Below are 66502 nucleotides of genomic sequence, written 5' to 3' on the forward strand. Positions count from 1 at the left end.
TACAATAACTTTTACCATTTTAATTTGTTTTAATAGTATATTGACAGTATTGTTTTCTTTCAAAAATCCACTTAATTTTCTTTACCCTATTATTAAAATGGTAATTGACAAAAACAAACTACATTGTCACCAGAAGAGCAATACAAAATGTACAAGTGATATATTAAAATCATCTTTCCAGCTTGAATTTCAATGATGCATTGGGGCAACGATTTTGTGAGAAACATCTTCACCCTTAAATAAAGATTTTCTTAATTCCTTACCTGTGTGCTAATTAGATATCACCTTGTTTTCACATTAAACAGACTTCCACATGAGAAAGCAGCAAGGATGCAGTGGCGTTAATGTTTCCTGGTGTCAACCTGTATTATTTCAGTAGACATTGAAATGAGGATGCATCTTGCTGCCTTTCCAATGAAGCAAGTTTAATTTAGTAATAGGTGAAAAACCATCCTTACAAAGGTGTTAATCAGAGACTTGGCTTTGTGGACACTTTTCAGAGAACAAATTTGTTAGCATAAAAATAAAGCCAGAAAATAAAGAGCTGTTTAATCACTCAATTGGATTTTTCTGCCAGCATATTTTTTTTCTCTGCAACCCACTGCTAAATTGTGCTTCCTAGCTGTTTTTATAAAATCACTGAATCAAATCTAACTCTGATTACATCAGAGAAGGCCAGGTACCCTACACCATAACAGGGGGTTTGAAATTTTGAAACTATCCTCTGCTATATGCATTTTTTTTGTTAATTAAAGTAATCCAAAACTGGGATTGATATTTTGTCTCTTTTAAATTTACTTAAAGTACAATAACTTTTACCATTTTAATTTGTTTTAATAGTATATTGACAGTATTGTTTTCTTTCAAAAATCCACTTCATTTTCTTTACCCTATTATTAAAATGGTAATTGACAAAAACAAACTACATTGTCACCAGAAGAGCAATACAAAATGTACAAGTGATATATTAAAATCATCTTTCCAGCTTGAATTTCAATGATGCATTGGGTCAACAATTTTGTGAGAAACATCTTAACCCTTAAATAAAGATTTTCGTAATTCCTTACCTGTGTGCTAATTAGATATCACCTTGTTTTCACATTAAACAGACTTCCACATGAGAAAGCAGCAAGGATGCAGTGGCGTTAATGTTTCCTGGTGTCAACTTGTATTATTTCAGTAGACATTGAAATGAGGATGCATCTTGCTGCCTTTCCAATGAAGCAAGTTTAATTTAGTAATAGGTGAAAAACCATCCTTACAAAGGTGTTAATCAGAGACTTGGCTTTGTGGACACTTTTCAGAGAACAAATTTGTTAGCATAAAAATAAAGCCAGAAAATGAAGAGCTGTTTAATCACTCGATTGGATTTTTCTGCCAGCATATTTTTTTTCTCTGCAACCCACTGCTAGATTGTGCTTCCTAGCTGTTTTTTATAAAATCACTGAATCAAATCTAACTCTGATTACATCAGAGAAGGCCATGTACCCTACACCATAAGAGGAGGTTTGAAATTTTGATTTGTCTACTTAAATATCACCAAAATCTGATCACAAGGTTAATTACGTCCCTGGGTGGGATTGAACCACCAACCTTTTGGTTAATAGCCAAACACACTAACCGATTGCGCCACAGAGACACTTTGCAAAAAGTACATACTGACAAAGGCTAATAAGCATACATCTAGAACGTTTCCTAGAAAAACATTAAAAAATCAATAATCTGGAGAGTTTTTGTAAGATGTTTCTTCCATCAACCAACGAATAAACACATTGGTACTTTCCCATGATGAGTGAGTGCTTCAGGATCTCTTGCACTTACATGGGCAGCAGAGTACTGCAATGGAAGCATGCTGGACCCATAACCCAGAGGTAGGCAGATTGAAACTATCCTTTGCTATATGCATTTTTTTTTTAATTTAAGTAATCAAAACTGGGATTGATATTTTTGCTCTTTTATTTTTACTTAAAGTACAATAACTTTTACCATTTTAATTTGTTTTAATAGTATATTGACAGTATAGTTTTCTTTCAAAAATCCACTTAATTTTCTTTACCCTGTTATTAAAATGGTAATTGACAAAAAAAACTACATTGTCACCAGAAGAGCAATACAAAATGTACAAGTGATATATTAAAATCATCTTTCCAGCTTGAATTTCAATGATGCATTGGGGCAACAATTTTGTGAGAAACATCTTCACCCTTAAATAAAGATTTTCGTAATTCCTTACCTGTGTGCTAATTAGATATCACCTTGTTTTCACATTAAACAGACTTCCACATGAGAAAGCAGCAAGGATGCAGTGGCGTTAATGTTTCCTGGTGTCAACCTGTATTATTTCAGTAGACATTGAAATGAGGATGCATCTTGCTGCCTTTCCAATGAAGCAAGTTTAATTTAGTAATAGGTGAAAAACCATCCTTACAAAGGTGTTAATCAGAGACTTGGCTTTGTGGACACTTTTCAGAGAACAAATTTGTTAGCATAAAAATAAAGCCAGAAAATGAAGAGCTGTTTAATCACTCAATTGGATTTTTACTGCCAGCATATTTTTTTTCTCTGCAACCCACTGCTAAATTGTGCTTCCTAGCTGTTTTTTATAAAATCACTGAATCAAATCTAACTCTGATTACATCAGAGAAGGCCAGGTACCCTACACAATAAGAGGGGGTTTGAAATTTTGACTTGTCTACTTTAATATCACCAAAATCAGATAACAAGGTAAATTACGTCCCTGGGTGGGATTGAACCACCAACCTTTTGGATAATAACCGAACACGCTAACTGATTGCGCCACAGTGACACTTTGCAAACGTACATTCTGACAAACGCTAATAAGCATTCATCTAGAACGTTTCCTAGAAAAACTTTAAAAAGTCAATAATCTGGAGAGTTTTTGTAAGATGTTTCTTCCATCAATCAACGAAGAACATTCAAGCTGATTTCTTGCAGCAGCTGGGCACTGTAACAGCTCCAGAGCTGCTCTGTAAGGCAACTAAAAGGGTGTGGGCCCTGCAGCACTACCTGTAGTTCGCATTGTGCGTTGGAAGGCACAAAGTAAGCAGACGGGAGAAGTCAAGATAGTGCGCAAGGGCATAGAAGGGAGCGGCTCAAGAAAAGAGAAGTGGAAACAGACAGCAAACTAGGCTGGAGAGAGACCTGAGACAAAGAGATCTGAATTATATGAGAGCCGACCAGGGGAAACACAAATTATGCAGTCGAGTTTCCCACATTTGGGGAAATCGCTGGAGCAGCACACACAGAGTGCAATGGGTGAGCCTTGCCCTGGGAGAAGCACCTTCATGATCATAGTATCTCACCTGGCAGGTAAGTAGGAGTTGGGCAAGAGCTGAGGAGGGTCGCTGCTCGGGCACCCCCCTGTCAAGTGAAGGAGATCCAACTGAGGCAGCACAAGAGAACTCTCGAAAGAAGAACAAGGCTAGAGGAAGATCTGAGACACAGAAATCTGGCTTTTACCAGAGCTGACCAGAGGAAAGCACAAACACAGTCCCCCACTACCACAAATAATGCAGTCGAGTTTCCCACATTTGGGGAAATCACAGGGGTCAGCATACCCAGAATGCAATGAATGAACCTCACCCTGGGAGAACAATCTTCATGACCATGGTATCTCCTATGCAAAATAAGTATGATTTGGGATAGGGCTGGGGAGGGCCGCTGCTCAGGCACATCTCTGTCAAGTAAAGGAGATTCAACTGAGGCAGCACAAGGGAACTCTCATCTGGGGACAACAACTGCAGGGAACACACATATTTTCAGATGAACATGGGAGGGCAGAAGGCTGCCTAATACTGAAGCACCCCCAAACAACAAACCAAATGCAATAACTAGTACAAGCATTCCTGGGGGAAGGCCTGCAGCAGATGGATTTGCATATGGTGATGTCATCCAAGCAGTGGGTCAAAGTTGGCTTCAACCCTCGTCTGCATATGAAAAGAGAAAAGGGGCGTGCAGGGCATGGCGGCCTTTTGCGGCGCTTGGATGACCCCTAGTTCGCATTAAACACCTCCACCCTACTTCGGTGTGGGGCTCTTGTTGGCTATGCCCCAGCCCCTGAAGCATTCAAGCTGATTACTTGCAGCAGCTGGGCACTGTAATAGCTCCAGAGCTGCTCTGTAAGGCAAGTAAAAAGGTGTGGGCCCTGCAGCACTACCTGTAGTTCGCATTGTGCGTTGGAAGGCACAAAGTAAGCAGATGGGAGAAGTCAAGATAGTGCGCAAGGGCATAGAAGGGAGCGGCTCAAGAAAAGAGAAGTTGAAACAGACAGCAAACTAGGCTGGAGAGAGACCTGAGACAAACAGATCTGAATTATACGAGAGCTGACCAGGGGAAACACAAATTATGCAGTCAAGTTTCCCACATTTGGGGAAATCACAGGAGCAGCACACCCAGAGTGCAATGGGTGAGCCTTGCCCTGGGAGAAGCACCTTCATGATCATAGTATCTCACCTGGCAGGTAAGTAGGAGTTGGGCTTGAGCTGGGGAGGGTCGATGCTCGGGCACCCCCCTGTCAAGTGAAGGAGATCCAACTGAGGCAGCACAAGGGAACTCTCGAAAGAAGAACAAGGCTAGAGGAAGATCTGAGACAAATAAATCTGACTTTTACCAGAGCTGACCAGAGGAAAGCACAAACATAGTCCCCCACTACCACAAATAATGCAGTTGAGTTTCCCACATTTGGGGAAATCATAGGAGTCAGCATACCCAGAATGCAATGAATGAACCTCACCCTGGGAGAACAATCTTCATGACCATGGTATCTCCTATGCAAAATAAGTATGATTTGGGATAGGGCTGGGGAGGGCCGCTGCTCAGGCACATCTCTGTCAAGTAAAGGAGATTCAACTGAGGCAGCACAAGGGAACTCTCATCTGGGGACAACAACTGCAGGGAGAACACATATTTTCAGATGAACATGGGAGGGCAGAAGGCTGCCTAATACTGAAGCACCCCCAAACAACAAACCAAATGCAACAACTAGTGCAAGCATTCCTGGGGGAAGGCCTGCAGCAGATTGATTTGCATATGGTAATGCCATCCAAGCAGTGGGTCAAAGTTGGCTTCAACCCTCGTCTGCATATGAAAAGAGAAAAGGGGCGTGCAGGGCATGGCGGCCTTTTGCGGCGCTTGGGTGACCCTTAGTTCGCATTAAACACCCCCACCCTCCTTCGGTGTGGGGCTCATGTTGGCAATGCCCCAGCCCCTGAAGCATTCAAGCTGATTTCTTGCAGCAGCTGGGCACTGTAACAGCTCCAGAGCTGCTCTGTGAGGCAAGTAAAAGGGTGTGGGCCCTGCAGCACTACCTGTAGTTTGCATTGTGTGTTGGAAGGCACAAAGTAAACAGACGGGAGAAGTCAGGATAGTGCGCAAGGGCATAGAAGGGAGCGGCTCAAGAAAAGAGAAGTGGAAACAGACAGCAAACTAGGCTGGAGAGAGACCTGAGACAAAGAGATCTGAATTATATGAGAGCCGACCAGGGGAAACACAAATTATGCAGTCAAGTTTCCCTCATTTGGGGAAATCACAGGGGCAGCACACCCAGAGTGCAATGGGTGAGCCTTGCCCTGGGAGAAGCACCTACATGATCATAGTATCTCACCTGGCAGGTAAGTAGGAGTTGGGCTAGAGCTGCGAAGGGTCGCTGCTCGGGTACCCCCCTGTCAAGTGAAGGAGATCCAACTGAGGCAGCACAAGGGAACTCTCGAAAGAGGAACAAGGCTAGAGAAAGATCTGAGACAAAGAAATCTGATTTTTACCAGAGTTGACCAGAAGAAAGCACAAACACAGTCCCCCACTACCACAAATAAAGCAGTTGAGTTTCCCACATTTGGGGAAATCACAGGGGTCAGCATACCCAGAATGCAATGAATGAATCTCACCCTGGGAGAACAATCTTCATGACCATGGTATCTCCTATGCAAAATAAGTATGATTTGGGATAGGGCTGGGGAGGGCCGCTGCTCAGGCACATCTCTGTCAAGTAAAGGAGATTCAACTGAGGCAGCACAAGGGAACTCTCATCTGGGGACAACAACTGCCAGAAGAGCAATACAAAATGTACAAGTGATATATTAAAATCATCTTTCCAGCTTGAATTTCAATGATGCATTGGGGCAACGATTTTATGAGAAACATCTTCACCCTTAAATAAAGATTTTCTTAATTCCTTACCTGTGTGCTAATTAGATATCACCTTGTTTTCACATTAAACAGACTTCCACATGAGAAAGCAGCAAGGATGCAGTGGCGTTAATGTTTCCTGGTGTCAACCTGTATTATTTCAGTAGACATTGAAATGAGGATGCATCTTGCTGCCTTTCCAATGAAGCAAGTTTAATTTAGTAATAGGTGAAAAACCATCCCTACAAAGGTGTTAATCAGAGACTTGGCTTTGTGGACACTTTTCAGAGAACAAATTTGTTAGCATAAAAATAAAGCCAGAAAATGAAGAGCTGTTTAATCACTCAATTGGATTTTTTTGCCAGCATATTTCTTTTTCTCTGCAACCCACTGCTAAATTGTGCTTCCTAGCTGTTTTTATAAAATCACTGAATCAAATCTAACTCTGATTACATCAGAGAAGGCCAGGTACCCTACACCATAACAGGGGGTTTGAAATTTTGACTTGTCTACTTAAAGATCACCAAAATCTGATCACAAGGTCAATTACGTCCCTGGGTGTGATTGAACCACTAACCTTTTGGTTAGTAGCCATACACACTAACTGATTGCGCCACAGAGACACTTTGCAGAAGTAAATACTGACAAAGGCTAATAAGCATTCATCTAAAACGTTTCCTAGAAAAACTTTAAAAAGTCAATAATCTGGAGAGTTTTTGTAAGATGTTTCTTCCATCAACCAACGAAGAAACACATTGGTACTTTCCCATGATGAGTGAGTGCTTCAGGATCTCTTGCACTTACATGTGCAGCAGAGTACAGCAATGGAAGCATGCTGGGCCCATAACCCAGAGGTAGGCAGATTGAAACTATCCTCTACTATATGCATTTTTTTTTGTTAATTAAAGTAATCCAAAACTGGGATTGATATTTTGGCTCTTTTATTTTTACTTAAAGTACAATAACTTTTACCATTTTAATTTGTTTTAATAGTATATTGACAGTATTGTTTTCTTTCAAAAATCCACTTAATTTTCTTTACCCTATTATTAAAATGGTAATTGACAAAAACAAACTACATTGTCACCAGAAGAGCAATACAAAATGTACAAGTGATATATTAAAATCATCTTTCCAGCTTGAATTTCAATGATGCATTGGGGCAACGATTTTGTGAGAAACATCTTCACCCTTAAATAAAGATTTTCTTAATTCCTTACTTGTGTGCTAATTAGATATCACCTTGTTTTCACATTAAACAGACTTCCACATGAGAAAGCAGCAAGGATGCAGTGGCGTTAATGTTTCCTGGTGTCAACCTGTATTATTTCAGTAGACATTGAAATGAGGATGCATCTTGCTGCCTTTCCAATGAAGCAAGTTTAATTTAGTAATAGGTGAAAAACCATCCCTACAAAGGTGTTAATCAGAGACTTGGCTTTGTGGACACTTTTCAGAGAACAAATTTGTTAGCATAAAAATAAAGCCAGAAAATGAAGAGCTGTTTAATCACTCAATTGGATTTTTTTGCCAGCATATTTCTTTTTCTCTGCAACCCACTGCTAAATTGTGCTTCCTAGCTGTTTTTATAAAATCACTGAATCAAATCTAACTCTGATTACATCAGAAAAGGCCAGGTACCCTACACCATAACAGGGGGTTTGAAATTTTGACTTGTCTACTTAAAGATCACCAAAATCTGATCACAAGGTCAATTACGTCCCTGGGTGTGATTGAACCACCAACATTTTGGTTAGTAGCCGTACACACTAACTGATTGCGCCACAGAGACACTTTGCAGAAGTAAATACTGACAAAGGCTAATAAGCATTCATCTAAAACGTTTCCTAGAAAAACTTTAAAAAGTCAATAATCTGGAGAGTTTTTGTAAGATGTTTCTTCCATCAACCAACGAAGAAACACATTGGTACTTTCCCATGATGAGTGAGTGCTTCAGGATCTCTTGCACTTACATGTGCAGCAGAGTACAGCAATGGAAGCATGCTGTGCCCATAACCCAGCGGTAGGCAGATTGAAACTATCCTCTGCTATATGCATTTTTTTTTGTTAATTAAAGTAATCCAAAACTGGGATTGATATTTTGACTCTTTTATTTTTACTTAAAGTACAATAACTTTTACCATTTTAATTTGTTTTAATAGTATATTGACAGTATTGTTTTCTTTCAAAAATCCACTTAATTTTCTTTACCCTATTATTAAAATGGTAATTGACAAAAACAAACTACATTGTCACCAGAAGAGCAATACAAAATGTACAAGTGACAAAGGCTAATAAGCATACATCTAGAACGTTTCCTAGAAAAACATTAAAAAATCAATAATCTGGAGAGTTTTTGTAAGATGTTTCTTCCATCAACCAATGAATAAACACATTGGTACTTTCCCATGATGAGTGAGTGCTTCAGGATCTCTTGCACTTACATGTGCAGCAGAGTACTGCACTGGAAGCATGCTGGACCCATAACCCAGAGGTAGGCAGATTGAAACTATCCTTTGCTATATGCATTTTTTTTGTTAATTTAAGTAATCAAAACTGGGATTGATATTTTTGCTCTTTTATTTTTACTTAAAGTACAATAACTTTTACCATTTTAATTTGTTTTAATAGTATATTGACAGTATAGTTTTCTTTCAAAAATCCACTTAATTTTCTTTACCCTATTATTAAAATGGTAATTGACAAAAAAAACTACATTGTCACCAGAAGAGCAATACAAAATGTACAAGTGATATATTAAAATCATCTTTCCAGCTTGAATTTCAATGATGCATTGGGGCAACAATTTTGTGAGAAACATCTTCACCCTTAAATAAAGATTTTCTTAATTCCTTACCTGTGTGCTAATTAGATATCACCTTGTTTTCACATTAAACAGACTTCCACATGAGAAAGCAGCAAGGATGCAGTGGCGTTAATGTTTCCTGGTGTCAACCTGTATTATTTCAGTAGACATTGAAATGAGGATGCATCTCTCTGCCTTTCCAATGAAGCAAGTTTAATTTAGTAATAGGTGAAAAACCATCCCTACAAAGGTGTTAATCAGAGACTTGGCTTTGTGGACACTTTTCAGAGAACAAATTTGTTAGCATAAAAATAAAGCCAGAAAATGAAGAGCTGTTTAATCACGCAATTTGATTTTTTTGCCAGCATATTTCTTTTTCTCTGCAACCCACTGCTAAATTGTGCTTCCTAGATGTTTTTATAAAATCACTGAATCAAATCTAACTCTGATTACATCAGAGAAGGCCAGGTACCCTACACCATAACAGGGGGTATGAAATTTGACTTGTCTACTTAAAGATCACCAAAATCTGATAACAAGGTCAATTAGGTCCCTGGGTGGGATTGAACCACCAACCTTTTGGTTAATAGCCATACATACTAACTGATTGCGCCACAGAGACACTTTGCAAAAGTCCATACTGACAAAGGCTAATAAGCATTCATCTAAAACGTTTCCTAGCAAAACTTTAAAAAGTCAATAATCTGGAGAGTTTTTGTAAGATGTTTCTTCTATCAACCAACGAAGAAACACATTGGTACTTTCCCATGATGAGTGAGTGCTTCAGGATCTCTTGCACTTACATGTGCAGCAGAGTACAGCAATGGAAGAATGCTGGGCCCATAACCCAGAGGTAGGCAGATTGAAACTATCCTCTGCTATATGCATTTTTTTGTTTGTTAATTAAAGTAATCCAAAACTGGGATTGATATTTTGGCTCTTTTATTTTTACTTAAAGTACAATAACTTTTACCATTTTAATTTGTTTTAATAGTATATTGACAGTATTGTTTTCTTTCAAAAATCCACTTAATTTTCTTTACCCTATTATTAAAATGGTAATTGACAAAAACAAACTACATTGTCACCAGAAGAGCAATACAAAATGTACAAGTGATATATTAAAATCATCTTTCCAGCTTGAATTTCAATGATGCATTGGTGCAACGATTTTGTGAGAAACATCTTCACCCTTAAATAAAGATTTTCTTAATTCCTTACCTGTGTGCTAATTAGATATCACCTTGTTTTCACATTAAACAGACTTCCACATGAGAAAGCAGCAAGGATGCAGTGGCGTTAATGTTTCCTGGTGTCAACCTGTATTATTTCAGTAGACATTGAAATGAGGATGCATCTTGCTGCCTTTCCAATGAAGCAAGTTTAATTTAGTAATAGGTGAAAAACCATCCTTACAAAGGTGTTAATCAGAGACTTGGCTTTGTGGACACTTTTCAGAGAACAAATTTGTTAGCATAAAAATAAAGCCAGAAAATAAAGAGCTGTTTAATCACTCAATTGGATTTTTCTGCCAGCATATTTTTTTTCTCTGCAACCCACTGCTAAATTGTGCTTCCTAGCTGTTTTTATAAAATCACTGAATCAAATCTAACTCTGATTACATCAGAGAAGGCCAGGTACCCTACACCATAACAGGGGGTTTGAAATTTTGACTTGTCTACTTAAAGATCACCAAAATCTGATAACAAGGTCAATTAGGTCCCTGGGTGGGATTGAACCACCAACCTTTTGGTTAATAGCCGTACATACTAACTGATTGCGCCACAGAGACACTTTGCAAAAGTCTATACTGACAAAGGCTAATAAGCATTCATCTAAAACGTTTCCTAGAAAAACTTTAAAAAGTCGATAATCTGGAGAGTTTTTGTAAGATGTTTCTTCCATCAACCAACGAAGAAACACATTGGTACTTTCCCATGATGAGTGAGTGCTTCAGGATCTCTTGCACTTACATGGGCAGCAGAGTACTGCAATGGAAGCATGCTGGACCCATAACCCAGAGGTAGGCAGATTGAAACTATCCTTTGCTATATGCATTTTTTTTGTTAATTTAAGTAATCAAAACTGGGATTGATATTTTTGCTCTTTTATTTTTACTTAAAGTACAATAACTTTTACCATTTTAATTTGTTTTAATAGTATATTGACAGTATAGTTTTCTTTCAAAAATCCACTTAATTTTCTTTACCCTGTTATTAAAATGGTAATTGACAAAAAAAAACCACATTGTCACCAGAAGAGCAATACAAAATGTACAAGTGATATATTAAAATCATCTTTCCAGCTTGAATTTCAATGATGCATTGGGGCAACAATTTTGTGAGAAACATCTTCACCCTTAAATAAAGATTTTCGTAATTCCTTACCTGTGTGCTAATTAGATATCACCTTGTTTTCACATTAAACAGACTTCCACATGAGAAAGCAGCAAGGATGCAGTGGCGTTAATGTTTCCTGGTGTCAACCTGTATTATTTCAGTAGACATTGAAATGAGGATGCATCTTGCTGCCTTTCCAATGAAGCAAGTTTAATTTAGTAATAGGTGAAAAACCATCCTTACAAAGGTGTTAATCAGAGACTTGGCTTTGTGGACACTTTTCAGAGAACAAATTTGTTAGCATAAAAATAAAGCCAGAAAATGAAGAGCTGTTTAATCACTCAATTTGATTTTTTTGCCAGCATATTTCTTTTTCTCTGCAACCCACTGCTAAATTGTGCTTCCTAGATGTTTTTATAAAATCACTGAATCAAATCTAACTCTGATTACATCAGAGAAGGCCAGGTACCCTACACCATAACAGGGGGTATGAAATTTGACTTGTCTACTTAAAGATCACCAAAATCTGATAACAAGGTCAATTAGGTCCCTGGGTGGGATTGAACCACCAACCTTTTGGTTAATAGCCGTACATACTAACTGATTGCGCCACAGAGACACTTTGCAAAAGTTCATACTGACAAAGGCTAATAAGCATTCATCTAAAACGTTTCCTAGAAAAACTTTAAAAAGTCAATAATCTGGAGAGTTTTTGTAAGATGTTTCTTCCATCAACCAACGAAGAAACACATTGGTACTTTCCCATGATGAGTGAGTGCTTCAGGATCTCTTGCACTTACATGTGCAGCAGAGTACTGCAATGGAAGCATGCTGGGCCCATAACCCAGAGGTAGGCAGATTGAAACTATCCTCTGCTATATGCATTTTTTTTTGTTAATTAAAGTAATCCAAAACTGGGATTGATATTTTGGCTCTTTTATTTTTACTTAAAGTACAATAACTTTTACCATTTTAATTTGTTTTAATAGTATATTGACAGTATTGTTTTCTTTCAAAAATCCACTTCATTTTCTTTACCCTATTATTAAAATGGTAATTGACAAAAACAAACTACATTGTCACCAGAAGAGCAATACAAAATGTACAAGTGATATATTAAAATCATCTTTCCAGCTTGAATTTCAATGATGCATTGGGGCAACGATTTTGTGAGAAACATCTTCACCCTTAAATAAAGATTTTCTTAATTCCTTACCTGTGTGCTAATTAGATATCACCTTGTTTTCATATTAAACAGACTTCCACATGAGAAAGCAGCAAGGATGCAGTGGCGTTAATGTTTCCTGGTGTCAACCTGTATTATTTCAGTAGACATTGAAATGAGGATGCATCTTGCTGCCTTTCCAATGAAGCAAGTTTAATTTAGTAATAGGTGAAAAACCATCCCTACAAAGGTGTTAATCAGAGACTTGGCTTTGTGGACATTTTTCAGAGAACAAATTTGTTAGCATAAAAATAAAGCCAGAAAATGAAGAGCTGTTTAATCACGCAATTTGATTTTTTTGCCCAGCATATTTCTTTTTCTCTGCAACCCACTGCTAAATTGTGCTTCCTAGCTGTTTTTATAAAATCACTGAATCAAATCTAACTCTGATTACATCAGAGAAGGCCAAGTACCCTACACCATAACAGGGGGTTTGAAATTTTGACTTGTCTACTTAAAGATCACCAAAATCTGATAACAAGGTCAATTAGGTCCCTAGGTGGGATTGAACCACCAACCTTTTGGTTAATAGCCGTACATACTAACTGATTGCGCCACAGAGACACTTTGCAAAAGTCCATAATGACAAAGGCTAATAAGCATTCATCTAAAACGTTTCCTAGCAAAACTTTAAAAAGTCAATAATCTGGAGAGTTTTTGTAAGATGTTTCTTCCATCAACCAACGAAGAAACACATTGGTACTTTCCCATGATGAGTGAGTGCTTCAGGATCTCTTGCACTTACATGTGCAGCAGAGTACAGCAATGGAAGCATGCTGGACCCATAACCCAGAGGTAGGCAGATTGAAACTATCCTCTGCTGTATGCTTTTTTTTTTTGTTAATTAAAGTAATCCAAAACTGGGATTGATATTTTGGCTCTTTTATTTTTACTTAAAGTACAATAACTTTTACCATTTTAATTTGTTTTAATAGTATATTGACAGTATTGTTTTCTTTCAAAAATCCACTTAATTTTCTTTACCCTATTATTAAAATGGTAATTGACAAAAACAAACTACATTGTCACCAGAAGAGCAATACAAAATGTACAAGTGATATATTAAAATCATCTTTCCAGCTTGAATTTCAATGATGCATTGGGGCAACGATTTTGTGAGAAACATCTTCACCCTTAAATAAAGATTTTCTTAATTCCTTACCTGTGTGCTAATTAGATATCACCTTGTTTTCACATTAAACAGACTTCCACATGAGAAAGCAGCAAGGATGCAGTGGCGTTAATGTTTCCTGGTGTCAACTTGTATTATTTCAGTAGACATTGAAATGAGGATGCATCTTGCTGCCTTTCCAATGAAGCAAGTTTAATTTAGTAATAGGTGAAAAACCATCCTTACAAAGGTGTTAATCAGAGACTTGGCTTTGTGGACACTTTTCAGAGAACAAATTTGTTAGCATAAAAATAAAGCCAGAAATTGAGCTGTTTAATCACGCAATTTGATTTTTTTGCCAGCATATTTCTTTTTCTCTGCAACCCACTGCTAAATTGTGCTTCCTAGATGTTTTTATAAAATCACTGAATCAAATCTAACTCTGATTACATCAGAGAAGGCCAGGTACCCTACACCATAACAGGGGGTATGAAATTTGACTTGTCTACTTAAAGATCACCAAAATCTGATAACAAGGTCAATTAGGTCCCTGAGTAAGATTGAACCACCAACCTTTTGGTTAATAGCCATACATACTAACTGATTGCGCCACAGAGACACTTTGCAAAAGTCCATACTGACAAAGGCTAATAAGCATTCATCTAAAACGTTTCCTAGCAAAACTTTAAAAAGTCAATAATCTGGAGAGTTTTTGTAAGATGTTTCTTCCATCAACCAACGAAGAAACACATTGGTACTTTCCCATGATGAGTGAGTGCTTCAGGATCTCTTGCACTTACATGTGCAGCAGAGTACTGCAATGGAAGCATGCTGGGCCCATAACCCAGAGGTAGGCAGATTGAAACTATCCTCTGCTATATGCATTTTTTTTTGTTAATTAAAGTAATCCAAAACTGGGATTGATATTTTGTCTCTTTTATTTTTACTTAAAGTACAATAACTTTTACCATTTTAATTTGTTTTAATAGTATATTGACAGTATTGTTTTCTTTCAAAAATCCACTTCATTTTCTTTACCCTATTATTAAAATGGTAATTGACAAAAACAAACTACATTGTCACCAGAAGAGCAATACAAAATGTACAAGTGATATATCAAATTCATCTTTCCAGCTTGAATTTCAATGATGCATTGGGTCAACAATTTTGTGAGAAACATCTTCACCCTTAAATAAAGATTTTCTTAATTCCTTACCTGTGTGCTAATTAGATATCACCTTGTTTTCACATTAAACAGACTTCCACGTGAGAAAGCAGCAAGGATGCAGTGGCGTTAATGTTTCCTGGTGTCAACTTGTATTATTTCAGTAGACATTGAAATGAGGATGCATCTTGCTGCCTTTCCAATGAAGCAAGTTTAATTTAGTAATAGGTGAAAAACCATCCTTACAAAGGTGTTAATCAGAGACTTGGCTTTGTGGACACTTTTCAGAGAACAAATTTGTTAGCATAAAAATAAAGCCAGAAAATGAAGAGCTGTTTAATCACTCAATTGGATTTTTCTGCCAGCATATTTTTTTTCTCTGCAACCCACTGCTAAATTGTGCTTCCTAGCTGTTTTTTATAAAATCACTGAATCAAATCTAACTCTGATTACATCAGAGAAGGCCAGGTACCCTACACAATAAGAGGGGGTTTGAAATTTTGACTTGTCTACTTAAATATCACCAAAATCTGATCACAAGGTCAATCAGGTCCCTGGGTGGGATTGAACCACCAACCTTTTGGTTAATAGCCGTACATACTAACTGATTGCGCCACAGAGACCCTTTTACTTGCCTTACAGAGCAGCTCTGGAGCTGTTACAGTGCCCAGCTGCTGCAAGAAATCAGCTTGAATGCTTAAGGGGCTGGGGCATAGCCAACATGAGCCCCACACCGAAGGAGGGTGGAGGTGTTTAATGCGAACTAGGGGTCATCCAAGCGCCGCAAAAGGCCGCCATGCCCTGCACGCCCCTTTTCTCTTTTCATATGCAGACGAGGGTTGAAGCCAACTTTGACCCACTGCTTGGATGACATCACCATATGCAAATCCATCTGCTGCAGGCCTTCCCCCAGGAATGCTTGCACTAGTTGTTGCATTTGGTTTGTTGTTTGGGGGTGCTTCAGTATTAGGCAGCCTTCTGCCCTCCCATGTTCATCTGAAAATATGTGTTCTCCCTGCAGTTGTTGTCCCCAGATGAGAGTTCCCTTGTGCTGCCTCAGTTGAATCTCCTTTACTTGACAGAGATGTGCCTGAGCAGCGGCCCTCCCCAGCTCTATCCCAAATCATACTTATTTTGCATAGGAGATACCATGGTCATGAAGATTGTTCTCCCAGGGTGAGGTTCATACATTGCATTCTGGGTATGCTGACCCCTATGATTTCCCCAAATGTGGGAAACTCGACTGCATTATTTGTGGTAGTGGGGGACTGTGTTTGTGCTTTCCTCTGGTCAGCTCTGGTAAAAGTCAGATTTCTTTGTCTCAGATCTTCCTCTAGCCTTGTTCTTTTTTTTAGAGTTCCCTTGCGCTGCCTCAGTTGGATCTCCTTCACTTGACAGGGGGGTACCCGAGCAGCAACCCTCCCCAGCTCTAGCCCAACTCCTACTTACCTGCCAGGTGAGATACTATGATCATGAAGGTGCTTCTCCCAGGGCAAAGCTCACCCATTGCACTCTGGGTGTGCTGCTCCTGCGATTTCCCCAAATGTGGGAAACTTGACTGCATAATTTGTGTTTCCCCTGGTCGGCTCTCGTATAATTCAGATTTCTTTGTCTCAGGTCTCTCTCCAGCCTAGTTTGCTGTCTGTTTCCACTTCTCTTTTCTTGAGCCGCTCCCTTCTATGCCCTTGCGCACTATCCTGACTTCTCCCGTCTGCTTACTTTGTGCTTTCCAATGCACAATGCAAACTACAGGTAGTACTTCTGGGCCCACACCCTTTTACTTGCCTTACAGAGCAGCTCTGAGGCTGTTACAGTGCCCAGCTGCTGCAAGAAATCAGCTTGAATGCTTCAGGGGCTGGGGCATAGCCAACATGAGCCCCACACCGAAGGAGGGTGGAGGTGTTTAATGCGAACTAGGGGTCATCCAAGCGCCGCAAAAGGCCGCCATGCCCTGCACGCCCCTTTTCTCTTTTCATATGCAGACGAGGGTTGAAGCCAACTTTGACCCACTGCTTGGATGGCATTACCATATGCAAATCAATCTGCTGCAGGCCTTCCCCCAGGAATGCTTGCACTAGTTGTTGCATTTGGTTTGTTGTTTGGGGGTGCTTCAGTATTAGGCAGCCTTCTGCCCTCCCATGTTCATCTGAAAATATGTGTTCTCCCTGCAGTTGTTGTCCCCAGATGAGAGTTCCCTTGTGCTGCCTCAGTTGAATCTCCTTTACTTGACAGAGATGTGCCTGAGCAGCGGCCCTCCCCAGCCCTATCTCAAATCATACTTATTTTGCATAGGAGATACCATGGTCATGAAGATTGTTCTCCCAGGGTGAGGTTCATTCATTGCATTCTGGGTATGCTGACCCCTGTGATTTCCCCAAATGTGGGAAACTCGACTGCATTATTTGTGGTAGTGGGGGACTGTGTTTGTGCTTTCCTCTGGTCAGCTCTGGTAAAAGTCAGATTTCTTTGTCTCAGATCTTCCTCTAGCCTTGTTCTTCTTTCGAGAGTTCCCTTGTGCTGCCTCAGTTGGATCTCCTTCACTTGACAGGGGGGTGCACGAGCAGCGACCCTCCCCAGCTCTAGCCCAACTCCTATTTACCTGCCAGGTGAGATACTATGATCAGGAAGGTGCTTCTCCCAGGGCAAGGCTCACCCATTGCACTCTGGGTGTGCTGCTCCTGCGATTTCCCCAAATGTGGGACACTTGACTGCATAATTTGTGTTTCCTCTGGTCGGCTCTCATATAATTCAGATCTCTTTGTCTCAGGTCTTTCTCCAGCCTAGTTTGCTGTCTGTTTCCACTTCTCTTTTCTTGAGCCGCTCCCTTCTATGCAGTTGCGCACTATCCTGACCTCTCCCGTCTGCTTACTTTGTGCCTTCCAACGCACAATGCATACTACAGGTAGTGCTGCAGGGCCCACACCCTTTTACATGCTTTACAGAGCAACTCTGGAGCTGTTACAGTGCCCAGCTGCTGCAAGAAATCATCTTGAATGCTTCAGGGGCTGGGGCATAGCCAACATGAGCCCCACACCGAAGGAGGGGTCATCCAAGCGCCACAAAAGGACACCATGCCCTGCACATCCCTTTTTTCTTTTCATATGCAGACGAGGGTTGAAGCCAACTTTGACCCACTGCTTGGATGACATCACCATATGCAAATCCATCTGCTGCAGGCCTTCCCCCAGGAATGCTTGCACTAGTTGTTGCATTTGGTTTGTTGTTTGGGGGTGCTTCAGTATTAGGCAGCCTTCTGCCCTCCCATGTTCATCTGAAAATATGTGTTCTCCCAGCAGTTGTTGTCCCCAGATGAGAGTTCCCTTGTGCTGCCTCAGTTGAATCTCCTTTACTTGACAGAGATGTGCCTGAGCAGCGGCCCTCCCCAGCCCTATCCCAAATCATACTTATTTTGCATAGGAGATACCATGGTCATGAAGATTGTTCTCCCAGGGTGAGGTTCATTCATTGCATTCTGGGTATGCTGACCCCTGTGATTTCCCCAAATGTGGGAAACTCGACTGCATTATTTGTGGTAGTGGGGGACTGTGTTTGTGCTTTCTTCTGGTCAACTCTGGTAAAAATCAGATTTCTTTGTCTCAGATCTTCCTCTAGCCTTGTTCCTCTTTCGAGAGTTCCCTTGTGCTGCCTCAGTTGGATCTCCTTCACTTGACAGGGGGGTACCCGAGCAGCGACCCTCCCCAGCTCTAGCCCAACTCCTACTTACCTGCCAGGTGAGATACTATGATCATGTAGGTGCTTCTCCCAGGGCAAGGCTCACCCATTGCACTCTGGGTGTGCTGCCCCTGTGATTTCCCCAAATGTGGGAAACTTGACTGCATAATTTGTGTTTCCCCTGGTCGTCTCTCGTATAATTCAGATCTCTTTGTCTCAGGTCTCTCTCCAGCCTAGTTTGCTGTCTGTTTCCACTTCTCTTTTCTTGAGCCGCTCCCTTCTATGCCCTTGCGCACTATCCTGACTTCTCCCGTCTGCTTACTTTGTGCCTTCCAACACACAATGCAAACTACAGGTAGTGCTGCAGGGCCCACACCCTTTTACTTGCCTCACAGAGCAGCTCTGGAGCTGTTACAGTACCCAGCTGCTGCAAGAAATCAGCTTGAATGCTTCAGGGGCTGGGGCATTGCCAACATGAGCCCCACACCGAAGGAGGGTGGGGGTGTTTAATGCGAACTAAGGGTCACCCAAGCGCCGCAAAAGGCCGCCATGCCCTGCACGCCCCTTTTCTCTTTTCATATGCAGACGAGGGCTGAAGCCAACTTTGACCCACTGCTTGGATGGCATTACCATATGCAAATCAATCTGCTGCAGGCCTTCCCCCAGGAATGCTTGCACTAGTTGTTGCATTTGGTTTGTTGTTTGGGGGTGCTTCAGTATTAGGCAGCCTTCTGCCCTCCCATGTTCATCTGAAAATATGTGTTCTCCCTGCAGTTGTTGTCCCCAGATGAGAGTTCCCTTGTGCTGCCTCAGTTGAATCTCCTTTACTTAACAGAGATGTGCCTGAGCAGCGGCCCTCCCCAGCCCTATCCCAAATCATACTTATTTTGCATAGGAGATACCATGGTCATGAAGATTGTTCTCCCAGGGTGAGGTTCATTCATTGCATTCTGGGTATGCTGACCCCTGTGATTTCCCCAAATGTGGGAAACTCGACTGCATTATTTGTGGTAGAGGGGGACTGTGTTTGTGCTTTCCTCTGCTCAGCTCTGGTAAAAGTCAGATTTCTTTGTCTCAGATCTTCCTCTAGCCTTGTTCTTCTTTCGAGAGTTCCCTTGTGCTGCCTCAGTTGGATCTCCTTCACTTGACAAGGGGGTGCCCGAGCAGCGACCCTCCCCAGCTCTAGCCCAACTCCTACTTACCTGCCAGGTGAGATACTATGATCAGGAAGGTGCTTCTCCCAGGGCAAGGCTCACCCATTGCACTCTGGGTGTGCTGCTCCTGCGATTTCCCCAAATGTGGGAAACTTGACTGCATAATTTGTGTTTCCTCTGGTCGGCTCTCGTATAATTCAGATCTCTTTGTCTCAGGTCTTTCTCCAGCCTAGTTTGCTGTCTGTTTCCACTTCTCTTTTTTTGAGCCGCTCCCTTCTATGCCCTTGCGCACTATCCTGACCTCTCCCATCTGCTTACTTTGTGCCTTCCAACGCACAATGCATACTACAGGTAGTGCTGCAGGGCCCACACCCTTTTACATGCTTTACAGAACAGCTCTGGAGCTGTTACAGTGCCCAGCTGCTGCAAGAAATCATCTTGAATGCTTCAGGGGCTGGGGCATAGCCAACATGAGCCCCACACCGAAGGAGGGTGGAGATGTTTAATGCGAATTAAGGGTCATCCAAGCGCCACAAAAGGACGCCATGCCCTGCACATCCCTTTTTTCTTTTCATATGCAGACGAGGGTTGAAGCCAACTTTGACCCACTGCTTGGATGACATCACCATATGCAAATCCATCTGCTGCAGGCCTTCCCCCAGGAATGCTTGCACTAGTTGTTGCATTTGGTTTGTTGTTTGGGGGTGCTTCAGTATTAGGCAGCCTTCTGCCCTCCCATGTTCATCTGAAAATATGTGTTCTCCCAGCAGTTGTTGTCCCCAGATGAGAGTTCCCTTGTGCTGCCTCAGTTGAATCTCCTTTACTTGACAGAGATGTGCCTGAGCAGCGGCCCTCCCCAGCCCTATCCCAAATCATACTTATTTTGCATAGGAGATATCATGGTCATGAAGATTGTTCTCCCAGGGTGAGGTTCATTCATTGCATTCTGGGTATGATGACCCCTGTGATTTCCCCAAATGTGGAAAACTCGACTGCATTATTTGTGGTAGAGGGGGACTGTGTTTGTGCTTTCCTCTGGTCAGCTCTGGTAAAAGTCAGATTTCTTTGTCTCAGATCTTCCTCTAGCCTTGTTCTTCTTTCGAGAGTTCCCTTGTGCTGCCTCAGTTGGATCTCCTTCACTTGACAGGGGGGTGCCCGAGCAGCGACCCTCCCCAGCTCTAGCCCAACTCCTACTTACCTGCCAGGTGAGATACTATGATCAGGAAGGTGCTTCTCCCAGGGCAAGGCTCACCCATTGCACTCTGGGTGTGCTGCTCCTGCGATTTCCCCAAATGTGGGACACTTGACTGCATAATTTGTGTTTCCTCTGGTCGGCTCTCGTATAATTCAGATCTCTTTGTATCAGGTCTCTCTCCAGCCTAGTTTGCTGTCTGTTTCCACTTCTCTTTTCTTGAACCGCTCCCTTCTATGCCCTTGCGCACTATCCTGACTTCTCCCGTCTGCTTACTTTGTGCCTTCCAACGCACAATGCGAACTACAGGTAGTGCTGCAGGGCCCACACCCTTTTAGTTGCCTTACAGAGCAGCTCTGGAGCTGTTACAGTGCCCAGCTGCTGCAAGAAATCAGCTTGAATGCTTCAGGTGCTGGGGCATAGCCAACATGAGCCCCACACCGAAGGAGGGTGGAGGTGTTTAATGCGAATTAGGGGTCATGCAAGCGCCGCAAAAGGCCGCCATGCCCTGCACATCCCTTTTTTCTTTTCATATGCAGACGAGGGTTGAAGCCAACTTTGACCCACTGCTTGGATGACATCACCATATGCAAATCCATCTGCTGCAGGCCTTCCCCCAGGAATGCTTGCACTAGTTGTTGCATTTGGTTTGTTGTTTGGGGGTGCTTCAGTATTAGGCAGCCTTCTGCCCTCCCATGTTCATCTGAAAATATGTGTTCTCCCTGCAGTTGTTGTCCCCAGATGAGAGTTCCCTTGTGCTGCCTCAGTTGAATCGCCTTTACTTGACAGAGATGTGCCTGAGCAGCGGCCCTCCCCAGCCCTATCCCAAATCATACTTATTTTGCATAGGAGATACCATGGTCATGAAGATTGTTCTCCCAGGGTGAGGTTCATTCATTGCATTCTGGGTATGCTGACCCCTGTGATTTCCCCAAATGTGGGAAACTCGACTGCATTATTTGTGGTAGTGGGGGACTGTGTTTGTGCTTTCCTCTGGTCAGCTCTGGTAAAAGTCAGATTTCTTTGTCTCAGATCTTCCTCTAGCCTTGTTCTTCTTTCGAGAGTTCCCTTGTGCTGCCTCAGTTGGATCTCCTTCACTTGACAGGGGGGTGCCCGAGCAGCGACCCTCCCCAGCTCTAGCCCAACTCCTACTTACCTGCCAGGTGAGATACTATGATCAGGAAGGTGCTTCTCCCAGGGCAAGGCTCACCCATTGCACTCTGGGTGTGCTGCTCCTACGATTTCCCCAAATGTGGGAAACTTGACTGCATAATTTGTGTTTCCTCTGGTCGGCTCTCGTATAATACAGATCTCTTTGTCTCAGGTCTTTCTCCAGCCTAGTTTGCTGTCTGTTTCCACTTCTCTTTTTTTGAGCCGCTCCCTTCTATGCCCTTGCGCACTATCCTGACCTCTCCCATCTGCTTACTTTGTGCCTTCCAACGCACAATGCATACTACAGGTAGTGCTGCAGGGCCCACACCCTTTTACATGCTTTACAGAACAGCTCTGGAGCTGTTACAGTGCCCAGCTGCTGCAAGAAATCATCTTGAATGCTTCAGGGGCTGGGGCATAGCCAACATGAGCCCCACACCGAAGGAGGGTGGAGATGTTTAATGCGAATTAAGGGTCATCCAAGCGCCACAAAAGGACGCCATGCCCTGCACATCCCTTTTTTCTTTTCATATGCAGACGAGGGTTGAAGCCAACTTTGACCCACTGCTTGGATGACATCACCATATGCAAATCCATCTGCTGCAGGCCTTCCCCCAGGAATGCTTGCACTAGTTGTTGCATTTGGTTTGTTGTTTGGGGGTGCTTCAGTATTAGGCAGCCTTCTGCCCTCCCATGTTCATCTGAAAATATGTGTTCTCCCAGCAGTTGTTGTCCCCAGATGAGAGTTCCCTTGTGCTGCCTCAGTTGAATCTCCTTTACTTGACAGAGATGTGCCTGAGCAGCGGCCCTCCCCAGCCCTATCCCAAATCATACTTATTTTGCATAGGAGATATCATGGTCATGAAGATTGTTCTCCCAGGGTGAGGTTCATTCATTGCATTCTGGGTATGATGACCCCTGTGATTTCCCCAAATGTGGAAAACTCGACTGCATTATTTGTGGTAGAGGGGGACTGTGTTTGTGCTTTCCTCTGGTCAGCTCTGGTAAAAGTCAGATTTCTTTGTCTCAGATCTTCCTCTAGCCTTGTTCTTCTTTCGAGAGTTCCCTTGTGCTGCCTCAGTTGGATCTCCTTCACTTGACAGGGGGGTGCCCGAGCAGCGACCCTCCCCAGCTCTAGCCCAACTCCTACTTACCTGCCAGGTGAGATACTATGATCAGGAAGGTGCTTCTCCCAGGGCAAGGCTCACCCATTGCACTCTGGGTGTGCTGCTCCTGCGATTTCCCCAAATGTGGGACACTTGACTGCATAATTTGTGTTTCCTCTGGTCGGCTCTCGTATAATTCAGATCTCTTTGTATCAGGTCTCTCTCCAGCCTAGTTTGCTGTCTGTTTCCACTTCTCTTTTCTTGAACCGCTCCCTTCTATGCCCTTGCGCACTATCCTGACTTCTCCCGTCTGCTTACTTTGTGCCTTCCAACGCACAATGCGAACTACAGGTAGTGCTGCAGGGCCCACACCCTTTTAGTTGCCTTACAGAGCAGCTCTGGAGCTGTTACAGTGCCCAGCTGCTGCAAGAAATCAGCTTGAATGCTTCAGGTGCTGGGGCATAGCCAACATGAGCCCCACACCGAAGGAGGGTGGAGGTGTTTAATGCGAATTAGGGGTCATGCAAGCGCCGCAAAAGGCCGCCATGCCCTGCACATCCCTTTTTTCTTTTCATATGCAGACGAGGGTTGAAGCCAACTTTGACCCACTGCTTGGATGACATCACCATATGCAAATCCATCTGCTGCAGGCCTTCCCCCAGGAATGCTTGCACTAGTTGTTGCATTTGGTTTGTTGTTTGGGGGTGCTTCAGTATTAGGCAGCCTTCTGCCCTCCCATGTTCATCTGAAAATATGTGTTCTCCCTGCAGTTGTTGTCCCCAGATGAGAGTTCCCTTGTGCTGCCTCAGTTGAATCGCCTTTACTTGACAGAGATGTGCCTGAGCAGCGGCCCTCCCCAGCCCTATCCCAAATCATACTTATTTTGCATAGGAGATACCATGGTCATGAAGATTGTTCTCCCAGGGTGAGGTTCATTCATTGCATTCTGGGTATGCTGACCCCTGTGATTTCCCCAAATGTGGGAAACTCGACTGCATTATTTGTGGTAGTGGGGGACTGTGTTTGTGCTTTCCTCTGGTCAGCTCTGGTAAAAGTCAGATTTCTTTGTCTCAGATCTTCCTCTAGCCTTGTTCTTCTTTCGAGAGTTCCCTTGTGCTGCCTCAGTTGGATCTCCTTCACTTGACAGGGGGGTGCCCGAGCAGCGACCCTCCCCAGCTCTAGCCCAACTCCTACTTACCTGCCAGGTGAGATACTATGATCAGGAAGGTGCTTCTCCCAGGGCAAGGCTCACCCATTGCACTCTGGGTGTGCTGCTCCTGCGATTTCCCCAAATGTGGGAAACTTGACTGCATAATTTGTGTTTCCTCTGGTCGGCTCTCGTATAATTCAGATCTCTTTGTCTCAGGTCTTTCTCCAGCCTAGTTTGCTGTCTGTTTCCACTTCTCTTTTCTTGAGCCGCTCCCTTCTATGCCCTTGCGCACTATCCTGACCTCTCCCGTCTGCTTACTTTGTGCCTTCCAACGCACAATGCATACTACAGGTAGTGCTGCAGGGCCCACACCCTTTTACATGCTTTACAGAACAGCTCTGGAGCTGTTACAGTGCCCAGCTGCTGCAAGAAATCATCTTGAATGCTTCAGGGGCTGGGGCATAGCCAACATGAGCCCCACACCGAAGGAGGGGTCATCCAAGCGCCACAAAAGGACACCATGCCCTGCACATCCCTTTTTTCTTTTCATATGCAGACGAGGGTTGAAGCCAACTTTGACCCACTGCTTGGATGACATCACCATATGCAAATCCATCTGCTGCAGGCCTTCCCCCAGGAATGCTTGCACTAGTTGTTGCATTTGGTTTGTTGTTTGGGGGTGCTTCAGTATTAGGCAGCCTTCTGCCCTCCCATGTTCATCTGAAAATATGTGTTCTCCCTGCAGTTGTTGTCCCCAGATGAGAGTTCCCTTGTGCTGCCTCAGTTGAATCTCCTTTACTTGACAGAGATGTGCCTGAGCAGCGGCCCTCCCCAGCCCTATCCCAAATCATACTTATTTTGCATAGGAGATACCATGGTCATGAAGATTGTTCTCCCAGGGTGAGGTTCATTCATTGCATTCTGGGTATGCTGACCCCTGTGATTTCCCCAAATGTGGGAAACTCGACTGCATTATTTGTGGTAGAGGGGGACTGTGTTTGTGCTTTCCTCTGCTCAGCTCTGGTAAAAGTCAGATTTCTTTGTCTCAGATCTTCCTCTAGCCTTGTTCTTCTTTCGAGAGTTCCCTTGTGCTGCCTCAGTTGGATCTCCTTCACTTGACAAGGGGGTGCCCGAGCAGCGACCCTCCCCAGCTCTAGCCCAACTCCTACTTACCTGCCAGGTGAGATACTATGATCAGGAAGGTGCTTCTCCCAGGGCAAGGCTCACCCATTGCACTCTGGGTGTGCTGCTCCTACGATTTCCCCAAATGTGGGAAACTTGACTGCATAATTTGTGTTTCCTCTGGTCGGCTCTCGTATAATACAGATCTCTTTGTCTCAGGTCTTTCTCCAGCCTAGTTTGCTGTCTGTTTCCACTTCTCTTTTTTTGAGCCGCTCCCTTCTATGCCCTTGCGCACTATCCTGACCTCTCCCATCTGCTTACTTTGTGCCTTCCAACGCACAATGCATACTACAGGTAGTGCTGCAGGGCCCACACCCTTTTACATGCTTTACAGAACAGCTCTGGAGCTGTTACAGTGCCCAGCTGCTGCAAGAAATCATCTTGAATGCTTCAGGGGCTGGGGCATAGCCAACATGAGCCCCACACCGAAGGAGGGTGGAGATGTTTAATGCGAATTAAGGGTCATCCAAGCGCCACAAAAGGACGCCATGCCCTGCACATCCCTTTTTTCTTTTCATATGCAGACGAGGGTTGAAGCCAACTTTGACCCACTGCTTGGATGACATCACCATATGCAAATCCATCTGCTGCAGGCCTTCCCCCAGGAATGCTTGTACTAGTTGTTGCATTTGGTTTGTTGTTTGGGGGTGCTTCAGTATTAGGCAGCCTTCTGCCCTCCCATGTTCATCTGAAAATATGTGTTCTCCCTGCAGTTGTTGTCCCCAGATGAGAGTTCCCTTGTGCTGCCTCAGTTGAATCGCCTTTACTTGACAGAGATGTGCCTGAGCAGCGGCCCTCCCCAGCCCTATCCCAAATCATACTTATTTTGCATAGGAGATATCATGGTCATGAAGATTGTTCTCCCAGGGTGAGGTTCATTCATTGCATTCTGGGTATGATGACCCCTGTGATTTCCCCAAATGTGGAAAACTCGACTGCATTATTTGTGGTAGAGGGGGACTGTGTTTGTGCTTTCCTCTGGTCAGCTCTGGTAAAAGTCAGATTTCTTTGTCTCAGATCTTCCTCTAGCCTTGTTCTTCTTTCGAGAGTTCCCTTGTGCTGCCTCAGTTGGATCTCCTTCACTTGACAGGGGGGTGCCCGAGCAGCGACCCTCCCCAGCTCTAGCCCAACTCCTACTTACCTGCCAGGTGAGATACTATGATCAGGAAGGTGCTTCTCCCAGGGCAAGGCTCACCCATTGCACTCTGGGTGTGCTGCTCCTGCGATTTCCCCAAATGTGGGACACTTGACTGCATAATTTGTGTTTCCTCTGGTCGGCTCTCGTATAATTCAGATCTCTTTGTATCAGGTCTCTCTCCAGCCTAGTTTGCTGTCTGTTTCCACTTCTCTTTTCTTGAACCGCTCCCTTCTATGCCCTTGCGCACTATCCTGACTTCTCCCGTCTGCTTACTTTGTGCCTTCCAACGCACAATGCGAACTACAGGTAGTGCTGCAGGGCCCACACCCTTTTAGTTGCCTTACAGAGCAGCTCTGGAGCTGTTACAGTGCCCAGCTGCTGCAAGAAATCAGCTTGAATGCTTCAGGTGCTGGGGCATAGCCAACATGAGCCCCACACCGAAGGAGGGTGGAGGTGTTTAATGCGAATTAGGGGTCATGCAAGCGCCGCAAAAGGCCACCATGCCCTGCACATCCCTTTTTTCTTTTCATATGCAGACGAGGGTTGAAGCCAACTTTGACCCACTGCTTGGATGACATCACCATATGCAAATCCATCTGCTGCAGGCCTTCCCCCAGGAATGCTTGCACTAGTTGTTGCATTTGGTTTGTTGTTTGGGGGTGCTTCAGTATTAGGCAGCCTTCTGCCCTCCCATGTTCATCTGAAAATATGTGTTCTCCCTGCAGTTGTTGTCCCCAGATGAGAGTTCCCTTGTGCTGCCTCAGTTGAATCGCCTTTACTTGACAGAGATGTGCCTGAGCAGCGGCCCTCCCCAGCCCTATCCCAAATCATACTTATTTTGCATAGGAGATACCATGGTCATGAAGATTGTTCTCCCAGGGTGAGGTTCATTCATTGCATTCTGGGTATGCTGACCCCTGTGATTTCCCCAAATGTGGGAAACTCGACTGCATTATTTGTGGTAGTGGGGGACTGTGTTTGTGCTTTCCTCTGGTCAGCTCTGGTAAAAGTCAGATTTCTTTGTCTCAGATCTTCCTCTAGCCTTGTTCTTCTTTCGAGAGTTCCCTTGTGCTGCCTCAGTTGGATCTCCTTCACTTGACAGGGGGGTGCCCGAGCAGCGACCCTCCCCAGCTCTAGCCCAACTCCTACTTACCTGCCAGGTGAGATACTATGATCAGGAAGGTGCTTCTCCCAGGGCAAGGCTCACCCATTGCACTCTGGGTGTGCTGCTCCTGCGATTTCCCCAAATGTGGGAAACTTGACTGCATAATTTGTGTTTCCTCTGGTCGGCTCTCGTATAATTCAGATCTCTTTGTCTCAGGTCTTTCTCCAGCCTAGTTTGCTGTCTGTTTCCACTTCTCTTTTCTTGAGCCGCTCCCTTCTATGCCCTTGCGCACTATCCTGACCTCTCCCGTCTGCTTACTTTGTGCCTTCCAACGCACAATGCATACTACAGGTAGTGCTGCAGGGCCCACACCCTTTTACATGCTTTACAGAACAGCTCTGGAGCTGTTACAGTGCCCAGCTGCTGCAAGAAATCATCTTGAATGCTTCAGGGGCTGGGGCATAGCCAACATGAGCCCCACACCGAAGGAGGGGTCATCCAAGCGCCACAAAAGGACACCATGCCCTGCACATCCCTTTTTTCTTTTCATATGCAGACGAGGGTTGAAGCCAACTTTGACCCACTGCTTGGATGACATCACCATATGCAAATCCATCTGCTGCAGGCCTTCCCCCAGGAATGCTTGCACTAGTTGTTGCATTTGGTTTGTTGTTTGGGGGTGCTTCAGTATTAGGCAGCCTTCTGCCCTCCCATGTTCATCTGAAAATATGTGTTCTCCCTGCAGTTGTTGTCCCCAGATGAGAGTTCCCTTGTGCTGCCTCAGTTGAATCTCCTTTACTTGACAGAGATGTGCCTGAGCAGCGGCCCTCCCCAGCCCTATCCCAAATCATACTTATTTTGCATAGGAGATACCATGGTCATGAAGATTGTTCTCCCAGGGTGAGGTTCATTCATTGCATTCTGGGTATGCTGACCCCTGTGATTTCCCCAAATGTGGGAAACTCGACTGCATTATTTGTGGTAGTGGGGGACTGTGTTTGTGCTTTCTTCTGGTCAACTCTGGTAAAAATCAGATTTCTTTGTCTCAGATCTTCCTCTAGCCTTGTTCCTCTTTCGAGAGTTCCCTTGTGCTGCCTCAGTTGGATCTCCTTCACTTGACAGGGGGGTACCCGAGCAGCGACCCTCCCCAGCTCTAGCCCAACTCCTACTTACCTGCCAGGCGAGATACTATGATCATGTAGGTGCTTCTCCCAGGGCAAGGCTCACCCATTGCACTCTGGGTGTGCTGCCCCTGTGATTTCCCCAAATGTGGGAAACTTGACTGCATAATTTGTGTTTCCCCTGGTCGTCTCTCGTATAATTCAGATCTCTTTGTCTCAGGTCTCTCTCCAGCCTAGTTTGCTGTCTGTTTCCACTTCTCTTTTCTTGAGCCGCTCCCTTCTATGCCCTTGCGCACTATCCTGACTTCTCCCGTCTGCTTACTTTGTGCCTTCCAACACACAATGCAAACTACAGGTAGTGCTGCAGGGCCCACACCCTTTTACTTGCCTCACAGAGCAGCTCTGGAGCTGTTACAGTACCCAGCTGCTGCAAGAAATCAGCTTGAATGCTTCAGGGGCTGGGGCATTGCTAACATGAGCCCCACACCGAAGGAGGGTGGGGGTGTTTAATGCGAACTAAGGGTCACCCAAGCGCCGCAAAAGGCCGCCATGCCCTGCACGCCCCTTTTCTCTTTTCATATGCAGACGAGGGTTGAAGCCAACTTTGACCCACTGCTTGGATGGCATTACCATATGCAAATCAATCTGCTGCAGGCCTTCCCCCAGGAATGCTTGCACTAGTTGTTGCATTTGGTTTGTTGTTTGGGGGTGCTTCAGTATTAGGCAGCCTTCTGCCCTCCCATGTTCATCTGAAAATATGTGTTCTCCCTGCAGTTGTTGTCCCCAGATGAGAGTTCCCTTGTGCTGCCTCAGTTGAATCTCCTTTACTTGACAGAGATGTGCCTGAGCAGCGGCCCTCCCCAGCCCTATCCCAAATCATACTTATTTTGCATAGGAGATACCATGGTCATGAAGATTGTTCTCCCAGGGTGAGGTTCATTCATTGCATTCTGGGTATGCTGACCCCTGTGATTTCCCCAAATGTGGGAAACTCGACTGCATTATTTGTGGTAGTGGGGGACTGTGTTTGTGCTTTCCTCTGCTCAGCTCTGGTAAAAATCAGATTTCTTTGTCTCAGATCTTCCTCTAGCCTTGTTCTTCTTTCGAGAGTTCCCTTGTGCTGCCTCAGTTGGATCTCCTTCACTTGACAGGGGGGTGCCCGAGCAGCGACCCTCCCCTGCTCTAGCCCAACTCCTACTTACCTGCCAGGTGAGATACTATGATCAGGAAGGTGCTTCTCCCAGGGCAAGGCTCACCCATTGCACTCTGGGTGTGCTGCTCCTGCGATTTCCCCAAATGTGGGAAACTTGACTGCATAATTTGTGTTTCCTCTGGTCGGCTCTCGTATAATTCAGATCTCTTTGTCTCAGGTCTTTCTCCAGCCTAGTGTGCTGTCTGTTTCCACTTCTCTTTTCTTGAGCCGCTCCCTTCTATGCCCTTGCGCACTATCCTGACCTCTCCCGTCTGCTTACTTTGTGCCTTCCAACGCACAATGCATACTACAGGTAGTGCTGCAGGGCCCACACCCTTTTACATGCTTTACAGAACAGCTCTGGAGCTGTTACAGTGCCCAGCTGCTGCAAGAAATCATCTTGAATGCTTCAGGGGCTGGGGCATAGCCAACATGAGCCCCACACCGAAGGAAGGTGGAGATGTTTAATGCGAATTAAGGGTCATCCAAGCGCCACAAAAGGACGCCATGCCCTGCACATCCCTTTTTTCTTTTCATATGCAGACGAGGGTTGAAGCCAACTTTGACCCACTGCTTGGATGACATCACCATATGCAAATCCATCTGCTGCAGGCCTTCCCCCAGGAATGCTTGTACTAGTTGTTGCATTTGGTTTGTTGTTTGGGGGTGCTTCAGTATTAGGCAGCCTTCTGCCCTCCCATGTTCATCTGAAAATATGTGTTCTCCCTGCAGTTGTTGTCCCCAGATGAGAGTTCCCTTGTGCTGCCTCAGTTGAATCGCCTTTACTTGACAGAGATGTGCCTGAGCAGCGGCCCTCCCCAGCCCTATCCCAAATCATACTTATTTTGCATAGGAGATATCATGGTCATGAAGATTGTTCTCCCAGGGTGAGGTTCATTCATTGCATTCTGGGTATGATGACCCCTGTGATTTCCCCAAATGTGGAAAACTCGACTGCATTATTTGTGGTAGAGGGGGACTGTGTTTGTGCTTTCCTCTGGTCAGCTCTGGTAAAAGTCAGATTTCTTTGTCTCAGATCTTCCTCTAGCCTTGTTCTTCTTTGGAGAGTTCCCTTGTGCTGCCTCAGTTGGATCTCCTTCACTTGACAGGGGGGTGCCCGAGCAGCGACCCTACCCAGCTCTAGCCCAACTCCTACTTACCTGCCAGGTGAGATACTATGATCAGGAAGGTGCTTCTCCCAGGGCAAGGCTCACCCATTGCACTCTGGGTGTGCTGCTCCTGCGATTTCCCCAAATGTGGGACACTTGACTGCATAATTTGTGTTTCCTCTGGTCGGCTCTCGTATAATTCAGATCTCTTTGTCTCAGGTCTCTCTCCAGCCTAGTTTGCTGTCTGTTTCCACTTCTCTTTTCTTGAACCGCTCCCTTCTATGCCCTTGCGCACTATCCTGACTTCTCCCGTCTGCTTACTTTGTGCCTTCCAACGCACAATGCGAACTACAGGTAGTGCTGCAGGGCCCACACCCTTTTAGTTGCCTTACAGAGCAGCTCTGGAGCTGTTACAGTGCCCAGCTGCTGCAAGAAATAAGCTTGAATGCTTCAGGTGCTGGGGCATAGCCAACATGAGCCCCACACCGAAGGAGGGTGGAGGTGTTTAATGCGAATTAGGGGTCATGCAAGCGCCGCAAAAGGCCGCCATGCCCTGCACATCCCTTTTTTCTTTTCATATGCAGACGAGGGTTGAAGCCAACTTTGACCCACTGCTTGGATGACATCACCATATGCAAATCCATCTGCTGCAGGCCTTCCCCCAGGAATGCTTGCACTAGTTGTTGCATTTGGTTTGTTGTTTGGGGGTGCTTCAGTATTAGGCAGCCTTCTGCCCTCCCATGTTCATCTGAAAATATGTGTTCTCCCTGCAGTTGTTGTCCCCAGATGAGAGTTCCCTTGTGCTGCCTCAGTTGAATCGCCTTTACTTGACAGAGATGTGCCTGAGCAGCGGCCCTCCCCAGCCCTATCCCAAATCATACTTATTTTGCATAGGAGATACCATGGTCATGAAGATTGTTCTCCCAGGGTGAGGTTCATTCATTGCATTCTGGGTATGCTGACCCCTGTGATTTCCCCAAATGTGGGAAACTCGACTGCATTATTTGTGGTAGTGGGGGACTGTGTTTGTGCTTTCCTCTGGTCAGCTCTGGTAAAAGTCAGATTTCTTTGTCTCAGAACTTCCTCTAGCCTTGTTCTTCTTTCGAGAGTTCCCTTGTGCTGCCTCAGTTGGATCTCCTTCACTTGACAGGGGGGTGCCCGAGCAGCGACCCTCCCCAGCTCTAGCCCAACTCCTACTTACCTGCCAGGTGAGATACTATGATCAGGAAGGTGCTTCTCCCAGGGCAAGGCTCACCCATTGCACTCTGGGTGTGCTGCTCCTGCGATTTCCCCAAATGTGGGAAACTTGACTGCATAATTTGTGTTTCCTCTGGTCGGCTCTCGTATAATTCAGATCTCTTTGTCTCAGGTCTTTCTCCAGCCTAGTTTGCTGTCTGTTTCCACTTCTCTTTTCTTGAGCCGCTCCCTTCTATGCCCTTGCGCACTATCCTGACCTCTCCCGTCTGCTTACTTTGTGCCTTCCAACGCACAATGCATACTACAGGTAGTGCTGCAGGGCCCACACCCTTTTACATGCTTTACAGAACAGCTCTGGAGCTGTTACAGTGCCCAGCTGCTGCAAGAAATCATCTTGAATGCTTCAGGGGCTGGGGCATAGCCAACATGAGCCCCACACCGAAGGAGGGGTCATCCAAGCGCCACAAAAGGACACCATGCCCTGCACATCCCTTTTTTCTTTTCATATGCAGACGAGGGTTGAAGCCAACTTTGACCCACTGCTTGGATGACATCACCATATGCAAATCCATCTGCTGCAGGCCTTCCCCCAGGAATGCTTGCACTAGTTGTTGCATTTGGTTTGTTGTTTGGGGGTGCTTCAGTATTAGGCAGCCTTCTGCCCTCCCATGTTCATCTGAAAATATGTGTTCTCCCTGCAGTTGTTGTCCTCAGATGAGAGTTCCCTTGTGCTGCCTCAGTTGAATCTCCTTTACTTGACAGAGATGTGCCTGAGCAGCGGCCCTCCCCAGCCCTATCCCAAATCATACTTATTTTGCATAGGAGATACCATGGTCATGAAGATTGTTCTCCCAGGGTGAGGTTCATTCATTGCATTCTGGGTATGCTGACCCCTGTGATTTCCCCAAATGTGGGAAACTCGACTGCATTATTTGTGGTAGTGGGGGACTGTGTTTGTGCTTTCTTCTGGTCAACTCTGGTAAAAATCAGATTTCTTTGTCTCAGATCTTCCTCTAGCCTTGTTCCTCTTTCGAGAGTTCCCTTGTGCTGCCTCAGTTGGATCTCCTTCACTTGACAGGGGGGTACCCGAGCAGCGACCCTCCCCAGCTCTAGCCCAACTCCTACTTACCTGCCAGGTGAGATACTATGATCATGTAGGTGCTTCTCCCAGGGCAAGGCTCACCCATTGCACTCTGGGTGTGCTGCCCCTGTGATTTCCCCAAATGTGGGAAACTTGACTGCATAATTTGTGTTTCCCCTGGTCGTCTCTCGTATAATTCAGATCTCTTTGTCTCAGGTCTCTCTCCAGCCTAGTTTGCTGTCTGTTTCCACTTCTCTTTTCTTGAGCCGCTCCCTTCTATGCCCTTGCGCACTATCCTGACTTCTCCCGTCTGCTTACTTTGTGCCTTCCAACACACAATGCAAACTACAGGTAGTGCTGCAGGGCCCACACCCTTTTACTTGCCTCACAGAGCAGCTCTGGAGCTGTTACAGTACCCAGCTGCTGCAAGAAATCAGCTTGAATGCTTCAGGGGCTGGGGCATTGCCAACATGAGCCCCACACCGAAGGAGGGTGGGGGTGTTTAATGCGAACTAAGGGTCACCCAAGCGCCGCAAAAGGCCACCATGGCCTGCATGCCCCTTTTCTCTTTTCATATGCAGACGAGGGTTGAAGCCAACTTTGACCCACTGCTTGGATGACATCACCATATGCAAATCCATCTGCTGCAGGCCTTCCCCCAGGAATGCTTGCACTAGTTGTTGCATTTGGTTTGTTGTTTGGGGGTGCTTCAGTATTAGGCAGCCTTCTGCCCTCCCATGTTCATCTGAAAATATGTGTTCTCCCTGCAGTTGTTGTCCCCAGATGAGAGTTCCCTTGTGCTGCCTCAGTTGAATCGCCTTTACTTGACAGAGATGTGCCTGAGCAGCGGCACTCCCCAGCCCTATCCCAAATCATACTTATTTTGCATAGGAGATATCATGGTCATGAAGATTGTTCTCCCAGGGTGAGGTTCATTCATTGCATTCTGGGTATGATGACCCCTGTGATTTCCCCAAATGTGGGAAACTCGACTGCATTATTTGTGGTAGTGGGGGACTGTGTTTGTGCTTTCCTCTGGTCAGCTCTGGTAAAAGTCAGATTTCTTTGTCTCAGATCTTCCTCTAGCCTTGTTCTTCTTTCGAGAGTTCCCTTGTGCTGCCTCAGTTGGATCTCCTCCACTTGACAGGGGGGTGCCCGAGCAGCGACCCTCCCCAGCTCTAGCCCAACTCCTACTTACCTGCCAGGTGAGATACTATGATCAGGAAGGTGCTTCTCCCAGGGCAAGGCTCACCCATTGCACTCTGGGTGTGCTGCTCCTGCGATTTCCCCAAATGTGGGAAACTTGACTGCATAATTTGTGTTTCCTCTGGTCGGCTCTCGTATAATTCAGATCTCTTTGTCTCAGGTCTTTCTCCAGCCTAGTTTGCTGTCTGTTTCCACTTCTCTTTTCTTGAGCCGCTCCCTTCTATGCCCTTGCGCACTATCCTGACCTCTCCCGTCTGCTTACTTTGTGCCTTCCAACGCACAATGCATACTACAGGTAGTGCTGCAGGGCCCACACCCTTTTACATGCTTTACAGAACAGCTCTGGAGCTGTTACAGTGCCCAGCTGCTGCAAGAAGTCATCTTGAATGCTTCAGGGGCTGGGGCATAGCCAACATGAGCCCCACACCGAAGGAGGGGTCATCCAAGCGCCACAAAAGGACACCATGCCCTGCACATCCCTTTTTTCTTTTCATATGCAGACGAGGGTTGAAGCCAACTTTGACCCACTGCTTGGATGACATCACCATATGCAAATCCATCTGCTGCATGCCTTCCCCCAGGAATGCTTGCACTAGTTGTTGCATTTGGTTTGTTGTTTGGGGGTGCTTCAGTATTAGGCAGCCTTCTGCCCTCCCATGTTCATCTGAAAATATGTGTTCTCCCTGCAGTTGGTGTCCCCAGATGAGAGTTCCCTTGTGCTGCCTCAGTTGAATCTCCTTTACTTGACAGAGATGTGCCTGAGCAGCGGCCCTCCCCAGCCCTATCCCAAATCATACTTATTTTGCATAGGAGATACCATGGTCATGAAGATTGTTCTCCCAGGGTGAGGTTCATTCATTGCATTCTGGGTATGCTGACCCCTGTGATTTCCCCAAATGTGGGAAACTCGACTGCATTATTTGTGGTAGTGGGGGACTGTGTTTGTGCTTTCTTCTGGTCAACTCTGGTAAAAATCAGATTTCTTTGTCTCAGATCTTCCTCTAGCCTTGTTCCTCTTTCGAGAGTTCCCTTGTGCTGCCTCAGTTGGATCTCCTTCACTTGACAGGGGGGTACCCGAGCAGCGACCCTCCCCAGCTCTAGCCCAACTCCTACTTACCTGCCAGGTGAGATACTATGATCATGTAGGTGCTTCTCCCAGGGCAAGGCTCACCCATTGCACTCTGGGTGTGCTGCCCCTGTGATTTCCCCAAATGTGGGAAACTTGACTGCATAATTTGTGTTTCCCCTGGTCGTCTCTCGTATAATTCAGATCTCTTTGTCTCAGGTCTCTCTCCAGCCTAGTTTGCTGTCTGTTTCCACTTCTCTTTTCTTGAGCCGCTCCCTTCTATGCCCTTGCGCACTATCCTGACTTCTCCCGTCTGCTTACTTTGTGCCTTCCAACACACAATGCAAACTACAGGTAGTGCTGCAGGGCCCACACCCTTTTACTTGCCTCACAGAGCAGCTCTGGAGCTGTTACAGTACCCAGCTGCTGCAAGAAATCAGCTTGAATGCTTCAGGGGCTGGGGCATTGCCAACATGAGCCCCACACCGAAGGAGGGTGGGGGTGTTTAATGCGAACTAAGGGTCACCCAAGCGCCGCAAAAGGCCGCCATGCCCTGCACGCCCCTTTTCTCTTTTCATATGCAGACGAGGGTTGAAGCCAACTTTGACCCACTGCTTGGATGACATCACCATATGCAAATCCATCTGCTGCAGGCCTTCCCCCAGGAATGCTTGCACTAGTTGTTGCATTTGGTTTGTTGTTTGGGGGTGCTTCAGTATTAGGCAGCCTTCTGCCCTCCCATGTTCATCTGAAAATATGTGTTCTCCCTGCAGTTGTTGTCCCCAGATGAGAGTTCCCTTGTGCTGCCTCAGTTGAATCGCCTTTACTTGACAGAGATGTGCCTGAGCAGCGGCACTCCCCAGCCCTATCCCAAATCATACTTATTTTGCATAGGAGATATCATGGTCATGAAGATTGTTCTCCCAGGGTGAGGTTCATTCATTGCATTCTGGGTATGATGACCCCTGTGATTTCCCCAAATGTGGGAAACTCGACTGCATTATTTGTGGTAGTGGGGGACTGTGTTTGTGCTTTCCTCTGGTCAGCTCTGGTAAAAGTCAGATTTCTTTGTCTCAGATCTTCCTCTAGCCTTGTTCTTCTTTCGAGAGTTCCCTTGTGCTGCCTCAGTTGGATCTCCTCCACTTGACAGGGGGGTGCCCGAGCAGCGACCCTCCCCAGCTCTAGCCCAACTCCTACTTACCTGCCAGGTGAGATACTATGATCATGTAGGTGCTTCTCCCAGGGCAAGGCTCACCCATTGCACTCTGGGTGTGCTGCCCCTTTGATTTCCCCAAATGTGGGAAACTTGACTGCATAATTTGTGTTTCCCCTGGTCGGCTCTCATATAATTCAGATCTCTTTGTCTCAGGTCTCTCTCCAGCCTAGTTTGCTGTCTGTTTCCACTTCTCTTTTCTTGAGCCGCTCCCTTCTATGCCCTTGCGCACTATCCTGACTTCTCCCGTCTGCTTACTTTGTGCCTTCCAACGCACAATGCGAACTACAGGTAGTGCTGCAGGGCCCACACCCTTTTAGTTGCCTTACAGAGCAGCTCTGGAGCTGTTACAGTGCCCAGCTGCTGCAAGAAATCAGCTTGAATGTTCTTCGTTGATTGATGGAAGAAACATCTTACAAAAACTCTCCAGATTATTGACTTTTTAAAGTTTTTCTAGGAAACGTTCTAGATGAATGCTTATTAGCGTTTGTCAGAATGTACGTTTGCAAAGTGTCACTGTGGCGCAATCAGTTAGCGTGTTCGGTTATTATCCAAAAGGTTGGTGGTTCAATCCCACCCAGGGACGTAATTTACCTTGTTATCAGATTTTGGTGATCTTTAAGTAGACAAGTCAAAATTTCAAACCCCCTCTTGTGGTGTAGGGTACCTGGCCTTCTCTGATGTAATCAGAGTTAGATTTGATTAAGTGATTTTATAAAAAAAATAGCTAGGAAGCACAATTTAGCAGTGGGTTGCAGAGAAAAAGAAAAATGCTGGCAAAAAAATCCAATTGAGTGATTAAACAGCTCTTCATTTTCTGGCTTTATTTTTATGCTAACAAATTTGTTCTCTGAAAAGTGTCCACAAAGCCAAGTATCTGATTAACACCTTTGTAGGGATGGTTTTTCACCTATTACTAAATTAAACTTGCTTTATTGGAAAGGCAGCAAGATGCATCGTCATTTCAATATCTACTGAAATAATACAGGTTGACACCAGGAAACATTAACGCCACTGCATCCTTGCTGCTTTCTCATGTGGAAGTCTGTTTAATGTGAAAACAAGGTGATATGTAATTAGCACACAGGTAAGGAATTAAGAAAATCTTTATTTAAGGGTGAAGATGTTTCTCACAAAATCGTTGCCCCAATGCATCATTGAAATTCAAGCTGGAAAGATGATTTTAATATATCACTTGTACATTTTGTATTGCTCTTCTGGTGACAATGTAGTTTGTTTTTGTCAATTACCATTTTAATAATAGGGTAAAGAAAATTAAGTGGATTTTTGAAAGAAAACAATACTGTCAATATACTATTAAACAAATTAAAATGGTAAAAGTTATTGTACTTTAAGTAAAAATAAAAGAGCTAAAATATCAATCCCAATTTTGGATTACTTTAATTAAAAAAAAATGCATATAGCAGAGGATAGTTTCAATCTGCCTACCTCTGGGTTATCGGCCCAGCATGCTTCCATTGCAGTACTCTGCTGCACATGTAAGTGCAAGAGATCCTGAAGCACTCACTCATCATGGGAAAGTACCAATGTGTTTCTTCGTTGGTTGATGGAAGAAACATCTTACAAAAACTCTCCAGATTATTGACTTTTTAAAGTTTTTCTAGGAAACGTTCTAGATGAATGCTTATTAGCCTTTGTCAGTATGAACTTTTTGCAAAGTGTCTCTGTGGCGCAATCAGTTAGTGTGTTCGGCTATTAACCAAAAGGTTGGTGGTTCAATCCCACCCAGGGATGTAATTGACCTTGTGATCAGATTTTGGTGATATTTAAGTAGACAAGTCAAAATTTCAAACCCCTTGTTATGGTGTGGGTACCTGGCCTTCTCTGATGTTATCAGAGTTAGATTTGATTCAGTGATTTTATAAAAAACAGCTAGGAAGCACAATTTAGCAGTGGGTTACAGAGAAAAAAAATATGCTGGCAAAAAAATCCAATTGAGTGATTAAACAGCTCTTCATTTTCCGGTTTATTTTTATGCTAACAAATTTGTTCTCTGAAAAGTGTCCACAAAGCCAAGTCTCTGATTAACACCTTTGTAGGGATGGTTTTTCACCTATTACTAAATTAAACTTGCTTCATTGGAAAGGCAGCAAGATGCATCCTCATTTCAATGTCTACTGAAATAATACAAGTTGACACCTGGAAACATTAACGCCACTGCATCCTTGCTGCTTTCTCATGTGGAAGTCTGTTTAATGCGAAAACAAGGTGATATCTAATTAGCACACAGGTAAGGAATTAAGAAAATCTTTATTTAAGGGTGAAGATGTTTCTCACAAAATCGTTGCCCCAATGCATCATTGAAATTCAAGCTGGAAAGATGATTTTAATATATCACTTGTACATTTTGTATTGCTCTTCTGGTGACAATGTAGTTTGTTTTTGTCAATTACCATTTTAATAATAGGGTAAAGAAAATTAAGTGGATTTTTGAAAGAAAACAATACAGTCAATATACTATTAAAACAAATTAAAATGGTAAAAGTTATTGTACTTTAAGTAAAAATAAAAGAGCCAAAATATCAATCTCAGTTTTGGATTACTTTAATTAAAAAAAAAAAGCAGACAGCAGAGGATAGTTTCAATCTGCCTACCTCTGGGTTATGAGCCCAGCATGCTTCCATTGCTGTACTCTGCTGCACATGTAAGTGCAAGAGATCCTGTAGCACTCACTCATCATGGGAAAGTACCAATGTGTTTCTTCGTTGGTTGATGGAAGAAACATCTTACAAAAACTCTCCAGATTATTGACTTTTTAAAGTTTTTCTAGGAAACGTTTTAGATGAATGCTTATTAGCCTTTGTCAGTATGCCCTTTCGCAAAGTGTCTCTGTGGCGCAATCAGTTAGTGTGCACGGCTATTAATTAAAAGGTTGGTGGTTCAATCCCACCCAGGGATGTAATTGATCTTGTTATCAGATTTTGGTGATCTTTAAGTAGACAAGTTAAAATTTCAAACCCCCTGTTATGGTGTAGGGTACCTGGCCTTCTCTGATGTAATCAGAGTTAGATTTGATTCAGTGATTTTATAAAAACAGCTAGGAAGCACAATTTAGCAGTGGGTTGCAGAGAAAAAGAAATATGCTGGCAGAAAAATCCAATTGAGTGATTAAACAGCTCTTCATTTTCTGGCTTTATTTTTATGCTAACAAATTTGTTCTCTGAAAAGTGTCCACAAAGCAAAGTCTCTGATTAACACCTTTGTAAGGATGGTTTTTCACCTATTACTAAATTAAACTTGCTTCATTGGAAAGGCAGCAAGATGCATCCTCATTTCAATGTCTACTGAAATAATACAAGTTGACACCAGGAAACATTAACGCCACTGCATCCTTGCTGCTTTCTCATGTGGAAGTCTGTTTAATGTGAAAACAAGGTGATATCTAATTAGCACACAGGTAAGGAATTAAGAAAATCTTTATTTAAGGGTGAAGATGTTTCTCACAAAATCGTTGCCCCAATGCATCATTGAAATTCAAGCTGGAAAGATGATTTTAATATATCACTTGTACATTTTGTATTGCTCTTCTGGTGACAATGTAGTTTGTTTTTGTCAATTACCATTTTAATAATAGGGTAAAGAAAATGAAGTGGATTTTTGAAAGAAAACAATACTGTCAATATACTATTAAAACAAATTAAAATGGTAAAAGTTATTGTACTTTAAGTAAAAATAAAAGAGCCAAAATATCAATCCCAGTTTTGGATTACTTTAATTAACAAAAAAAATATGCATATAGCAGAGGATAGTTTCAATCTGCCTACCTCTGGGTTATGGGCCCAGCATGCTTCCATTGCTGTACTCTGCTGCACATGTAAGTGCAAGAGATCCTGAAGCACTCACTCATCATGAAAAAGTACCAATGTGTTTCTTCGTTGGTTGATAGAAGAAACATCTTACAAAAACTCTCCAGATTATTGATTTTTTAATGTTTTTCTAGGAAACGTTCTAGATGTATGCTTATTAGCCTTTGTCAGTATGTACTTTTTGCAAAGTGTCTCTGTGGCGCAATCGGTTAGTGTGTACGACTATTAACCAAAAGGTTGGTGGTTCAATCCCACCCAGGGACGTAATTGACCTTGTGATCAGATTTTGGTGATATTTAAGTAGACAAGTCAAAATTTCAAACCCCCACTTATTGTGTAGGGTACCTGGCCTTCTCTGATGTAATCAGAGTTAGATTTGATTCAGTGATTTTATAAAAAACAGCTAGGAAGCACAATTTAGCAGTGGGTTGCAGAGAAAAAAAATATGCTGGCAGAAAAATCCAATTGAGTGATTAAACAGCTCTTCATTTTCTGGCTTTATTTTTATGCTAACAAATTTGTTCTCTGAAAAGTGTCCACAAAGCCAAGTCTCTGATTAACACCTTTGTAAGGATGGTTTTTCACCTATTACTAAATTAAACTTGCTTCATTGGAAAGGCAGCAAGATGCATCCTCATTTCAATGTCTACTGAAATAATACAAGTTGACACCAGGAAACATTAACGCCACTGCATCCTTGCTGCTTTCTCATGTGGAAGTCTGTTTAATGTGAAAACAAGGTGATATCTAATTAGCACACAGGTAAGGAATTAAGAAAATCTTTATTTAAGGGTGAAGATGTTTCTCACAAAATTGTTGACCCAATGCATCATTGAAATTCAAGCTGGAAAGATGAATTTAATATATCACTTGTACATTTTGTATTGCTCTTCTGGTGACAATGTAGTTTGTTTTTGTCAATTACCATTTTAATAATAGGGTAAAGAAAATGAAGTGGATTTTTGAAAGAAAACAATACTGTCAATATACTATTAAAACAAATTAAAATGGTAAAAGTTATTGTACTTTAAGTAAAAATAAAAGAGACAAAATATCAATCCCAGTTTTGGATTACTTTAATTAACAAAAAAAAAATGCATATAGCAGAGGATAGTTTCAATCTGCCTACCTCTGGGTTATGGGCCCAGCATGCTTCCATTGCAGTACTCTGCTGCACATGTAAGTGCAAGAGATCCTGAAGCACTCACTCATCATGGGAAAGTACCAATGTGTTTCTTCGTTGGTTGATGGAAGAAACATCTTACAAAAACTCTCCAGATTATTGACTTTATTAAGTTTTTCTAGGAAACGTTTTAGATGAATGCTTATTAGCCTTTGTCAGTATGTACGTTTGCAAAGTGTCTCTGTGGCGCAATCAGTTAGTGTGTACGGCTATTAACCAAAAGGTTGTTGGTTCAATCCCACCCAGGGACGTAATTGACCTTGTTATCAGATTTTGGTGATCTTTAAGTAGACAAGTCAAATTTCATACCCCCTGTTATGGTGTAGGGTACCTGGCCTTCTCTGATGTACAGATGTGTCCACTATTACCTTTCTGAAAAGAGTGCCATGGCAGTAAATTTGGCATGACATGAATTCCTTTTGTTGTTGGGCCATCATGTTGTGCTGTGACAATTCATGACAATTCATAGTTTCACCACTGGGTGTCCAGTGCATCACGTAACGTAGCTTTCCACCAACATTGCTGTTAAATAGACACTGTAATCAGGTCGTTGTGATGTATGGCCAACTTTAGAGTGTAATTGCTAATTGTGTAGGTGTGAAAATCACAGTGTGAGAGGCCTTTGAAGTAGACTCCTTGGGGGGTACAGATTTTATCCTGGCTGGGGGATGTTACTATATGTTGCTCATAGCACAGAGGTGAATGAAGTCTAAAGTGAAATTAAATAATAAGTTAAGAAAAACCTTAGTGCTAGAGAGTAAAAGAACATATAAGATTTTGCAATGATAAAATATTTCCAAATAAAGGGCCTCATTACGAGTTGATCGCACGAAGCTGCTTTTTGCAGCCCGTGCAATCATCTAATCTCCACCTATGAGGGTTGGTTTTTTCCCATAGCAAAGCTGCAATCGCTTGTGCAGGCCTGCTATGGTAAAAAATGTTGTGCAGTTTCTAAGTAGGTCTGGACTTAGGGGGTCATTACGACTCGATCGCAGCATGTCGTCGTTCGCACAGCTGCAATCGGGTCCGTGCTGCGCATGTGCGGCGGCTGCTATGTGCACGCATGGCCATCGCAGGGCAACGACGCTGGGACCGAAAAAAGCGATCGCAGCACCAATCGCATGAAGATTGACAGGCGGAGGGCGTTCCTGGGCAACTCACCGTTTGCAGCCGTTTTCGGGGAGTGGTAAGAAAAACGCAGGCATGGTGAGAGAAACGCAAGTGTGTCCAGGGCGAGTGTTTGACGTCAGAGCTAGGACCGAACAGGTTGAAAACATTGCAGCAGGTAAGTAAGTCACCGGCACCCCTGCACTGAGCATACTGCCGGCACTGCCGACACCCCTGCACCGAGGACACTTCTGGCACTCCCACACTGTCGACACTCCTGCACTGAGGACACTGCCGGCACAACTGCACTGGGGATACTGCCAGCACTCCTGCACTGAGGACACCTCCTACACTGCCGACACTGCCAGCACTTCTGCACCGAGGACACTTCCGGCACTCCCACACTGCCGGCACCCCTGACTGCTGACACTGCTGGCACCCCTGCGCTGGGGATACTGCCAGCACTCCTGCACTGATTACACCACCTGCACCTCTGCACCGAAGACACTACTGGCACTCCCACATGTATTGGAGATATATTAATACTTCACAATTAGCTGCCGCTGCTGATACTCCCGTGTGCCTGATGGATAAATTGCCCTGCACATATGGATGTCCATGTTGCTGCCCACGGTGCTGTTGGTGGCTAGAGGTGGGAGGAGAAGCCACCGGCATCTGTGATTCTGATGACCGGAAGTCGGACCCGGTCACTTGCTCGTTGCCAGGGGTTACATGTTCGTTGCCAGGGGTTACATATGCTTGTTGCCATAGGGGTTACATGCTTAGTACCAGGAGGTTACATGCTCATTCTGGGTAGCGCTGGGTAATGGTCTAGTACACAGGTTCTCAAACTCGGTCCTCAGTACCCCACACGGTGCATGTTTTGCAGGTCTCCTCACAGAATCACAAGTGAAATAATTAGCTCCACCTGTGGACTTTGTAAAATGTGTCGGTGAGTAATTAATACACCTGTGCACCTGCTGGGTTACCTGCAAAACATGCACCGTGTGGGGTCCTGAGGACCGAGTTTGAGAACCTCTGGTCTAGTAATACCCCTGGCATCTGTCTCCTAGAAGGGCCGTCTTCCATGCTGTCTGCATGGAATCTGCAGCTTCCAGTAGTAGGTAGATCCTAAGCATCTATTGTGCCGCTGCTGCGCCCCCCCCCAGCCCCAGGACTCAGCCATCCAGGCTGCAGCCTTATGGCTGATGAGGCCCTGGGTCGCATGTTTCTTCACCTACTTGTATGGCAGGCAGAGCACCCAGTGACTTATTATGGAGCACAGCCCAAGCACTGGACTGATTTGTGGCAGACAGGCACAGCACCCACTTGTATGGCAGACAGAGCACCCGGTTACTTATTATGGCAGCACAGCCCAAGCACTGGACTGATTTGTGGCAGACAGGCACAGCACCCACTTGTATGGCAGACAGAGCACCCGGTTACTTATTATGGCAACACAGCCTCAGCACTGGACCGATTTGTGGCAGACAGATGCAGCACCCACTTGTATGGCAGACACTGCCGATCTTCAGACCGGATCCCAGTGAAATATATGCGGTATTGAAATACCAAAAATTCTCTCTACTCACACCTTAACCACCAAACAATTGCAAAAAATGACAAGTATCAATAGTGCCTTTTAGTTAGTATCATAATTTCCATATCGAATCTCTGTGTGGAGTTTGTATGAACTCTTCATCAGCACATTATCAATCATAAGGGAAAAGATTTTTTCAAACATATAGGCAACATTGAGCCAGGTACATGTTGGAAGTTAGTATGAGAGATGTATTGGAAAAATATTAATACTTCACAATTAGCTGCTACAGCTGATATTCCCGTGTGCATGATGGATAAATTGGCCTGCACATATGGTTCATGGGGGTCATTCTGACCCGAACGCTGCTGCTGACCAGCCGCTGCGGGGCGTGTAGCGATGATTAGCTCCCGGCCAGCACGCTAAAGCTGCGCTGGCCGGGAGCTACTCCTGAAGTACAAAAGCATTGCCGCTGTGCAATGCTTTTGTACTTCTGCGGGGGAAAGGGGGACGGAATTGACCTGCGGGGCGGACTAGCCCTGTGCTGGGCATCCCCATGCATGTCTCAGTTCCTGATCGTAGCCTTGCAAAATTTTGCAGGGCTACGATCAACTTAGAATGACCCCCCCCATAGCCGCAATTTTGTTAGCAGATGGGCAAAACCATGGGGGTCATGCAGACCTGATCGCACGCTAGGTTTTTTCGCTGCGCTGCGATCAGGTCATAACTGCGCGTGCACCGCAATACGCAGGCGCGTTGCACGGGTACAAAGTGGATCGTTGCTGAGCAATGGATTTAATGAAGAATCCATTCGCACAGACAATTGCAAGGAGATTGACTGGAAGAAAACATTTGTGGATGTCAACGGAACGTTTTCTGGGAGTGTTTGGTAAAACGCAGGTGTGTCCATGCATTTGCAGGGTGGGTGTCTGACGTAAATTCGGGGCAATCACTTTAGGCTGTTCGTGTCCGGAATTGACGTCAGACACCTGCCCTGCAAAAGCTTGGACATGCCTGCGTTTTTCCAAACACTCCCAGAAAATGTTCAGTTGCCACCCACAAATGCCCTCTTCCTGTCAATCTCCTTGCGATCTGCTGTCTCTGTGTCTCCCACCCTCTGATTTTCTTTCTCCTAGACTTTATCTCCTTCCCCATGACTCTCTCTTACATGACTGTCTCAGTGTCTCTCGCCATCTGACTGTCTCTCTCCCTCTAACTCTATCGCTCTCTCTCCTTTAATCTATCTCTCCCCTTCACTATCTCTGTGTCTCTGTCCCCTGAATTTGTTGCTATCTCCTCCTGACTCTATCGCTCTCCCCCTGACTCTGTCTCTCAGTGTCTCCCACCCTCTCATTTTCTTTCTCCTAGACTTTATCTCTCTCCCCGACTATCTCCATCAAAGTTTGTCTCTCTCCCTATAACTCTATCACTATCTCTCCTTGACTCTCTCTCTCTCCCCTTAACTTTCTCTCTATGTCTCTGTCCCCTGAATTTGTCACTCTCTTCTCCTAACTTTATCGCTCTCCGCCTGACTCTGTCTCTCACCCTTTGATTTTCTTTCTCCTAGACTTTATCTCTCTCCCTCTGACTATCTCTCTCACATGACTATCTCACTTTGTCTCTCCATCAAACTTTGTCTCTCTCCCTCTAACTCTGTCGCTCTCTCTCTTTGACTCTATCTCTCTCCCTTTAACTATCTCTGTCCCCTGAATTTTTTTGATCTCTCCTCCTGACTCTATCGCTCTGCCCCTGACTCTGTCTCTCAGTGTCTACCACCTTCTAATTTTCTTTTTCCTAGACTTTATCTCTCTCCCTCTGACTTTATCTCTCTCACATGACTCTGTCTCACTTTGTCTCTCTCCATCTAACTCTCTCTCTCCTTGACTCTATCTCTCTCCTCTTTACTGTCTCTCTGTCCCATTACTTTGTCGCTCTCTCCTCCTGACTCTATCGCTCTCCCCCTGACTCTGTCTCTGTACCTCCCAACCTCTGATTTTGTCTTTCAAGTAGACTTTATCTCTCTCCCCTGACTTTATCTCTCTCACATGACTCTGTTTCACTTTCTCTCTCCATCTGACTTTCTCTCTCCCTCTAACTCTATCTCTCTCCCCTTAATTTTCTCTCTGTGTCTGTCCCCTGACTTTGTCACTCTCTACTCCTGACTCTATCGCTCTCCCCCTAACTCTGTCTCTGTGTCTCCCACCCTCTGATTTTCTTTCTCCTAGACTTTATCGCCTTCCCTCTGACTCTGTCTCTCTCACATGACTGTCTCAGTGTCTCTCTCCATCTGACTATATCTCTCCCTCTAACTCTATCACTCTCTCTCCTTTACTCTATCTCTCTCCCTCCTTTACTCTATCTCTCTCCCCTTAACTATCTGTGTCTCTGTCCCCTGAATTTGTCGCTATCTCCTCCTGACTCTATCGCTCTCCCCCAGACTCTGTCTCTCAGTGTCTCCCACCCTCTGATTTACTTTCTTCTAGACTTTATCTCTCTCTCCCTGACTATTTCTCATATGACTCTTTATCTCCATCAAACTTTGTCTCTCTCCCTATTACTCTATCACTCTCTCTCCTTGACTCTATCTCTCTCCCCTTAACTATCTCTCTATGTCTCTGTCCCCTGAATTTGTCACTCCCTCCTCCTAACTCTTTCGCTCTTCCCCTAACTCTGTCTCTCAGTGTCTCCCACCCTTTGATTTTCTTTCTCCTAGACTTTATCTCTCTCCCTCTGACAATCTCTCTCACATGACTCTGTCTCACTTTGTCTCTCCGTCAAACTTTGTCTCTCTCCCTCTAACTCCATCACTCTCTCTCTCCTTGACTCTATCTCTCTCCCTTTAACTATCTCTCTGTGTCTCTGACCCCTGAATTTGTCGCTCACTCCTCCCGACTCTATCGCTCACCCCCTGACTGTCTCTCAGTGTCTACCACCCTCTAATTTTCTTTATCCTAGACTTGATCTCTCTCCCTCTGACTATCTATCTCACATGACTCTCTCACTTTGTCTCTCTATCAAACTTTGTCTTTCTCCCTCTAACTCTATTGCTCTCTTCTTGACTCTATCTCTTTCCCCTAAACTATCTCTCTGTGTCTCTGTCCCATGACTTTGTCGCTCTCTCCTCCTGACTCTATTGCACTCCCCTAACTCTGTCTCTCATTGTCTACCACCCTCTAATTTTCTTTCTCCTAGACTTTATCTCTCTCACATGACTGTCTCACTTTCTCTCTCCATCTGACTATAGTTTATTGTAATGTTAGCAGCCACACAGCAAAACACAAGCTAAAAATCATTCTCCATAAAGGAGCTGTACAATAAAGAGCATATTACCCCATATTAATAAAGATCTGTTTACAGACTACAGTGAGTGGCCAATTGAACACAGGAAAGTAGCAATCATGCCATAGCATTAGAGTCCAATTCCTAATTGTTTACAGTAGGTGTGAAAATCTCAGTGTGTGAGGCCTTTGTAGTAGATTCCTTGGAGAGTATAGATAGCATATATCCTGTCTGGGGGATGGCCTGGGATTTGAAATGAATAATTCAATTCCAATTTAAGTGTTTTCAGCTTCTAACTTTAGTCTATGCAGCTACAATATCAAAAGATTTTTTATACATTTCTTGTTCCTTGCAATAAACAAATATGGTATTAAAAAATATAATTGATTCAACTTCCTTCATAACTGGTCAAATAATGTAAAATGCTCAGGAAATGCACTCTTGTCTGTGAGGGGAGCCTGTGCCATTCCTTAGAGGGGAGTAGGGAGTGGGCATCACAGCATCTACTGTATAAAAGGGCCTACACAGTACACATGGGGTGACTGTGCTGAGCGATCTGAGCGATGCTAGATCACTCAGCAAGATTGCTCAGCACACAGCGCTGCACAACAATGTGTCAACGATGTGTGCTGAGCGATCTGTCAGGGCCAGTGAACACTGGCCCTGAGAGGCGATCTGACTAGATTTATCCTGCATGCAGGATCTTAATCGCTGCACCATTGCGACAACTGAACATCTATGTACTTGGGATATACAGTACCTATCAGCCACATAATCACTGTTGAAGTCTGGTTCCAGTTTAAGAAATATAGCATCATAACTATTTATTTACAGTTTCTTACATAGCGCAGCATAATTCTTTCCCATTCGTCCATTTAAAAAATATTAGTTATTTTGTGTGCACTGTGACTGTGTAAAGTAATTGCTATCACACAGAGCTGCCACTGCTGTGATCGGGCAGCGTGGGGGATGGGACTTGCTTGAGCTGTGTGCACTGTGCCTGATTGTTGTCATTCTGTTGGGGGAGGGGAGAACACACAGAGCTGCATAAAGGGGGTCATTCCAAGTTGATCGCTAGCTGCCGTTGTTCGCAGCACAGCGATCAGGCTTAAAATCTGCATTTCTGTGCATGCATATGTCCCGCAATGCGCATGCGCGACGTACGGGTACATAGCCCTTTGTGGTTTTGCACAGATTCTAGCAAAGTTTTCCTTCACACTGGCGCCCGCTAGAAGATTGACAGGAAGGGGGCGTTTCTGAGTGTCAACTGACCGTTTTCAGGGAATGTTTGGAAAAACGCAGGCGTGTCTGAAAAAATGCAGGCGTGGCCGGGCATTCGCTGGGTGGATGTGTGATGTCAAATCTGGACACGAATAGGCTGAAGTGATCGCAAGCACTGAGTAGGTTTAGAGCTACTCAGAAACTGCACAAACTGTTTTTGCAGAGCTCGGCTGCACATGCGTTCGCACTTCTGCTAAGCTAACATACACTCCCCAGTGGGCGGCGGCATAGCATTTGCACGGCTGCTACAATTGGCCAGCGAGTGATCAACTTAGAATGACCCCCAATGCTTGGTGCTCAGACCTGCATTAAATGCTTTGCTCACTACAAGGATACTAAAGGTTATGATTTGTGACATGGATAGACAAGGATGGAAAAAGTAAAAAAAATATGAAAACATTCCCAAAACCTTGTGTTGACCATATGTGTGTTTTAACCATTTCCATGTCGACCATTTGCTGCTGTGAGTAGTTGTTTCCTAATTTGGGAGCAGTCGGTATATAATGAGCTGTCCAGGCTCATGGTAGTATTATGTAGTTTCAGGGGTGGTGATATCTGCGCTCACCTGATGTCTAGGTGTATGTGTCTTACATTATTACCAGTAATTTATATAGCGCACACATATTCCGCAGCGCTTTACAGAGAATATTCAGCCATTCACATCAGTCCCTACCCCAGTGGAGCTTACAATCTATATTCCCTACCACATGTACACACACACATTTGCACAAGGGTTAATTTTGTTAGGAACCAATTAACCTATCACTATATTTTGGGATTGTGGGAGGAAACTGGAGTACCCGGAGGAAGCCCACTCAAGTACGGGGAGAATATACAAACTCCACACATTATAATGAGTGTACAATGGTGTGTTTGTAGTGTTCTTTATTGCGACACAATGCTCAGGTCACATGCATATTAATTAGACAGGTAAAAAGAGAGGTTTTTAAAACTGCACAGGACCTGTGTTTGGTTCACACTATGATTAGTTAGAAATTCAAAAAACCAACATAAAGGCAATAAAGGGTCAATTACTCCTGGCACTTGGTTGGTGGTGCTCCCAGAAAAAATAGTTCAATAAACTTTAAGCTTAGTACATCAGGCCCAGTGCACTGTCCCAAGACAGACAACTAATTAGATTTCCATTTGCCCTCCCCCCTGCCTTATGTTAATGCTAATTGATGTTGTATTGAGACTTTTGTTCAGTCTCTTACTCACAAAGTAGCACATGCACTGTAAAGGGTCAAATACTCCTGGCACCTGGTTGGTGGTGCTCCCAGAAAAAATAGTACAATAAACTGTATAAATGGAAAATCTTTACATAGGAGGTAAAGACAAAAGGAGACTTTAAGTCTGTCCTGGGGCACACTTGTCAAAAATGATTAATAAAATATAACTTTTAATATTCACAATTAAAAAAGATCATCTCACAAAGCGACATGGCGACATGTAAAAATTGTAATCATAAACTTTTTGATACAGTAATCCAATGTATTATTATAGTGAAATATGCAGTATGCGGTATTGAAATACCCAAAAATCTCTCAGAGGTGTATTACCTCGTTACAATACTTTGAGAGAATTGGCTTCTCTATACTCACACCTTAACCACCAAACAATTGCAAAAAATGACAAGTATCAATAGTGCCTTTTAATTAGTATCATAATTTCCATATCAAATATCTGTGTGAAGTCTGCCCGGCTGCTGGGATGAGAGAGCCAGGTACCTATATGGAAGTTACTGTAATATGAGAGATGTATTGGAGATATATTAATACTACACAATTAGCTGCCGCTGCTAATATTCCTGTGTGCCTGATGGATAAATTGCCCTGCACATACAGATGTCCATGTTGCTGCCCACGGTGCTGTTGGTGGCTAGAGGTGGGAGGAGAAGCCACCAGCATCCATGATTCTGCTGACCGGAAGTTGGACCCGGTCACATGCTCGTTGCCAGGGGTTATATGCTCGCTGCCAGGGGTTACATATGCTTGTTGCCATAGGGGTTACATGTTTAGTGCCAGGGGGTTACATGCTCAGTGCCAGGGGGTTACATGCTCATTCTGGGTAGCGCTGGGTAATGGTCTAGTAATACCTCTAGCATCTGTCTCCTAGAAGGCAGCTGCCATTTTAAAGGGCCGTCTTCCATGCTGTCTGCATTGAATCTGCAGCTTCCAGTAGTAGGTAGAGCCTAAGCGTCTATTGGACCGGTGCTGCCCCCCCCCCCCCAGGACTCAGCCATCCAGGCTGCAGCCTTATGGCTGCTCAGGCCCCGGGTCTCATGTTTCTTCACCCGCTTGTATGGCAGACAGAGCACTGAATGACTTATTATGGAGCACAGCCAGCCCCAGCACTGGACTGATTTGTGGCAGACAGGCGCAGCACCCACTTGTATGGCAGACAGAGCACCCAGTGACTTATTAAGGCAGCACAGCCCCAGCACTGGACTGATTTGTGGCAGACAGGTGCAGCACCCACGTGTATGGCACACAGAGCACCCAGTGACTTATTATGGCAACACAGCCTCAGCGCTGGACCGATTTGTGGCAGACAGACGCAGCACCCACTTGTATGGCAGACACTGTCGATCTTCAGACCGGATCCCAGTGAAATATATGTGGTATTGAAATACCAAAAATTCTCTCTACTCACACCTTAACCACCAAACAATTGCAAAAAATGACAAGTATCAATAGTGCCTTTTAGTTAGTATCATAATTTCTATATCGAATCTCTGTGTGGAGTTTGTATGAACTCTTCATCAGCACATTATCAATCACAAGGAAAAAGATTTTTTTAAACATATAGGCAACATTGAGCCAGGTACATGTTGGAAGTTAGTATGAGAGATGTATTGGAAAAATATTAATACTTCACAATTAGCTGCTGCAGCTGATATTCCCATGTGCATGATCGATAAATTGCCCTGCACACACGGCTCATGGGGGTCATTCTGACCCGATCGCTGCTGCTGACCAGCCGCTGCGGGTCGTGTAGTAATGAGTAGCTCCCGGCCAGCACGCTAAAGCTGCGCTGGCCGGGAGCTACTCCTGAAGTACAAAAGCATCGCCGCTGTGCAATACTTTTGCACTTCTGCAGGGGGGGGGCGTAACTGACCTGCGGGGTGGACTAGCCCTGTGCTGGGCATCCCCCGCATGTCTCTGTTCCTGATCGTAGCCCTGCAAAATTTTGCAGGGTTACGATCAACTCGGAATGACACCCCATAGCTGCAATTTTGTTAGCAGATGGGCAAAACCATGGGGGTCATGCAGGCCTGATTGCACGCTAGGTTGTTTTGCTGAGCTGCGATCAGGACATAACTGCGCATGTGTGTGCCCCGCAATACGCAGGCGCGTCGCACAGGTACAAAGTGGATCGTTGCTGAGCAATGGATTTAATGAAGAATCCATTCACACAGACAATCGCAAGGAGATTGACTGGAAGAAAACATTTGTGGATGTCAACTGACCATTTTCTGGGAGTGTTTGGAAAAACGCAGGTGTGTCAATGCGTTTGCAGGGTGGGTGTCTGATGTAAATTCGGGGCAAACACTTTAGCCTGTTCGTGTCCGGAATTGATGTCAGACACCTGCCCAGCAAACGCTTGGACACGCCTGCGTTTTTCCAAACACTCCCAGAAAGCGTTCAGTTGCCACCCACAAATGCCCTCTTCCTGTCAATCTCCTTGCGATCTGCTGTGCGAATCGATTCTTCGTTAAATCCATTGCTCAGCAATGATCCGCTTTGTACCCGTACGACGCACATGCGCATTGAGGTGCATACGCAAGTGCAGTTTCGACCTGATCGCACCGCTGCAAAACAACCTAGCGTGCGATCATTTCGGAATGACCCCCATGGTTTTGCCCATTTGCAAATAAAATGCTGCTAGAATCAGGTCTGAACTACTCCCTCTAGAATCTCTTTATCAGACTTTCTGCTTGCTCAGTTTCTGAAAATGCCACCTGCTGTCTGAAAAGTGGTACTGCACTATATTTCAGAGGAGATACACATGGCTTGCCGTGTATATCTTAAGAGGAAAGCTTATCTCGGGCCATGAACGGCAGGCCATGATACTTTTTTCAGAAAGGTAATAGTGGACACATCTGTAATCAGAGTTAGATTTGATTCAGTGATTTTATAAAAACATCTAGGAAGCACAATTTAGCAGTGGGTTGCAGAGAAAAAGAAATATGCTGGCAAAAAAATCGAATTGTGTGATTTAACAGCTCTTAATTTTCTTGCTTTATTTTTATGCTAACAAATTTGTTCTCTGAAAAGTGTCCACAAAGCCAAGTCTCTGATTAACACCTTTGTAGGGATGGTTTTTCACCTATTACTAAATTAAACTTGCTTCATTGGAAAGGCAGCAAGATGCATCCTCATTTCAATGTCTACTGAAATAATACAGGTTGACACCAGGAAACATTAACGCCACTGCATCCTTGCTGCTTTCTCATGTGGAAGTCTGTTTAATGTGAAAACAAGGTGATATCTAATTAGCACACAGGTAAGGAATTACGAAAATCTTTATTTAAGGGTGAAGATGTTTCTCACAAAATTGTTGCCCCAATGCATCATTGAAATTCAAGCTGGAAAGATGATTTTAATATATCACTTGTACATTTTGTATTGCTCTTCTGGTGACAATGTAGTTTTTTTTGTCAATTACCATTTTAATAACAGGGTAAAGAAAATTAAGTGGATTTTTGAAAGAAAACTATACTGTCAATATACTATTAAAACAAATTAAAATGGTAAAAGTTATTGTACTTTAAGTAAAAATAAAAGAGCAAAAATATCAATCCCAGTTTTGATTACTTAAATTAACAAAAAAAATGCATATAGCAAAGGATAGTTTCAATCTGCCTACCTCTGGGTTATGGGTCCAGCATGCTTCCATTGCAGTACTCTGCTGCACATGTAAGTGCAAGAGATCCTGAAGCACTCACTCATCATGGGAAAGTACCAATGTGTTTATTCGTTGGTTGATGGAAGAAACATCTTACAAAAACTCTCCAGATTATTGATTTTTTAATGTTTTTCTAGGAAACGTTCTAGATGTATGCTTATTAGCCTTTGTCAGTATGCACTTTTTGCAAAGTGTCTCTGTGGCGCAATCGGTTAGTGTGTTCGGCTATTAACCAAAAGGTTGGTGGTTCAATCCCACCCAGGGACGTAATTAAACTTGTGATCAGATTTTGGTGATATTTAAGTAGACAAGTCAAAATTTCAAACCCCCTCTTATGGTGTAGGGTACATGGCCTTCTCTGATGTAATCAGAGTTAGATTTGATTCAGTGATTTTATAAAAAACAGCTAGGAAGCACAATTTAGCAGTGGGTTGCAGAGAAAAAAAATATGCTGGCAGAAAAATCCAATCGAGTGATTAAACAGGTCTTCATTTTCTGGCTTTATTTTTATGCTAACAAATTTGTTCTCTGAAAAGTGTCCACAAAGCCAAGTCTCTGATTAACACCTTTGTAAGGATGGTTTTTCACCTATTACTAAATTAAACTTGCTTCATTGGAAAGGCAGCAAGATGCATCCTCATTTCAATGTCTACTGAAATAATACAAGTTGACACCAGGAAACATTAACGCCACTGCTTCCTTGCTGCTTTCTCATGTGGAAGTCTGTTTAATGTGAAAACAAGGTGATATCTAATTAGCACACAGGTAAGGAATTAAGAAAATCTTTATTTAAGGGTGAAGATGTTTCTCACAAATTTGTTGACCCAATGCATCATTGAAATTCAAGCTGGAAAGATGATTTTAATATATCACTTGTACATTTTGTATTGCTCTTCTGGTGACAATGTAGTTTGTTTTTGTCAATTACCATTTTAATAATAGGGTAAAGAAAATGAAGTGGATTTTTGAAAGAAAACAATACTGTCAATATACTATTAAAACAAATTAAAATGGTAAAAGTTATTGTACTTTAAGTAAAAATAAAAGAGACAAAATATCAATCCCAGTTTTGGATTACTTTAATTAACAAAAAAAAATGCATATAGCAGAGGATAGTTTCAATCTGCCTACCTCTGGGTTATGGGCCCAGCATGCTTCCATTGCAGTACTCTGCTGCACATGTAAGTGCAAGAGATCCTGAAGCACTCACTCATCATGGGAAAGTACCAATGTGTTTCTTCGTTGGTTGATGGAAGAAACATCTTACAAAAACTCTCCAGATTATTGACTTTTTAAAGTTTTTCTAGGAAACGTTTTAGATGAATGCTTATTAGCCTTTGTCAGTATGGACTTTTGCAAAGTGTCTCTGTGGCGCAATCAGTTAGTATGTACGGCTATTAACCAAAAGGTTGGTGGTTCAATCCCACCCAGGGACCTAATTGACCTTGTTATCAGATTTTGGTGATCTTTAAGTAGACAAGTCAAAATTTCAAACCCCCTGTTATGGTGTAGGGTACCTGGCCTTCTCTGATGTAATCAGAGTTAGATTTGATTCAGTGATTTTATAAAAACAGCTAGGAAGCACAATTTATTTTGTATTCTGTGTTGGTGCATTTGCGGAGGTTTAGGCTCCCACACTCCTCTCCGGAACTCGCCGGTGCCGGGTAGAAGAGTGGACAAGTGGGTATTTTGGTTGTCCTTTTCCCTGGCGGTTTTCCGCACATACTCTAGTTTAAAGTTATTTTGAGCCCCTGGCTTTGTTGTTTAGTAGAGGGCCCCTTGTTATCACCCTGTCTCGGATTTCTCTTTGTCTCCCATTAAGACCTGAGGGGGCATCAGAGTTGGGCAGACCTAATCCGCCCTTCAAACGCGGCTGCCATGGGCCCAAGCAACCATAGTCTCGCAAGAGATTTCTGACAGCACGGGCGAGACAACGGAGATAGGGCGCCAGGGGCTATTCCCGTTCCCACTCCCTTTCCAAGCATTACGTTCCAGTACTCAGGTCCTTGCTATAAGATATCCCCAGACCAGAGTATTGGAATCATAACAGGAGAGCAGCCCTGATATATAACAGAGGTGGAAGTTCTATAGGCAGCAGAGACGGAGACCAGCCAGCCAGTCTCCCAGTGCCCTGATCACTACACGCCGCCAGCACAGCATTACAGGAGGGTCCTATAGTGCTGCCCTGAGCTAACAGGTGTGTGTACCAATGTGCTGCGCCCTGGTGTCTCTGAGAGGGGTGAGGTCACCGTGCCGCTTTAGTATATGGCTTTTCCTTAGTACTGTAAGTTACAGCCCTGCACTAGTAGTGGCAACTCTGCCCTATGTGAACCTGTGAGGTTATTTTCCTATTTACAGAATAACCGGGGAGAAGGCGGCCATATTGCGGCTCTCAAGAGAAGGCACTCTAGTACACCCCCTGCTGGCGGCCACTGCGCAGGCGCAACAAATTGAAATGCCCGATCTCTATAATGGGGCATATTTCTCTTAATTAAAAAAAACCTGTAACTTTCTGAAAAACCACAACCCCAAAAGGCACTTCACAGGGACATGCTCTATCTAATAAAACAAACCCCAAGTCATATATATATATATATATATATAATAAGATTTTACTCACCGGTAAATCTATTTCTCGTAGTCCGTAGTGGATGCTGGGACTCCGTAAGGACCATGGGGAATAGCGGCTCCGCAGGAGACTTGGCACAACTAAAGAGAGCTTTAGGACTACCTGGTGTGCACTGGCTCCTCCCCCTATGACCCTCCTCCAGACCTCAGTTAGGATACTGTGCCCGGAAGAGCTGACACTAAGGAAGGATTTTGAATCCCGGGTAAGACTCATACCAGCCACACCAATCACACCGTACAACTCGTGATATTATACCCAGTTAACAGTATGACAACAACGGAGCCTCTGCACAGATGGCTCTCAACAATAACCCTTTTGTTAACAATAACTATGTACAAGTACTTGGGATGGGCGCCCAGCATCCACTACGGACTACGAGAAATAGATTTACCGGTGAGTAAAATCTTATTTTCTCGGACGTCCTAAGTGGATGCTGGGACTCCGTAAGGACCATGGGGATTATATCAAAGCTCCCAAACGGGAGGGAGAGTGCGGATGACTCTGCAGCACCGAATGAGCGAACTCCAGGTCCTCCTCAGCCAGGGTGTCAAACTTGTAAAATCTTGCAAATGTGTTTGACCCCGACCAAGTAGCAGCTCGGCAAAGTTGTAAAGCAGAGACCCCTCGGGCAGCCGCCCAAGAAGAGCCCACCTTCCTCGTGGAATGGGCTTTTACTGATCTAGAATGCGGCAGTCCCGCCGCAGAATGACAGTCCTTTACCACAAATCTGAGGTACTCCTGGTGAGGAGAGTAAATGGGGACATGCAGGTAAGCATCCTTGATGTCCAGTGATACCATGTAATCCCCTTCCTCCAGGCTTGAGATAACCGCCCTGAGCGATTCCATCTTGAACTTGAACCGTTTTATATACGTGTTCAAAGATTTAAAATTTAAAATGGGTCTCACCGAACCGTCCGGTTTCGGTACCACAAACATTGTGGAATAGTAACCCCTTCCTTGTTGAAGGAGGGGTACCTTGACTATCACCTGCTGCAAATACAGCTTGTGAATTTGCCTCTATCACAGCCTCCCTGTCCAAGGGAGATGTTGGCAAGGCAGATTTTAGGAAACGGCGAGGGGGAGACGTCTCGAATTCCAGCTTGAATCCCTGAGACACTACTTGTAGAATCCAGGGATCCACCTGTGAGCAAGCCCACTGATTGCTGAAGCACTTGAGACGGGCCCCCACCGCACCTGGCTCCACCAGTGGAGCCCCAGCGTCATGCTGTGGACTTAGCGGAAGCGGGGGAGGACTTTTGTTCCTGGGAACTGGCTGTATATATATATATATATATATATATATGCATGCACACACACTCATGTATATACATGTATACACAAATACACGTATGTACATGTTTATGTATGTATAATACACTGATAGAGTACATTATATTTATGAATTAATTGCTTCCCGATTCTGCAGCAGCATCATCAGCACCATCAGTGTTACTCACAGTCACTTCACACGGACTGCTGCACAACACATCACTTAATTTCCGGGCCGCCCGCCACCTGGTGAAGAGACATGGGAGATGAAGGACCAGCAGTGCCACGTTGAGCGGAAGTATTGTGAATTAGTTACCCACACACTCCTTGTGACACCTGCTCCCCGTCTGCCCTCCCACCCGCCGCCTGCCATCCGGAACCCGCACTGACAAGTAAGTCTCAGCAGAATGTGTCTGCCGGTGGCTCCCAGTCCCCCCTAGAGGAACACTGCTAGTGGTGTGGCAGCCGCGGCACACTAGGACTGAGAGACCGCAGCGGGAGGAAAGCACGGGTGGGCGGGAGGAGAGCATAGGCGGACATCACCACGTCACATTGCAAGGTGACACCAGTCCCCCCAGTGAGGCCGCCGACGAATGCACTCAGCATAGTATTAGCAGCAGGCAGAGGGGGGGCGGGCGCAGCGGTGGTGGGAGGTACGGAAATGAGCTACAGGCTAGGCTCCACCGATCACACACTCAGCGATCACTGTGCCACAGCAAGCGTGGCGTGCAGCGGTGATGGACATTAGGGAGTGCCTGTGCGCACCAGGCACCCCCTGTACGCACGCCTATGCGCTACCACCCCCCATATGCCACACTACATCACTATGCTATAGCCCTCCCATATGCTGCACTTCATAGTTACACTATACCCCCCATACAACATACTACATCACCACACTACACTACTCACAATAAAATTAAAACATCCCAGTTCCTCATTCTTAATGAGCTCACGTGAGTTCTCTCCCCAACGGAGCTCCAGACCAAGTAACAATGAAGACACCAGCAGCGTGTAGGGGGCAGGCCTGGTCCACTTGTCAGGAGAGAGCAGTCACTGGAGGGTAAGAAGGGGGTGGGGCCTAGTCCTACAGACGGGAGAGAGCACAGACAGGAGAGAGCAAGGTACAGGGGTAGAAGGGGACGGCTGATGTGAAGAAGGGGGCGGGGCCTATTCTTGCATCCTTTCAAAATTCGACTTTTTAAAATTCGACATTTGACAAATTTGACTTTTCTGCAATGGTACAAATGCGGCAATTCAACAAAAGTATATTCAATTGAAGTTTGTAAATTCGACAACAGTGCTTTTAAACAGTAAATTCGTCATTTTCAATCCGCCACACTTTGCAGGCGGAATCTAATAAAAAATAATATTTTTTTGGGGTAATAGCATATCTATTTATATTAGAAGGGATTAGATACTTGGTTTGTCTTTTTTGGAGGCACAAGTATTATTTATATATTTTTTAAAAGATTATTATTATTATTATTTTTTTTTAAATGGAATGTGAAAAACCCGGAAAAGAAAAATTGCGTGGGGTCCCCCCTCCAAAGCATAACCAGCCTCGGGCTCTTCGAGCCGGTCCTGGTTCTAAAAATCCGGGGGAAAAACGGACAGGGGATCCCCCGTATTTTTAAAACCAGCTCCGGGCTCTGCGCCTGGTGCTGGTGCAAAAAATACGGGGGACAAAAAGAGTAGGGTCCCCCATTATTTTTACACCAGCATCGGGCTCCACTAGCTGGACAGATAATGCCACAGCCGGGGGTCACTTTTATACAGTGCCCTGCGGCCGTGGCATTAAATATCCAACTAGTCACCCCTGGCCGGGGTACCCTGGGGGAGTGGGGACCCCTTCAATCAAGGGGTCCCCCCCCCCAGCCACCCAAGGGCCAGGGGTGAAGCCCGAGGCTGTCCCCCCCATCCAAGGGCTGCGGATGGGAGGCTGATAGCCTTGAGAAAATTGAAAGAATATTGTTTTTTCCAGTAGTACTACAAGTCCCAGCAAGCCTCCCCCGCAATCTGGTACTTTGAGAACCACAAGTACCAGCATGCGGGAGAAAAACGGGCCCGCTGGTACCTGTAGTTCTACTGGGAAAAAAATACCCAAATAAAAACAGGACACAGACACCGTGAAAGTATAACTTTATTTCACACCTGCCGACACACACATACTTACCTATGTTGACACGAAGCAGTCGGTCCTCTTCTCCAAGTAGAATCCACGGGTACCTGAAAATAAAAGATAATTATACTCACCTGATCCAGGTTCCAGATTAAATCCACGTACTTGGCAAAACAACAAACCGAACACCCGGACCAGACGGACTGAAAGGGGTCCCATGTTTACACATGGGACCCCTTTCCACGAATGCAGACATCCGAATCTCGCGGGAATCCGACAGCGGGATGATGACGTTCGGGCGCGCTCGGGTTAGCCGAGCAAGGCGGGAAGGTTCGAACCTGCCTCGGACCCATGTAAAATGGGTGAAGTTCGGGGGGTCCGGATTCCGACGAACCGAACCCACTCATCACTAGTATGTACGTGTGTGTCAGGTGCCGTGCGCGTACGTACGTGTGTGTCAGGTGTCGTGCGTGTACGTGTGTGTGTGTGTCAGGTGGCGCGTACCTACATGTGTGTATGTCAGGTGCTGTGCATGTGTGTACGTACACGCGTGTATGTGTCAGGTGCCGCGCGTGTACGTGTGTGTGTGTGTGTGTGTGTGTGCCAGGAGCCACGCGTGTACATGCGTGAGGGTGTCAGGAGCCGCGCATATACGTACATACGTGTAGGTTTCAGGTGCCGCGCGTATACATACGTGTGTGTGTCAGGAGCCGAGCGTGTACGTACATGTGTGTGTGTCAGGAGCAACGCGCGTGTGTGTCAGGAGCCACACGTGTGCATAAGTGTGTGTGTCAGGTGCCACACATGTACGTACGTACGTACGTACGTGTGTGTGTGTGTCAGGTGCCGCGCGTGTACGTGTGTGTGTCAAGTGCCGTGTGTGTATGTACGTATGTGTGTGCCTGGAGCCGCGCGTGTACATACATGTGTGTGTGTGTGTCTCAGGTGCTGTACGTGTATGTGTGTGTCTCAGGTGCTGCACGTGTATATGTGTGTATTTCAGGTGCTGCATTTGTATGCGTCAGCTGCCACGTGGGTGTCAGGTGTTGAGCGTGTATGTGTTTGTGTCAGCTGTCGCATCTGTATGTGTGTGACTGTCAGGTGCTGCGCGTGTATGTGTGTGTCAGGTGCTGTTCATGTATGTGGGAGTGGCAGGTGCTGCATGTGTATATATGTGTGAGTGGCAGGTGCTGCGTGTGTATACGAGTGTGTGTGAGGTGCTGCGAGTGTATGTGTGTGTTAGGTGCTCTGAGTGTATATGATTGTGTGTCAGGTGCTGTGCGTGTGTGCGTTAAATGCCACATGTATATATGTGTGTCAGGTGCTGCGTGTGTGTGTGTGTGTGTCAGGTGCTGCATGTCTGTATGTGTGTGTGTGTCAGGCGCTGCATGTCTGTGTGTGTGTGTGTGTCAGGTGCTGCATGTCTGTATATGTGTGTGGGTGTGTCAGGTGATGCATGTCTGTGTGTGTGGGTGTGTCAGGTGATGCATGTGTGTGTGTGTGGGTGTGTCAGGTGCTGCATGTCTGTGTGTGTGTCTGTCAGGTGCTGCATGTGTGTGTCAGGTGCTGCATGTCTGCGTGTGTGTGTGTCAGGCGCTGTATGTCTGCGTGTGTGTGTCAGGCGCTGCATATCTGTGTCAGGTGCTGTGTGTGTGTGTGTGTGTGTGTGTGTGTGTGCGTGTCTGTCAGGTGCTGCGTGTCTGCGTGTGTGTCAGGTGCTGCGTGTCTGCGTGTGTGTCAGGCGCTGCGTGTCTGCGTGTGTGTCAGGCGCTGCGTGTGTGTCAGGCGCTGCGTGTGTGTCAGGCGCTGCGTGTGTGTCAGGCGCTGCGTGTCTGCGTGTGTGTCAGGCGCTGCGTGTCTGCGTGTGTGTCAGGCGCTGCGTGTGTGTCAGGCGCTGCGTGTGTGTCAGGCGCTGCACGTCTGCGTGTGTGTCAGGCGCTGCGTGTCTGCGTGTGTGTCAGGCGCTGCGTGTGTGTCAGGCTCTGCGTGTGTGTCAGGCGCTGCGTGTGTGTCAGGCGCTGCGTGTGTGTCAGGCGCTGCGTGTCTGCGTGTGTGTCAGGCGCTGCGTGTCTGTGTGTCAGGTGCTGCGTGTGTGTGTCAGGTGCTGCGTGTGTGTGTGTGTGTGTCAGATGCTGCGTGTCTGCGTGTGTGTCAGGTGCTGCGTGTGAGCATGTCAGGTGCTGCGTGTGTCAGGAGCATGTGAGTGTCAGGTGCGTGTGTGTGTCAGGCGCTGCGTGTGTCAGGCGCTGCGTGTGTCAGGCGCTGCCTGTGCGTGTGTGTCAGGCGCTGCCTGTGCGTCAGGCGCTGCGTGTCTGTGTGTGTCAGGCGCTGCGTGTCTGTGTGTGTCAGGCACTGCGTGTCTGTGTGTCAGGCGCTGCGTGTGTGTCAGGCGCTGCCTGTGCGTGTGTGCCAGGCGCTGCCTGTGCGTGTGTGCCAGGCGCTGCCTGTGCGTGTGTGCCAGGCGCCGCGTGTGCGTCAGGCGCCGCGTGTGCGTCAGGCGCCGCGTGTGCGTCAGGCGCCGCGTGTCTATGTGCGTCAGGCGCCGCGTGTGAGTGTGTGCGTGTGTGTCAGGTCCGTGTGAGTGTCAGGTGCTGCGTCTGTGTGTGCGTGTGTCAGGTGCTGCGTGTGTGTCAGGTGCTGCGTGTGAGTGTGTGCGCGTGTGTCAGGTCCGTGTGAGTGTCAGGTGCTGTGTGTGTGTGTGTGTGTCAGGTGCTGTGTGTGTGCGTGTGTGTGTGTGTGTGTGTCAGGTGCTGTGTGTGTGCGTGTGTGTCAGGCGCTGCATATGCGTATGCGTGTCAGGCGTTGCATGTCTGTGTGTGTCAGGCGCTGCGTGTCTGGGGGGGGTGGCCGGACACACAGCAGAGAGGGGGGGGGGTGGCTGGACACACAGCAGAGAGGGGAGGGTGACCGGACACACGGCAGGGAGGGGAGGGGGTAGGGGGTGGCCGAACACAGCGGGAAGAGGGGGGAGTTGCCGAACACACAGCAGGGGAGGGGAGGGGATGGTGGCCAGACAAACAGCAGGGGAGGGGAGGGGGGGGGAGGGTAGGCCGGACACACAGCAGGTGAGGGGGGGGGGTGGCTGGACACACAGCAGGGAGGGGGGGTAGGCAGGACACACAGCAGGGGAGGGGAGGGTGGCCGGACAAACAGCAGGGAGGGGGGGTTGGCCGGACACACAGCAGGGGAGGGGGGGTGGCTGGACACACAGCAGGTGAGGGGGGGGGGGGGGGCTGGACACACAGCAGGGGAGGGGAGGGTGGCCGGACACACAGCAGGGGAGGGGAGGGTGGCCGGACACACAGCAGGGGAGGGGAGGGTGGCCGGACACACAGCAGGTGAGGGGGGGGCTGGACACGCAGCAGGTGAGGGGGGGGGCTGGACACGCAGCAGGGGAGGGGGGGGGTAGGCCGGACACACAGCAGGGGAGGGGAGGGTGGCCGGACACACAGCAGGGGAGGGGAGGGTGGCCGGACACACAGCAGGGGAGGGGAGGGTGGCCGGACAAACAGCAGGGAGGGGGGGGGGTAGGCCGGACACACAGCAGGGGAGGGGGGGGGCTGGACACACAGCAGGTGAGGGGGGGGCTGGACACACAGCAGGGGAGGGGGGGGTAGGCCGGACACACAGCAGGGAGGGGGGGGGGTAGGCCGCCGGACACACAGCAGGGGAGGGGAGGGTGGCCGGACAAACAGCAGGGGAGGGGGGGTAGGCCGGACACACAGCAGGTGAGGGGGGGGTGGCTGGACACACAGCAGGTGAGGGGGGGGTCTGGACACACAGCAGGGAGGGGGGGGTAGGCCGGACAAACAGCAGGGAGGGGGGGGGTAGGCCGGACACACAGCAGGGAGGGGGGGGCTGGACACACAGCAGGGGGGGGGGTAGGCCGGACACACAGCAGGTGAGGGGGGGGGTGGCTGGACACACAGCAGGGAGGGGGGGGGTAGGCCGGACACACAGCAGGTGAGGGGGGGGGCTGGACACACAGCAGGTGAGGGGGGGGGCTGGACACACAGCAGGTGAGGGGGGGGGGTAGGCCGGACACACAGCAGGTGAGGGGGGGGGTGGCTGGACACACAGCAGGGAGGGAAGGGGGTAGGGGGGTGGCCTTATTATAATAACCGTGTGGGGGAGGAGTCTGCGGCGGTGGGTGAATGAGATGTGGGGGCAGGCTGCTAAGGGTGCAGGGGAGGAGGGGAAGGGAGCCGGATGGATCTGAATGTGAGCCGCACGTAAGGGACCATACTGATCCTCCCCACCTCAGCCCGCTGGTGCTGCTGCTGCTGCCTGACTTCTTCCGTGCAGCACAGCTGTCTTCTCCGGCTGCCGCTCCCGCACCCGCTTCAGGTGTGGGGGTACCACACCGCTCAGTAGGCAAGCGCTGTCAGTCAGGAGTCAGCGCTGCACCGGATGTCTCTTCTGGATGTCCTCTGACTTTCTCCTGCGGCGCAACTCCAGCTATTCCTCCCGCTGCGGCTCCCACTTCGGGTAAGGGGACCATATTGCTCAGTAGTGAGCACTTTCGGTAAGCCTGCGGCTGCTATGCCGCTACCCCTCTCCTCCACAGTCCTAATGGGTCGCTGCAGTCTGTAAGGGACCGCAGGTGCACACACCCAGGAACCGCTGGCTCTCCTCCCGCCGCCAGCAGCTACTTTTATAACCTCAGCCTGCACGAGACCCCTTCCCTCACTCACTCTCGCTCTCCTGGCGGCCACTGCGCAGCCGCAACAAATTGAAAAGCCCTATCTCTATAATGGGGCATATTTCTCTTAATTAAAAAAACCCTATAACTTTCTGAAAAACCACAACCCCAAAAGGCACTACACTGGGGCATACTCTATCTAGTAAAACAAACCCCAAGTCTTAATTCGTCCTCTATCCGGAGTTATGCCTTCCCAAAAAATATCTAATTCACTCTATAGGAAAACGGTGTCAAAAAGCCACAAAGGAAGTCACAGAAAAAAACTGACAGTTGGAACTTTAGGTTACTCCCAATTCCTCATTTTTTATTATTTTGCCCTGAAATTTGGCATGCAGCACCGGGTGACGATTCTACACGCCCATGCCAAATTTCAGCTCAGTACGTCCAATCAGTTTTGAGGTGTAGCCCCTCAAACACCATGCCCCCATCTCAGAAGTTCCCTATGGGAGAATTCCGTTTGTTCGATTCAGCCTTAATATAAGGGCACGGCCGTGCCCTTATAATATTTATCTATCTATCTATCTATCTATCTATCTATCTATCGTATGTGTGTGTATATATACATCTATACATACATGCGCTAACACCTGGACATACACTGATGTACCCACACCTAATATCCATACATACACGCCCTGACACCTGGACATACACCAACATTCCCACACCTGCATCTATACATACACATGCTGACACCTGGACATACACCAACATACAAGCACCTGCATCTATATATACACGCGCTGACAAATGGACATACACCGACGTACCCACACTTGCATCTATACATACATGCACTGACATCTGGACATACAAGCACCTGCATCTATACATACACGCGCTGACACCTGAACCTACACTGACCTTCCCACACCTGCATCTATACATACACATTCTGACACCTGGACATACACAGACGTACCCACACCTGCATCTATACATACACGCGTTGACACCTGGACGTACACACACCTACATCTATATATGCATGGATGCAAATGTGGGTACGTCTGTATACGTCCAGGTGTTAGCATGTGTATGTATAGATGTTAGGTGTGGGTACATCAGTGTATGTCCAGGTGTCAGCACATGTATGTATAGATTCACATGTGGGTAAGCCGGTGTACGTCCACGTGTCAGCATGTGTAGGTATAGATGCAGGTGTGGGTACGTTGGTGTACGTTTAGGGGTCAGCGTGTTAATGTATAGATGTTGGTGTGTGTATGTCAGTGTACGTACAGATATAGGTGTGTGTATGTATGTATGTATGTATATGTATAGAGGAAGGTGTGATACATACATATAACACATACATGATAGATACATACATATATCACACACACGATAGATAGATAGATAGATAAAACACATACATACAAGATAGATACATACATACATACATACATGATAGATACATATATATATACACACACATACGATAGATAGATAGATAGATATATATATATATATATGTATGTATCTGTCTATCACAAACACATATGATTTATACATATATCACACACACATACATGATACATACATGAGAAAGACCTGGGATGGTGATGAGGCCAGGGCCCCCTGCTGATGTTGCGTTGAGGAAGGCAGTGTTCCAGGGCGGATGCCAGTCGGGGAGAGCGCCGCGAAGCCCTGGAAAAATACTGCTGAGGAGCTACATCTGGAAGAGCCCCTGGGAAGGAGAGTGCCACATGCCCCATCCTGCGCGGCAGACTCTGCAGGCCTGCACATGGGAAGGGAGGTCTCTGGCCACACGTACTCACCCTTCTGCTGAAGCCCCGCTGCTGTCCCCATCAGCGCTCTCCAGCGGGGAG

The 66502-nt window shown here is 45.7% G+C and overlaps 42 non-coding genes and 3 pseudogenes across 42 annotated transcripts; 38 read left to right on the forward strand and 7 right to left on the reverse strand.

Moving 5' to 3' along the window:
* Positions 1-1565: 1565 nt before the first annotated feature.
* On the reverse strand, positions 1566-1639 carry TRNAN-AUU (transfer RNA asparagine (anticodon AUU)). Its single transcript has one exon. It is a non-coding gene; the product is annotated as a tRNA-Asn (tRNA).
* A 1557-nt stretch (positions 1640-3196) lies between these two features.
* LOC135025831 (U1 spliceosomal RNA) lies at positions 3197-3338 on the reverse strand (annotated as a pseudogene).
* A 152-nt stretch (positions 3339-3490) lies between these two features.
* On the reverse strand, positions 3491-3654 carry LOC135025856 (U1 spliceosomal RNA). The gene has a single exon (XR_010222557.1). It is a non-coding gene; the product is annotated as a U1 spliceosomal RNA (small nuclear RNA).
* A 671-nt stretch (positions 3655-4325) lies between these two features.
* On the reverse strand, positions 4326-4488 carry LOC135025819 (U1 spliceosomal RNA). Its single transcript, XR_010222529.1, has one exon. It is a non-coding gene; the product is annotated as a U1 spliceosomal RNA (small nuclear RNA).
* Positions 4489-4640: 152 nt separating this feature from the next.
* On the reverse strand, positions 4641-4804 carry LOC135025802 (U1 spliceosomal RNA). Its single transcript, XR_010222512.1, has one exon. It is a non-coding gene; the product is annotated as a U1 spliceosomal RNA (small nuclear RNA).
* A 692-nt stretch (positions 4805-5496) lies between these two features.
* Positions 5497-5638, reverse strand: LOC135025842 (U1 spliceosomal RNA; annotated as a pseudogene).
* Positions 5639-5790: 152 nt separating this feature from the next.
* On the reverse strand, positions 5791-5954 carry LOC135025800 (U1 spliceosomal RNA). Its single transcript, XR_010222510.1, has one exon. It is a non-coding gene; the product is annotated as a U1 spliceosomal RNA (small nuclear RNA).
* A 9961-nt stretch (positions 5955-15915) lies between these two features.
* On the forward strand, positions 15916-16079 carry LOC135025872 (U1 spliceosomal RNA). The gene has a single exon (XR_010222573.1). It is a non-coding gene; the product is annotated as a U1 spliceosomal RNA (small nuclear RNA).
* A 152-nt stretch (positions 16080-16231) lies between these two features.
* On the forward strand, positions 16232-16394 carry LOC135025814 (U1 spliceosomal RNA). The gene has a single exon (XR_010222524.1). It is a non-coding gene; the product is annotated as a U1 spliceosomal RNA (small nuclear RNA).
* Positions 16395-17065: 671 nt separating this feature from the next.
* LOC135025857 (U1 spliceosomal RNA) lies at positions 17066-17229 on the forward strand. Its single transcript, XR_010222558.1, has one exon. It is a non-coding gene; the product is annotated as a U1 spliceosomal RNA (small nuclear RNA).
* A 152-nt stretch (positions 17230-17381) lies between these two features.
* Positions 17382-17544, forward strand: LOC135025827 (U1 spliceosomal RNA). Its single transcript, XR_010222537.1, has one exon. It is a non-coding gene; the product is annotated as a U1 spliceosomal RNA (small nuclear RNA).
* Positions 17545-18190: 646 nt separating this feature from the next.
* Positions 18191-18354, forward strand: LOC135025868 (U1 spliceosomal RNA). The gene has a single exon (XR_010222569.1). It is a non-coding gene; the product is annotated as a U1 spliceosomal RNA (small nuclear RNA).
* A 152-nt stretch (positions 18355-18506) lies between these two features.
* Positions 18507-18669, forward strand: LOC135025832 (U1 spliceosomal RNA). Its single transcript, XR_010222540.1, has one exon. It is a non-coding gene; the product is annotated as a U1 spliceosomal RNA (small nuclear RNA).
* Positions 18670-19340: 671 nt separating this feature from the next.
* Positions 19341-19504, forward strand: LOC135025863 (U1 spliceosomal RNA). Its single transcript, XR_010222564.1, has one exon. It is a non-coding gene; the product is annotated as a U1 spliceosomal RNA (small nuclear RNA).
* Positions 19505-19656: 152 nt separating this feature from the next.
* LOC135025804 (U1 spliceosomal RNA) lies at positions 19657-19819 on the forward strand. The gene has a single exon (XR_010222514.1). It is a non-coding gene; the product is annotated as a U1 spliceosomal RNA (small nuclear RNA).
* Positions 19820-20490: 671 nt separating this feature from the next.
* Positions 20491-20654, forward strand: LOC135025883 (U1 spliceosomal RNA). The gene has a single exon (XR_010222584.1). It is a non-coding gene; the product is annotated as a U1 spliceosomal RNA (small nuclear RNA).
* A 152-nt stretch (positions 20655-20806) lies between these two features.
* On the forward strand, positions 20807-20969 carry LOC135025810 (U1 spliceosomal RNA). The gene has a single exon (XR_010222520.1). It is a non-coding gene; the product is annotated as a U1 spliceosomal RNA (small nuclear RNA).
* Positions 20970-21640: 671 nt separating this feature from the next.
* Positions 21641-21804, forward strand: LOC135025858 (U1 spliceosomal RNA). Its single transcript, XR_010222559.1, has one exon. It is a non-coding gene; the product is annotated as a U1 spliceosomal RNA (small nuclear RNA).
* Positions 21805-21956: 152 nt separating this feature from the next.
* On the forward strand, positions 21957-22119 carry LOC135025816 (U1 spliceosomal RNA). Its single transcript, XR_010222526.1, has one exon. It is a non-coding gene; the product is annotated as a U1 spliceosomal RNA (small nuclear RNA).
* A 671-nt stretch (positions 22120-22790) lies between these two features.
* LOC135025884 (U1 spliceosomal RNA) lies at positions 22791-22954 on the forward strand. Its single transcript, XR_010222585.1, has one exon. It is a non-coding gene; the product is annotated as a U1 spliceosomal RNA (small nuclear RNA).
* A 152-nt stretch (positions 22955-23106) lies between these two features.
* On the forward strand, positions 23107-23269 carry LOC135025811 (U1 spliceosomal RNA). The gene has a single exon (XR_010222521.1). It is a non-coding gene; the product is annotated as a U1 spliceosomal RNA (small nuclear RNA).
* Positions 23270-23940: 671 nt separating this feature from the next.
* Positions 23941-24104, forward strand: LOC135025859 (U1 spliceosomal RNA). Its single transcript, XR_010222560.1, has one exon. It is a non-coding gene; the product is annotated as a U1 spliceosomal RNA (small nuclear RNA).
* A 152-nt stretch (positions 24105-24256) lies between these two features.
* Positions 24257-24419, forward strand: LOC135025805 (U1 spliceosomal RNA). The gene has a single exon (XR_010222515.1). It is a non-coding gene; the product is annotated as a U1 spliceosomal RNA (small nuclear RNA).
* A 646-nt stretch (positions 24420-25065) lies between these two features.
* Positions 25066-25229, forward strand: LOC135025864 (U1 spliceosomal RNA). Its single transcript, XR_010222565.1, has one exon. It is a non-coding gene; the product is annotated as a U1 spliceosomal RNA (small nuclear RNA).
* Positions 25230-25381: 152 nt separating this feature from the next.
* Positions 25382-25544, forward strand: LOC135025817 (U1 spliceosomal RNA). Its single transcript, XR_010222527.1, has one exon. It is a non-coding gene; the product is annotated as a U1 spliceosomal RNA (small nuclear RNA).
* Positions 25545-26215: 671 nt separating this feature from the next.
* LOC135025797 (U1 spliceosomal RNA) lies at positions 26216-26379 on the forward strand. Its single transcript, XR_010222507.1, has one exon. It is a non-coding gene; the product is annotated as a U1 spliceosomal RNA (small nuclear RNA).
* Positions 26380-26531: 152 nt separating this feature from the next.
* LOC135025812 (U1 spliceosomal RNA) lies at positions 26532-26694 on the forward strand. The gene has a single exon (XR_010222522.1). It is a non-coding gene; the product is annotated as a U1 spliceosomal RNA (small nuclear RNA).
* Positions 26695-27365: 671 nt separating this feature from the next.
* LOC135025860 (U1 spliceosomal RNA) lies at positions 27366-27529 on the forward strand. The gene has a single exon (XR_010222561.1). It is a non-coding gene; the product is annotated as a U1 spliceosomal RNA (small nuclear RNA).
* Positions 27530-27681: 152 nt separating this feature from the next.
* On the forward strand, positions 27682-27844 carry LOC135025806 (U1 spliceosomal RNA). The gene has a single exon (XR_010222516.1). It is a non-coding gene; the product is annotated as a U1 spliceosomal RNA (small nuclear RNA).
* A 646-nt stretch (positions 27845-28490) lies between these two features.
* On the forward strand, positions 28491-28654 carry LOC135025869 (U1 spliceosomal RNA). The gene has a single exon (XR_010222570.1). It is a non-coding gene; the product is annotated as a U1 spliceosomal RNA (small nuclear RNA).
* Positions 28655-28806: 152 nt separating this feature from the next.
* LOC135025835 (U1 spliceosomal RNA) lies at positions 28807-28969 on the forward strand. Its single transcript, XR_010222543.1, has one exon. It is a non-coding gene; the product is annotated as a U1 spliceosomal RNA (small nuclear RNA).
* Positions 28970-29640: 671 nt separating this feature from the next.
* On the forward strand, positions 29641-29804 carry LOC135025861 (U1 spliceosomal RNA). Its single transcript, XR_010222562.1, has one exon. It is a non-coding gene; the product is annotated as a U1 spliceosomal RNA (small nuclear RNA).
* A 152-nt stretch (positions 29805-29956) lies between these two features.
* Positions 29957-30119, forward strand: LOC135025807 (U1 spliceosomal RNA). The gene has a single exon (XR_010222517.1). It is a non-coding gene; the product is annotated as a U1 spliceosomal RNA (small nuclear RNA).
* Positions 30120-30790: 671 nt separating this feature from the next.
* Positions 30791-30954, forward strand: LOC135025798 (U1 spliceosomal RNA). The gene has a single exon (XR_010222508.1). It is a non-coding gene; the product is annotated as a U1 spliceosomal RNA (small nuclear RNA).
* Positions 30955-31106: 152 nt separating this feature from the next.
* LOC135025813 (U1 spliceosomal RNA) lies at positions 31107-31269 on the forward strand. Its single transcript, XR_010222523.1, has one exon. It is a non-coding gene; the product is annotated as a U1 spliceosomal RNA (small nuclear RNA).
* A 671-nt stretch (positions 31270-31940) lies between these two features.
* On the forward strand, positions 31941-32104 carry LOC135025862 (U1 spliceosomal RNA). Its single transcript, XR_010222563.1, has one exon. It is a non-coding gene; the product is annotated as a U1 spliceosomal RNA (small nuclear RNA).
* A 152-nt stretch (positions 32105-32256) lies between these two features.
* Positions 32257-32419, forward strand: LOC135025808 (U1 spliceosomal RNA). Its single transcript, XR_010222518.1, has one exon. It is a non-coding gene; the product is annotated as a U1 spliceosomal RNA (small nuclear RNA).
* Positions 32420-33065: 646 nt separating this feature from the next.
* On the forward strand, positions 33066-33229 carry LOC135025870 (U1 spliceosomal RNA). The gene has a single exon (XR_010222571.1). It is a non-coding gene; the product is annotated as a U1 spliceosomal RNA (small nuclear RNA).
* Positions 33230-33381: 152 nt separating this feature from the next.
* LOC135025833 (U1 spliceosomal RNA) lies at positions 33382-33544 on the forward strand. Its single transcript, XR_010222541.1, has one exon. It is a non-coding gene; the product is annotated as a U1 spliceosomal RNA (small nuclear RNA).
* A 671-nt stretch (positions 33545-34215) lies between these two features.
* Positions 34216-34379, forward strand: LOC135025879 (U1 spliceosomal RNA). The gene has a single exon (XR_010222580.1). It is a non-coding gene; the product is annotated as a U1 spliceosomal RNA (small nuclear RNA).
* Positions 34380-34531: 152 nt separating this feature from the next.
* LOC135025809 (U1 spliceosomal RNA) lies at positions 34532-34694 on the forward strand. Its single transcript, XR_010222519.1, has one exon. It is a non-coding gene; the product is annotated as a U1 spliceosomal RNA (small nuclear RNA).
* Positions 34695-35340: 646 nt separating this feature from the next.
* Positions 35341-35504, forward strand: LOC135025871 (U1 spliceosomal RNA). Its single transcript, XR_010222572.1, has one exon. It is a non-coding gene; the product is annotated as a U1 spliceosomal RNA (small nuclear RNA).
* A 152-nt stretch (positions 35505-35656) lies between these two features.
* LOC135025834 (U1 spliceosomal RNA) lies at positions 35657-35819 on the forward strand. The gene has a single exon (XR_010222542.1). It is a non-coding gene; the product is annotated as a U1 spliceosomal RNA (small nuclear RNA).
* Positions 35820-36490: 671 nt separating this feature from the next.
* On the forward strand, positions 36491-36654 carry LOC135025880 (U1 spliceosomal RNA). The gene has a single exon (XR_010222581.1). It is a non-coding gene; the product is annotated as a U1 spliceosomal RNA (small nuclear RNA).
* Positions 36655-36806: 152 nt separating this feature from the next.
* LOC135025840 (U1 spliceosomal RNA) lies at positions 36807-36948 on the forward strand (annotated as a pseudogene).
* The last annotated feature ends 29554 nt before the right edge of the window (positions 36949-66502 follow it).

Source organism: Pseudophryne corroboree, unplaced genomic scaffold (genome assembly GCF_028390025.1).
Source record: "Pseudophryne corroboree isolate aPseCor3 unplaced genomic scaffold, aPseCor3.hap2 scaffold_428, whole genome shotgun sequence".
Classification (NCBI taxonomy): Eukaryota; Metazoa; Chordata; class Amphibia; order Anura; family Myobatrachidae; genus Pseudophryne; species Pseudophryne corroboree.